Here is a 72,089-nt window from a genome sequence, read left to right as displayed (position 1 = left end):
CGTGGCTCCCGTGCCGCCATCTACCTCGTCCGCTGGGGGTTCCAGTGAGCCCAGCCAGCACCTCCTCGTCTCCGCTGGAGGGTCCGAGGGGCCCGTTCAGCCTCCTGTCTCCGCTGGAGGGTCCGAGGGGCCCGTTGCTCCACCAGCGTCATCAGCTTCAGCGTCGCCTGGTCCAGCTTCTGCTTTGGCTTCGTCAGCCTTGTCTGGTCCAGCCTCCTCCGAGCCTTCATCCACGTCTGGTCCTGCCTCGCCTGGTCCTGTGCCCACCGAGCCTTGGCCAGTATGCCTGACACTTAAGAACCGCCGCTGCCTTCCGTGCGGCCGGCCCCTGAACTGCTCCGTCGTCTCCTTTGCCGCCGCCGCCGCCGCTGCCTTCCGTGCGGCCGGCCCCCTGAACTGCTCCGTCGTCTCCTTCGCCGCCGCCGCTGCCTTCCGCGCGGCCGGCCCCCTGAACTGATCCGTCGTCTCCTTCGCCGCCGCCGCTGCCTTCCGCGCGGCCGGCCGCCTGAACTGCTCCGTCGTCTCCTTCGCCGTTGCTGTCCGCATAGTCGGCCCCCTGAACTGCCCTGTGTTTGGGCTGTTTTCTTGGGCTCCGGTGTTTGCTGTGCTCCGCTTTTGTTATATAAAGTAACACGGCTGCTATGAGGCCAGCTAGGATCCCTGTGGCCCTACAAATGATCCAGGACGGATGGGATGAAGAGCCCATTGGAGGCATTGACTCAGAATCTCACATCTAAGATATAGAGGACCCAGACTATTGCCCCCCCCCCCCCCCCCCCCCCAACCCGAACAAGGCCAGTCAGATACAGAGGAGTCCTCTGAAGAGGAAATAAATATTGAGTCTAACAGAATGAGCCCCTCTTACTGCTCTAGCCACAATATTCTGAATTAGTCGGCCAGGGCTTGCACCTGGGTTTAGTACTTTCTCCCCAGTAAATGCATGGAAGATGTTCATGTCTGATAATTTAATAGAAGAGGTGCTGTCATACACAAACATGGAGGCACGAAGAGTAGCCACAGACAGGGGAAAGAGTGGAAAAATGTAATCAAACATAAGCTCCTGGCCTTCATTTGATTGACCATTCTTGCAGGAAGTGAGAAGAACTGGGATGTACCAGTCGGTGTGTTTTTTGGGAGTTCTCTGCATAACCCATTGTACAAGGCCACTATGTCAATTCAAAGATTTAAAGATTTCGCCCCTTTCTTGCACTTTGAGGACAAGAGGACCAGAGCCTACCGACTGAAAACAAACCACATGGCAGCTTTCTGCTACATATGGGGCCTGTTCCTGGTCAACTGCAGGCAGAAATTCATCCACAGTGATTGTGTTACAGTGGATGAACAACTTGTGCCTTTCAGAGGGAAGACCCAGCTTCTGCAGTATAGGCCGAGCAAGCATACAAAAGTGATACAAAAACTGAAAATTAATGAAAAAATAAATAAAAATGCAAAGGGCCTCATGTCACAATCATGTTTTATGAGAAATACCTCAAATATGAAACTATTACAACTCTTTGTTTTAAAGATTTTGAAGAATAACAACAGAGTTTATAGCAAAATGCATTGTTTCTATTTGGGGTAATTTTGACCCCACTCGTGGAAGAGTGTAGGTATTGGTAGGTTGTGCATCCAAGGGTTAAATACTCTAGGAACAACAAGTAGGCCTGCAGTGTGAGAGCAAAGTTCTCTAATAGGGTGATATGGTACTATAACAGGGGTCCCCAACTCCTGGACTCCGGTCCAAATCCAGACCCCAAGAGGATTTTGTCCGGATCACAAAGCAGTTTCTCATTTACCGTGTAGTTGGATAGTTTCTTCCTGCCGGCTGCCGTGGCGGACTTTTGAACTGCCACGACACGCAGCTATGCAGGTTAGCATCATGCTGGTCCACTCTCCCAGCCAGCTGTTGGCGGTAATGCACCACCAACTGCCAATAAAACGACAAAGAAGAACAAGCTATGTGGGTATGTGAGTTGATAGGTTACTGTCTTGGGCGCTTGCGCTTGCTGAGTGGATGAGTAAAAGAAGATGGCTTTGTCAAAAATACTTATAAAGTTATAAAGAGTGGAAATCTGAAGAGCTGTTATGAAATCAAACATAAGAACTTCAACCAAAGCTGTGCGCCTGGGTCTGACGGTAGAACAAGAAGAATAAATGAGGTATGAGCGGCTACACGGCTGATAACAGTCTGTGACAGCACAACAGCATACGAGTGTTCACTGTGAGCACGGTGGATTTTAGGAGGACACAAAAAGACTTTCACTGACTGGAAAATGATAAAGAGTGAAAGGAAGCTGCAGCAGAAACACTTTTTAGTTTGGAAGAGAAACAATGTAACACTTTTAGATGGAAACAAAGTAAAGTGCAACAATTTACCTTCAATAAAAAATAAATTACATCCTTAATAAAACTATAAACATTTGAACCGTTTGATACTGAAACATAAAATGAAATAAACTCCATAAACAATCAAAATGAATTCAAACTGATCAGCAACATTAACTCAGGAGCACAATATATGAAACACTTTAACCTACAAAACAAAAACGAATCAAACAGTTTGTGCTGATTTCTTTCTTTGATCAAAATAACAAAGTCAGCATTAATGGCTCCGACGAGCACGTTTTGCAGTGCACAGCTTTTCAAAGCAGCTTTGAAGCAGGATCCTGCAGCTCTCAGCTCCTGCTCAGTGTTTAGCTGGGACCTGGACTTGGTCTGCAGCAGCAGCAGAGAAGCCTCACAAAGATGAGACTAAAGGAAGAAGAACGCCCAGAGCCTGCTGCCCTCAGAGTGGATACTGCTTCTCTACACTCAGCCAGAATCCACTCAGTGTCTGTGATGTGAACTGCAGTCTCAGTGTGGAGTCAGACGTCAATGAACTGGTTCTGCTCTGCAAAGCTGAAACCAGTTGGAGCTGGTCATGCTGGGAACTGTTTTCATGGAAGTCCTTTTAAAAGTATCCCATCAGTGATGAAATATGCTGCTTGATATATGGAGTCACTGAGGCGGCATCATCATCAGTAGTGTCAACAAATTCATGCAGGTTCTCCAATGAATCTGTGTCTCCTTCATCGAGTCTCCTGCCCCACACTGCAAGCTTTCCAGTGACAGAGCTGATCTTGTGACCTGAGGGAGGTTTTTATCTTTCCCTTGAAGCTGTAGATTTACTTCATTTCCAAATATGTCACTCAGGTAGGCCAGTTTTGCCAGGAAGGTCTCATCACTAACTCTGCGACTTCATACTTGTGCTCCTGCTCCAAAAACATCTGATCTGCTCTCTGAGCTCAAAAACTCAGGACAAGACTTTTCCTGGTGACAGCCACCTGGCTTCACTGTGAAACAGCACAGCTTGATGTTCGGCTCCATCTCCTCACAGACAGCAGAGACACTCTTGTTTTTACTGGTCTGGTCTTTATAAAACCGACTAAACCAATAATTTCAGTCATAACCTCACTGAATTCAGAGGAAAGCTGCTCTCAGTGTGAAACACTCCAGCAGAGGGCGCTGTTAAGTCCTTATTGTAACACAGTTACTGTGTGCAGTTAGACTTCATACATAATCTGCACTTATTTCCATCAGACATGCTGTCAGTAAATGATTGGTTTCTATTGATTCTACTTCCTGTTGACTCGTTTGATGACAGTGAAACAATCACAGCTGATTGTGTGATGATGTAAACTGTCACTGTTACATTCAGTGTGTGTGACATAATGTTAGTGCAGGCTGATAACAGCCTGGTTCTGTTAGAAACACATGAACGTGTCCATAGATCAGTGTGTGTTTAACATGAGAGCTTCAGCCCTGCTGATGTGTTAAATAAAGACATGCAGGAAAACTGATGAGACTCTGAAATAACTCTTTATATTTATAATGTAACTCTGCATCAAAAGAACAACAAAGGATCCCAGACAGGTTTCTGTGAACAAAGACCATTCTGATGTTTCTGTGTTTCTAACACTTTGACATTATTAGTAAACAGACTGCAGTGAGCAGCATTTATAAAGAGCTTCTATATAAAGATATGACAGCTGTTTGACAAGTTTATCACTCTGTGTTTGGACCTGATCAGTCCAGCTGTTTACTTGAAATATGTTCATTTTGGGGTGGGTACAGTTTCCTCTGCGGTGGGTAGGGTGGGCTGCCCCGGGTCCTGTGGGGCTTGGCAGTGCTACTGTAGGCCGCGGTCTGGATGGACCTGGGCTCCCTTGCCTTGGTGGGTACCAGAGGACGGGGGTGCCTACTGGGGTCAGCGGGGGAGCTGGCCCTAGGGAGGGGCATCCTCCCCTCCCTCCTTTTCCTCCCCATCCCCGGCTACCTCCCTCTTCCCGCTCCACCACACTCACCCATACAGGTAGGGCCTTGGGGTGCGGGTGTGTCACAGGAGTGCAGGTGAGACATCCCCCCCCCCCGTCCCCTTCTGGCCACCTGTGCCTCAATTTTATCTCACAACTTAGACATCCACATTACTTACACTCTCATAACACACACATATATATAGGGCCTTGAGGGTGGGCACGTTAACGGCGTCCAGTGGACGGTCTGTGTACTCAAACCTACCTCTGGCGCTGGTGCCCACCTCTCAATTTTAAATCCATGTAGACATTGAGGGTTCTCGGGAGGGGCCATGCTAACACCTGCTGCTCTCTGGCAGCAGCACCATTTTTTAGTTTTAAATGCACTTTAGAGCAACACGCAGCAACACTACACATGAGCGGGAGGAGGGAGGTATGGGGTCTTCACACACCCCCGTTCTCTGCTAGCCATCGGGGCGGGGGGGCTGGGAGGAGATGTTGGCTGTCCGATTGGCCTCCCTGCTGCTGCGGAGCCTGGGACGGTCTGCTTGCCTCCACCCCGGGGGGAAGGGTAACATCTCTTGGGTCTGGGTTCTGCTTCCCCCTCTGGGGGCGAGGGTACCTGGACCCGGGGTATAGAGTATGTTTGGGGAGTGTGATTGGGTGTACATGTCCATTTATGTCAGTCCTTACGTTGGGTGAGTGCTGAGTGTTTGTATATGTGTGCATGAGGGTGGGAACGCATGTTTGTGTCTGTGTGTGCCTGTTTGTCTGTGTCTATATGTCAGGTCGGGTCTTAGACTCCACCTCTCTGGGAACTCCCAGGCCCTCCAAGGCCTATCTCCCCTCACCACACTCCCTGCTGGTGACTGATGCCCTCAGGGGTCGGTGCATTGGTGGTTCTTGGTGTCCGGGGCTGGGCGCTCAGGTATGTACCGGCTCACTCCCGGTGGCTACCTGGCGGGGCCTGGCGCCTGTTGCTCGGTCAGGCCTCCTCCGGGGTGTGGGGGGCCCTCGGGCCTCTGGCCTCTGGGCCTGCGGCTCGGTTCACTCTGGCACAGCCGGCTGCCGGCGGAGCCGTTGGGCACGCTGGTGAAGCCCCCTCTAGCTTCTGCTCGGTGGCTACTGGGTGACGCCTCGTCTGGGGATCCTCAGCCCTTCCCATGAGGGTGGCACAGATGCCCCTCCGGTTGTCCTCCTTGGGCTCTCGCACTCTGGGGCCTGGATCTCCTCCATGCCTGTTTCATGCCCTGGGGGACGGGGCTATGGCTCGCTACATCCTCTTGCAGACCATTACATGTGGAAAACATTTGAATACAAGCACGCTGATCCACACAGGTGTGCACACGGGTGTTCACTGTTCGTAGACTTAAATTACACCTTTCTTGGCTGCTACTTCAAAGCACATTGTGCGCTGTCTGTCCTGCGTGCTGCACAACACATTATTTGACCACAAGTGTCTGTGAAGGTTCTCAGTCATCCAGGTCATCGTAGTCAAAGGAGCCTCTGTCAGCTAGAGCTGGGCGATAGAACGATAACGATATGTATCGCGATATAACTTTTACTCGATAGAGAAATTAAGCTATCGCGATAGACCTCGCCGCTCTTGTCCTCTTAAAAATAAAAATAAAAAAAAGGTCAGCCAATCCAAATTAAGTAGCGCAGAGCCGAACCAATCACAGCCGCAGCGTCACATCACGTGACTTGTTACGTACAGCACAAGTGCCAAGCCGCACGTGTGTTTGTTTGGGAAGCAGCCAGCGGGTAATGGAGGAAATGAGTGTGCCGACTAGAAAATTCAACCGAGCGTGACCGAAGAAAAACCAGATGATGGTTCGAATGCCGGAGAGATTGTCGAACGGAAGAGCCATAGAAGTTCCATAGTGTGAAGGTATTTCGGCTATTTCAAGTCTGACAAAAACAGAGTAGCGTGCACTGTAAATTGTGCCGAAAGCAAGTCTGGAAATACAATAAACTGGTGCATGCGTCACACTGTGCGCCACGTTATTGTTTCGGTGAAATGAATTTCTACAATACTGTTACTGTTAATTCTACTCTCTGCAGTGTTTAAATGCTTACATATACACACAGTTACTGTCCGTCCACACATACGACTCGGTTCTGCTTCTATGCCCCAGCTTTGTTTACTTTTTCCCACCGAGGCTTCTAGACTTCTGATTGGCCAACATTTCTGCACGGTTAGGAATCTAGCGCCACCTGCTGCTTTGGCATGTTCATAGCAGCGTTTTCTTTCATTTCTGCCTTTATGTGTGGACGGGATTATTTTTTAAAACGAAAACGGAAAATCTCCGTTTTCAAAAACACCCGTGTACGTGTGGACGTAGCCTCAGTCTCTGACTGGAAGCGCTAATTTGTCATTCGGCTTTTGTCAGACTAAAGTAACTGTTAAAACTGTTTGAAAAGCTAAGCTATACAACAAGGAGAGATTGAGAATTTCCTTTTAGTTCTCAGTTTATTTGATATTGACAAAAGTTAGTCATTTTTGTCTGTTCTTCTGTAAAACAAACTAAGATTTATTTTTAGAATTAATATTTTGTTTCTAAGTGGAATTGACAATTTAGTCTGTTTCGTTTGTTCTATTTTGAAACTTAAACGCTTTAGCGGCTGCCTTTTGTGTAGTTTGCAATATTTGGCTTTATTTATCTGAAAAAGTCTCATGTTCCTGAAGTACATCTACCCTGTTGAACTTATTATGGGAAATAAATATTTAAATAAAAACAAGCTGCTGATTATTTCACATTTTACTTGTGAGCAACGGCACATTTAAATCTTACAAATATAGTTATTTGGCTGATATCGTGATAGATATCGTTATCGCCTGAAATGAAAAAAACATGTCGTGATATGAAAAAAATCTCATATCGCCCAGCTCTACTGTCAGCAAAGAGGCACAGAAAAGAAGATCAGACACCAGCGAGGGAGGATAAGAAGGACAGACGCAACAACATTGTCATCCCCTATGTAGCCGGTGTATCAGAAAAACTCAGGAGAGTTTTCTCCAAGCATGACATCCCGGTGTATTTCAGACCCAGCAACACGCTCAGACAAAAACTGGTTCACCCGAAAGATAAAACGCCAAAACACAGACTTAACAACGTGGTGTTTGCTGTACAGTGCAGCGAGGAATGCCCAGACCTCTACATTGGAGAGACCAAACAGCCACTTCACAAGCGCATGGCACAACATAGAAGAGCCACCTCCACAGGACAAGACTCAGCAGTCCATCTGCATCTTAAGGACAAAGGACACTCCTTCGAGGATGCCAATGTTCACATTTTGGACAGAGAGGACAGATGGTTTGAAAGAGGAGTGAAAGAAGCATCTATGTCCACTGTGAGCGACCATCTTTGAACAGAGGCGGGGTTTACGACATCAACTCTCTGCCATCTATAATCCAGTTTTGAGATCCCTTCCCAGACGCCTTAACGCCCACTCACATCCTGGGCCATCTGATCTCAGGAATTCGCATGACAAGGTGGGGCCAGGTTTCACAATGAACTCACCCGAAACTCTGGCTGATTGGGACCCACACCCAGTTTCACACCTTGGCTCAGGCGATTAGAGGATCATCAGGGGGTCCTTTTGTCCCTCTGTGGGGGGTCACTCCCACTAGGTTTATATCTGGGACTCTCCACCATTTGACCTTAGAACTGAAGAAGCTTCTCGGATGAGAGGTGAAACGTCTTCAAGCAACTTAAAGAAGTCCAGACGCTTTTCTTTGCAAGCTCCTTTGACATTTGACCACAAGCAATCTTTTCTGGTTTGACGCCGTCTTTGTAGCCAGAAACCAGCTCTCTCCTCGGCTTCCTCCACTACACGCTTCCCCCACGCCAGTCTCCTCCGTCACTATAAAGGGGAGAGTCATGAGCTCCATCACCCTCACCTGTGCCGTCCAACGTCCCGCCACCAGCCTCCACTGCAGCAGGCCAGAGACCACAACCCTGCCACAATAAGTAAAAGTATATCCTTGCTGTACCCTTAATGCTAAATGTGCTAAATTAACCGCTGCCTTTGCCCCTTTGGGATTATTCTTATGTCACTGGGATGTTGACCTTTGACCTTCACATTAGAGAGATGGGCAGACATAATTAGTGTATGAATTTTAAAGTAACAGGTAATAAAGAGAGTGCAGCAAATGTAGTCAGGTTTATTACTCTGTATCACACATGAGTGCCCGAGGGAGGCGGGGCTGACTGGGGAGACACAGGAAACAGAGAGACAGGGCTGACTCGACATGAAACGATGAAACGTGGGACACGGGAACAGAAACTAAACACAGGCTGAAATGAACACTGAGGGAGGGAGAACTAAGATTACTGAGAGCCTGATAAATAAGAAGAACAAAAACCAAGAAAAACAAGAGTCAAAGAAAACCAAAAACACAAAGCATTGGGCCAGGACCCACTGCTGTGACATTTATATGTGATAAAAACATTAAAAACTGCTCAGATGTCGAAATCTTTCTACGTATACTTTAGGTTCAGCTCTCCAGCCTGGCATTTGGTTAAGCATGATTCAAACATTTGATTTTGTTTAACTGGTTTTAATTATAGTTACTTTTTGTGAACATTTGTTGCAGCATTTAAAAATACATCATTTATTTTCAAACTTTTATTTGATTTAGAGCATCATATTTGACCAACGTAAATGTTTTAATTTCATATAAAATAACTGAAACAGTGAACTAAATATCTGAAATCTTTCCTTCCTTAAAAGTTATAATCCTACTTAAGTTATAGTGCAAACGCTTAAGCAACAAATATACTTGATGCTAATTAATTAATATTTCCCTTTGATGTTGCAACTATGCGGTCACTTCTGTCTTTAAACAAAATAATATTTTCCAGTTACAGAAATCATAAAGTCCAAACTAAAGTGCTACTGTTGCTATATGCATTTTATATAAATCATGGATGATGGTCCTAACATGAAGGAAGAGAAAGTTACAGGTTGCATCCTTTGACTTTGTCTCCGTGCCTTTGGGCGATTTTCAGAAGGACAGATGTTTCTGTTCAATTCTTAAATCAATTTTTTCAAACACAAACACTATTTTAAAGCTTCTAGAGAGTAAAATATTAATGATAATTATAATAACAATAATAAAAACAAAAGCTCTCAGATCCATCAAACCAAGCAGCAGAAAGAACAATAACTGAAGAGAAAACTTTAACCTTGTAGACTTCATTATGTTCCAGCTGCTCTACAGACGCTGTGACCTCGAACTTAAGCAGGTCGTAACGTATGTGCAGCTCAATAACAGCTCAATACTCTCCGCAGGAGTAGTCCAGCAGTAGAAATCAGTCCAATAACAAGGTGTGTAACATCTAGCAGGGTGACAGAAAAACCCAGGGTAACTTCTAAGGACCTCAACGTCTCTCTCACATTGTGTTTTTTAAACATGCTTCCATTTGTCACTTCAGTCTTTACTCTGAAATACAGGAAGAGAAATCATGGCTGAAACAATTTCTCATGAAACCAGGGGTGTGGTCCAACAGTCAGTTTGGTGAGGAAGGTTCCTAACTGAGAGAAGTGACCCAGAAGTATCTGTGTAGCAGCCACAATGAATCCAGATCATGAGCTTTATTAACTGATCAAAGTCTCTTCTTTCATCTTCTGTATCATTCAGTTTGCATTGGTAATGCCCATTATTGTAATGCTTTTTTAAGACCAGCAAAACTTTATTTCACTTTGGGTTAGCTGGGATAAGTGATGGATGGAGGGAATTTTACTTCAGCCACAGAAATCCTAAACAGGAAGGAGGAGCAGAGTTACAGTGGATCACTATCCAGCAGGGAAACAAGGTTTATTTCAATTTCTTGGCCATGAGTGAGATTTACTGAGTGGGCAAATTAGGGAGACGACACCATCAGATCCCGAGCCCTCCATGTGTTAATCAAGAGACGGCTGCTGTGCTACATCCATAAATAATGAATAAATTAGGAGCTAAAGCTGAAAGGACAGTTTATTTGTACCATCTTCACGTGAACACATTCAAGAACATCACAGATGAAGAAACATTAAAAACTTCCACACTACATAAAGCAAGAAAAATAGTTTTTCTTTCAGGTGGTTTCAGAAAAACAGAAACATCAAACATCTCCAAGACTCTCTTTGAAAGAACTAAAAACCTTTGTTCTCATGGTCCAATCATGAGTGAACTCCCCGATGAAGCCTTGTGTGCTAAAACATGTCAGAGTTTTAAAGGTTAAACATGAGTTTCCAAAACGTTTTGCTGGAGAACAATGAACTATTTGACTGAGTTTCAATCATTTACAGACGAGCAAAACCAGGACAGAGAAAAAAGGACAAAACTGACTCAGTAAAACAACAGAAAAGAAGATCCCATGTAGATCTGTATTATGTAGAAGTTCAGCCCAGCAACCAGTTCAGTTCAACACAAGTTTAAATGATTCTATCTGAACTCTGTGGAGCCTGATCTCAAGCTTTTTGAGTCTGACACAGAAACCAGAGGATCTTTCTGTGTCTTCAGATTCACTGTGATCCAGTGATGGGAGTGATTTCAGCCCTGAGTGATCGCGCTGATGTTTGCACAGAGCAGACAATGAGGTGAATGTTTGGGCACATTGGTAACAGTGAAACAGTTTATTAGTAACGTGGGATCGTTTGTGTGCAGAGTATGAACTGAGATTCCTGAAGCTCTTGTCACACTGGTCACAGCTGTAGTTTCCTTCCATGTGTGTACGTTCATGAATGTTACAAGTACTTGAATGTGAGAAGCTTCTGTCACAGTGTCTGCACTTGTGTGGTTTCTCTCCTGTGTGGACTCGTTTGTGTGATTTAAGCTTCCATGCAGTGGTAAAGGATGACCCACACTGATCACAGAAGTGCTTTTTAACCCCACTGTGAATCAGTTCATGTTGTTTTAAATCACTTGATGTGGTGAAGCTTCTCCCACATTCTTTGCAGTATTTCAGTTTGTCTCCAGTGTGTCTACGTTGATGTGTTTTAAGGGCAGCTTGCCGACTGAAAGTTTTTCCACAGAGGTCACAATGAAAGTCTTTCCCACCACCACAGTGATGACAGGGTTGAGAACTGGATCCATCTGTGTCGCTCTGCTTCTAAACAAAGACACAAAGACAGTGTAAGTCAGTCCTTCAACATTTGTATCCTGAACGTCGCCTGAAATAAACAGCATCTCTGCAGACGTCCAACTACATTTGACTGTTTCAGTTAACACACTCAGTTTACTGGGCTGCAATAACTACAATACTACCACCATAATACTACAGTAATACTAAAATCATAACTGAAAGGAAAATCTGAATAATCACTCAGAGCTGCTTTACCATGCAGTAGAATTGCTAACATGCTAACACAGTTTAATGAGCAGAGTTGTTCCAAACAGTCAGGCTAAAATGACAAGATAACAATATAAATACATACCTCACAGTAGCTGCACTTGTAGAGTCTCTTTCTGGTGTGGATCTGAAGGTGTCGTCTCAGGTCATGTGGAGATTTAAAAGTCTTCTCACACAGGTCACATTGATAAGGTCTCTCCTCAGTGTGGGTAAACATGTGTTGTTGTAAGTGTGCGTCTCTTGTAAACTGTTTGCCACACTGTTCACAGCAGTACACATCATGTCTGGTGTGAATGCGTAGGTGTGCATTTCGGTTCCCTCTCTGGCTGAAAGTTTTTCCACAGATGTCACAGCTGTATGCCTTAATTCCAGAGTGGGTAACTAGATGCCTCTGTAAACTGCTACTTTGAGTAAAAGCTCTGCCACACTGATCACAGCTGTATGCTTTAACTCCACTGTGGATGAGCTGGTGTTGTTTTAGGTAACCCTTCAAGGAAAAAGACTTTCCACACAAGTCACAGCTGAACGGTCTCTCTCCAGTGTGGATGACCTGATGCTGTTTTAGTGAAGCCTTCAGAGTAAACTCCATCCCACACTCGTCACAGCTGTATGCCTTAATTCCAGAGTGGGTAACTAGATGACTCTGTAAGCTGCTACTTTGAGTAAAAGCTCTGCCACACAAGTCACAGCTGAACGGTCTCTCTCCAGTGTGGATGACCTGATGCTGTTTTAGTGAAGCCTTCAGAGTAAACTCCATCCCACACTCGTCACAGCTGTATGCCTTAATTCCAGAGTGGGTAACTAGATGACTCTGTAAGTGGCTACTTTGAGTAAAAGCTCTGCCACACTGATCACAGCTGTATGCCTTAATTCCAGAGTGGGTAACTAGATGTTTCTGTAAGTTGCTACTGTCAGTAAAAGCTCTGCCACACTGATCACAGCTGTACGCTTTAACTCCACTGTGGATGAGTTGGTGTTGTTTTAGGGAACCCTTGAAGGAAAAAGACTTTCCACACAAGTCACAGCTGAACGGTCTCTCTCCAGTGTGGATGACCTGATGCTGTTTTAGTTTAGCCCTCACAGTAAAACCCTTCCCACACAAGTGACAGCTGAACGGTCTCTCTCCAGTGTGGATGACCTGATGCTGTTTTAGTGAAGCCTTCAGAGTAAAACCCTTCCCACACTCGTCACAGGTGTGTTTTTTCTCTCCCTTTCTTCTGTGAGGTTTGTCGGCCTCCTGAGAGCGCTGACTTCTGGCTCCATGTTGGTCCTGCAGTGACAGAGATACAAACAGAGGCAGTGAGTGAAATGCAGTCGTGGAACAAACTCAACCTTCAAACTCCATTAACACTAGTTTTAAACCTGAAGGTGGAGCGTGGCACCAAACACCTTAAAGGTCTCTTATCCCCACCTGCTGGTAGTTCTAACACATTACATCCAACCTGCTGTTAAAGATAATTCATGACTGTTCAAACACTAAAATCATGCCCATCCCTCCTGATTGTACACACACACACACACACACACACACACACACACACACACACACACAATTTTATAATTTAGATTATTTTGTTGTTTCCTATTACATATTTCTATAATTTGTATAGATTTATACAGAATTATTCAGTGATAATAAATCCTATGTTTGTTTATTCTAAAGGAACCCCGTTAGCTTCCACAACAGATGTTGCTCGTCTTCCGTCAAATACTCACATAAAATATTACACAATAAAGTGGATTCAAGATATCCACATAATTTCACTCTTACATCCACAGTGAGGTTTCACAATTGTTCAAATATAAGCAATCAATAATAATAATAATAATAATATCAATAACATTGAGGCACATTACACAAATTTCAAAAACAAATCATGTCTTACAATATTTACAACAACTAAAAGCTCTGTAAATCGGCTTTTAAGTGTTCATTGAAGTTTTGAATAATTCTCTAATTTTTTAAGGCAACTTATTCCACTTAAAAGTTGCTCTAAATGTAACAGTTTTACAAAACGTTACTTTTAACTCGAGCATTTACTAAATTGCAGCTTGTTGAAAACTGTGTAATATGATGATGTATTTCATCTGGATACTGCAGCTGAGCAGAATAAATGTGGTGTGTTTAACAGAATTGCTTTCTTTAGAACTACAAGTAAGCCAGAGAATATTTTAGCCTGTACAGGAAGCCAAGAAAGGTTATTATGCATTTTATCAATATTAGTATAGTATGAACATCTTCACACTAATCTGGACGCCTTATTCTGGACTAACTGAAGTCTGTTAAGATCTGTCTTATTAGCTGCTGACCAACTGATTGAACAATACTCCAGATGAGACATTACTAGTGCATTAATGACATCTTTCATAACGAAGAAGTGATACACAAAGAGCATTTCATAGCCATAACTATGCCTTGTCGGCAGAGTTATGTGACATTAGTGATGTTTGTACTTTCAGCGTTAACTTGGTTTTAAAGCCTTTAAAATATACGCCGTTCAATAGTCGACCTTCATCTGACAGAGAATGTGATGATTTTGTGGATAATTAAAGTCAGTCATATATCCACAAACACAACAAGCTGAAAGTCAGTGATGCTGCTCGGTTTGCAGCCCTGAACATCACGGCACAAGCAGGATTCACTGCACTGTTAATGTTAGCTGTGTTATATTGCTGCCTCTGTTCGCTGGTGTCGAGCCAAATGCACTTTAACGTGTGTTTGAACGAGCTGAAGGTTCACTCGTTAAGCTGAAAGAAAGATGTTTTAATCACAGCAGTCACACATGTGTCCACTGTACCATCTGGAACTCTTCTTGTTTACACTCGTAATAACACAAACACTAAATCCTGCTTCTCTGGTGCTGTTGTGTAGCAGTGTGTACACCTGAGACTGTCACCTGTGTCTGTCCTGCACTCTCTCTCTGTTTCTTTCTCTCTGATTGTGGAATAAAAGTATGAACGTGTGTTTATAAGTTACACTTGTGTTTGAATCCTGCAGCTTATCACACATTTGATTTCCATGTGTGACGACTGCAAATGTCCAGAGTGAGGACAGACTGAGGGACCCACTGCTGCACATCATCTGTGAGGCTTTGCAGCCCTGATGATCCACCAGGACAAACTCAGCAGTGTGTGAGGAAGAGGAGGAGGAAGAGCCAGCAGCAGCTGACAGATGGAGAGAATAGACAGACTGTTCCCTGTTTGTGAAGGACTGCTAGGAAAGTTTAACATAACTGTCTGTGCTGAATCAGTCTTATTAGGTAATGTTCAAATAATGTGATCATCCCAGTGTTTTCAGTGTGGGAGAAAGTACTCAGGGCCTTCAAGTTACACACTATGAAAGGCAGCAACAAGTTTAATGTTCAGAAACCTAAAGTCTGTATCAGCAGCAGAATGGAGCTAAAAATAAATGTTGGTTTCAGTTCTATGAAGCTTTGAGTATTTTGGATCAGTAGCTGCTGTGTTTGTTGCATCATATTGCTGTAACTGTTTATATGCTTTATATATTCTGAGCTAAGTTGATCTATAGTGTTACATCATATTCTATAAGGATGTTATGTGTTTGTAGACTTTCTGCCCAGTTTGACCCATTTAGCAGAAGTCAGCCTGTTTAAGGCTCTGATATCTATTCTGTGTGACTTAAAGCAGTTATGACATGGTCTGATTTTCTCACCCAATAAAGGAATATTTCATATATCAGTCTACTCTTCATTCTATCAGACACAGTTATCACAGCTCCTGCATTTGCTTTTTACACATATATGTAAGCATTGAGCCACATTTAGTACCAACATGTTCTCCTTCATTTCTGTCAAACAAAGCTGTATGAAACGTTTCCAGCTGTTAGTATCATGGTTGCTAGGAAACCTGGGCAGCGCGACGGAGGCTAGACGTCCCATTTCACGAGCCTACGAGCCTCGCACTTCGGCCTTAGCGGTCTTTGAGTACGCGGCCCTTGAGGACTTTAAAGCTGCAGAACCTGAATCGGGATACAGCCATGATGATCTCCAGCCTCGTGCTCGCCAACATTCTCACCTGAGTTAAGAAGACGATCACTGAAATGGTCTCAGCAGGTCCTTTGATGACAGCAATGAAATGCAGTGGTAAGGCTTTTTGGGGATTAAGTTCGTTTTCATGGCAAAGAAGGACGATGCAGTTCATCTGATCACTCCTCATAACATTCTGGAGTGCAGGCAAAATGCTATTATAAAAACTTAAGCAGCAACTTCTCCAGGTTCCAATATTTATGCAATTCTCAAACCTTTTGGCCACGACTGTATAACCTCTTCTGAAGTTTAGTGGATATTATACATGGTTATGCTCAGGATGTGTCGGCCAGTTTCCACTGGAAACGCCTTTTGGTTAAACTGTCAGCGAGGAATTTGCATTTGCACTGTTACATTTTTATATAACTTTAATGCACATAAACAACAGCTGCTTGTTTCAGTGAAAATACATTGATGGCTTTTTAATAAAGTTGTGCAGCTGTAAAGTATTTTGTCTGGTGTCAATTCTATCGTCAGCTACATCGTTATGGCAAATGTTCAAATGTATATGGTGATAAATATCTTTGGTCATATGGTCCTGCTCTGTCTGTCACCTTCTGTGTTGAGCTCATTGTTTCCTCTGTAGTGGCTGAGCTGAGTCCAAGTAGCTGAAAATGTTCCTCTGCTGCTCCGTCAGACTCTCCTCCTCCTGCTGATCAGCTGGGACACAAAACAGATCTTTGTTAGGCTCCACACTGCACTGAAGAGTCAAAGTGTCTCATATGTTCATCTGACAAGTGAAAGAACACATTTTTGTTTCCCGAGGTGGGCAACTTGTTGGAAACAAACACAAAAGCTTTGAGCACTGATACCTGCCATTGCTGGCATTGAAAAATGCAACGCCAGCAATGTGGATTGTCAAGACTCAAACCAATCATCAAGCAAAGACAACAGGGATCATTTGTTTCTGTTTATTTAGCATTCACAGCATTTGTAGTTGCCTTCTGTGCAGGGGAAGTCCACGCACACTGTGTGGTACCGCCATCCGCAGAAGGTGCATTCAACCTCTGTAAGAGAAACGAGATTGTCTGAGACTGAAATGATATTCACTAAAGAAGTGGTGATTTGTAAAACTTCAAGTGTATGATAAGGTGAAAACAAATACACAACTGTATGTCATGTAGTTGAAGGTTTTTTTTCCTTTGGAAGACCGGAAAACACTGAAAGTTATAAATTAGTCCTTTATTTATCCAGGTAAAAAAAAATCTCATTGAGATTAAAAATCTCATTTCCAAGAGAGACCTGGCGTCATGGCAACACAAGTCACATACCACACAGGTATATAACATTTAAAACAAACACAATATCCCAACATGTGTAACAAATGTATTGTGCTTGAAACAAATTCAGAATAGGTGATAAAGCAGCTGCACATGTGTGTCACGAGTAAATCTGGCTGTATAACAAACAGAAACAAGTGATCCTGCTGTCTTTGCTCAATGGTTGGTTTGAGTCTTGACAATCCACATTGCTGCCATCTTTCAATATGTTTGAATGCACCAGTGTAAGTGCAGCCACTCAGACTCAATGTGTTCATAGAAACAGGTGCAGATGTGTCACGAGTTCATCCAGCAGTAGCTATGGCACTTGGCCACAGTGGACTGACCTGCATTCGAGACTGCTCCAGCTGCTCTGTGACAGTCAGTAGATCTGCTACAAATTAGAGATGGCACGATACCACTTTTTTATGTCCGATACCGATATCATAAATTTGGATATCTGCCGATACCGATATGAATCCGATATAGTGTTTTTTAATCAACAAAACTGTTTTTTAAAATATCTTGCTGCATTTTGCAAGTCTGCAAGTTCATACTCAAGTTTAAAACAACAACTACACTAAAGCTATTCTGTTATACCTGTATACAAAAAAAATATTTCATAGTTCAGCAATACTGATCAATCTAATAAACTTAAACCTACACCATCCTCCCTATTCTGGTATTTTAAAGAGTACTTAGCGTAAATATTAAGCAACCTAACTAATAGGGTTCCAACTCCAAGCAACAACAAAAATAAATAAATAAAAAATAGGGAACCACCCCTCACGCGCCTCACCTCATGATGCTTAATCGACGTAATCAACCTTAATTTGATGCAGTGTGGAAAAAAAATGCACAGAAATCAATTATTTTTCAAGAAATATTAAATAGATTCAACATCTTTCTTCAACAAAATTGCAGACTGCACAGATGGTACCTTCCCAAAGGAAAAAGTACTATAGCTTACTAGGGTATATATATTAGACTTAATAGTCACAGTAATTGACTTCTATTCATTTTACATCAAATTAAAACTTTGGGTGTCAGATAAGTATTTATTAAAAGCTCGACATTTTAAATGAGAATAAGAAAGAAAAGTCTGTCTTTGTGCCCCCTTTTCCCTGTTAATGCCCTATCGGCCCCCCTGGCTAAACTTTGCTAGATCCGTCCCTGCACAGTTACCAGCGTCAGCTACGTAGTAAAAGATCCTGGTGTAGCAAGTAATATTAAATAAATTGTAACAACAGCTTATCAAGCTTAAACGTGCTGCTGTTGTTCAGCCGCTGGTTTCCTCTTTCTGGTGCAAAGTGGGCCAAAAACAAACAAGAGAGACGGACTCGAGACAGAAAAGCCGATCAGCTGATCATTAAGCGAGAGGCAGTCGCTTGTTAAGCTTAACGTGGGAATGCTTTACAAACATTCAGAGATGGACTTACACACTTGCTTTACTTCTCTCGGGATAATGTGGGGATGAACAAAAAGTATTTGACCAGCATAATATAATCTGCAGTATGATCATTGCTTTAACAATGTAACAGATAGCTTTGAGATGGCCTTAAGATGTTTATGATGATGTTAACTTTGTATTTCAGGTGCAGTTATAACTATTTTATACATATTGCATATCTGTGCTTATTTGAGTTGATGTTCAGGTTCTTTAAAGGTCGTAAGCCTCACTGACGTGACTGTTCAGGTGATACATGCTGAGGGAAAACTAGAACATAGAAGGAATTGCAATACATGCTTACAAAACACTTATATCAGTTTATTTTATTATCTTTTATATGTTCATATTCTTGTATTAAGCTTTTAGTAGGGGTTCTTGATTAAAACATTTATTTAGTAGAAGACATACACATAGTCTCAGTGAGCCTCTGGTCTGGTAAAAGGTCAGAAGTGCGAGAGGTGACATCGAGGCTGAGTGAGGTCGTGACACACACACTTTAAATTAGATTTATTTAGAGGATGTTTGGCTGTAACTGCAAAATTGTCTTGGTAAAAGAGGAACCGTTTCTTGGTGTCTCGGCAAGAAAGAGGAATAGGATAAGAACTGAAAGGTACACAGGAAGTGCCAGCCATGAAAATAGACGATGATGTTCTGTGTAAAAGGTCATTGTGGTGTTGATTTGACGTATGTATAAAATGTATCTGTGACGCATGAAGGGGCGTCAGTAAACAAACCCTGATGTTATAAAATAATTGTTTGTGCCTTAGTAAGTCGAAGATCAATTGCTGTTTTCAGTGATCTTCCCACGTGTGAATTAAAATCTTCGTTTGACTTCACCCGGCCGGACCAGTGTGGTTATTTTTCGATCACCTCTTGTACCCTTCCTCAATTTTTGAATCTTAATATTTGGGGGCTTCGTCCGGTGGTTGAGTAAGGGAGAAAAGTGGAGGTGTGAGCGGTGGTCCGAGGTGGTCAGACGGGCAGACATGAATTCCAGTGGTTGAAGTGAGTGGGCATAAGCCGGCTTATCCAAAAGGTAAGGCACTACCTGTTGAATTATTTCCAAAGTGTGCCAAATTGGACATGATAAAATTTAAGTCCACTCACTGAAGTTACTGGTGGATGTCTGTTTTGATTTTGATGAAAATCTCATGAGTTGATGCAGTTAGAGTTCTGCTAAGAAGAAATGAAAGTAGTTAAGAGTCTGATAAGAAAAGTTTAAATACTGGGTTGAAGTCCCAAAGAAATTGAGTTAGAGTCTCAAGTAGTTTGGTAGGGAATTGGTTATTTTGTTGGTTAGAGTCCAAATTTGGTCATAAGAGTGGACCTGAGCGGTCAAATTGACCACTAGGTTGCACCTGCCTCAGTTATACACTTGTTTCGGGTGTTGATTGTTGTTTCAAAGTATTATAAATTATTCTAGAACGGCAGTTCGAGTCTGCTAGGAAGCGCAGAGCCCGGAGGTTACGCTCCCTCCTTGTCGTGGACGCGCGACATTGACCTCTCGGCGAAGAGGGATAGTTCAGTGTGGCTTAACTGTGGGGTACAGGGCATCCTGGAATTAAGCTAGGAGTTAGAGTCTCCTTACCGTTTGGAACGGTATCTGCGCTTTTTTGGGCAGCAAAGGTTGGACCTTGGGTGTTGGACACTTTTAAATTGAGTTAGGGATTTTAAGAGATGAGGCCAGAAACAGTTAAAGTCTTGATACTGGTTAATTGATCGCAAAAAACTCAGGGAGTTTATCGGTTAGACTGTTATGTTAAATTTGTCGAAATTCGATAGGTGTTAAAAGGTTTAAAATCTGTGCAGTTGTAAATATAAGACGTCTCTGTAATAAAAAAAAAAAAGATCTCTGTGGGTGGAGTCAGCAATGCACTGACTGCCTGCTGCTATTCTTAGATGAAGAGTGTGTGTGCATGCAAATGAGGCAGCTGATGCAGAGCGCATGAGAGGACTATGCTTTCGGTTTTGTGTGTCATTCAGCTCTATAACTATTGTTTGCAAATGTGGATAAATGTCTGCAATTAAAATGCTGGCTTAGTAAATAATAACATTGTAAATATATGAATGGTGACAGCGTTTCAAAATAGAATATAAGAATTGTTTGTGTTTAAAACCAACGTTTAGGTAAGAAGATTTAAGGTGGATTTGAAGGCATTAACAAAAATAAAAGGGTTACAGTCTGCAAGTGTTGTTAATTCATGAGCTGACTGGATGCAGAGTAAGTGGAGTGGTCATCCTGAGAATCTCCCCATGAGTTTTCGGTGTGCATAGAAATTGAGGAGGCTGAACTGGAAGCCTGCCTGGGTCGTTGTTTTTGTTTATTTGAGGGTCTGCTGGAAGTTTGTGAAAACGACCACCTTGATATGTGGGAGCCTTCTCGGGCAGCGATTTTTTTGTTAAACATGTGGCAGGCTGCGCAAAATGGAGAAAGCTTTGACATAATGACATAAAGGTGATTTCTTGGTTTTAGATTTATTAGTACGGGACAAGTTGAGGGACCCTTGAGGGTGTGTTGCTGTAAAGTATATAAGGGACGCGCAGCGCCGTTAATGGGTTTAAAATAAATGAAAAAACACTAATCCGAGGAACTATTGGAGAGGTAAGTATACGGAGGTGAGCGCGTTGCGCATAAGGGTTGCTGGTGTCATATATTAACACTTTGAGGGCGAATAATTTTGATTGAGTGTCAACGCTTGAGAACGCGAGGACAGCCTCTAAAGTGCTGGGTTAAACTTTGTGTGTCACCGAGCAGGGGAAGAGGAGCCAGTGGTTGCGAGAACAGCGAGACGAAGACTGAAACCGAAAGTTAAGCGTGTCTGGGTGACCTAGACCTAGAAAGTGGAGTCGACCAACGCCGTTGGAAGAGGTAAGTCTGTGTTTCAGAGAATGGCTGACAGCTCGGGTGCGACACCTAGTGGGAAAAGGGGATGCAAACCTCTGAAGGATCAGCTTGAACAGCTTAAGAAAGCTATTCGTTTGGCTTCCCCTGGAGTATTAAAATCAGCAGAGAAAGAGTGCCAAGCGATGGAGGTTGAGGTAAGCAAACTTATTACATCCCAACAGAAAGGGCTGGGTGATAAAATACCTCTGAGCTTGGTGTTAAAAACTGAAGGAGAAGTGTATGGACAAATGCATGAGGCCCTACGTGCGTCCATAGAGGCATTAACGGCATTGGAGGTTATAAAGCAGAGAGTAATGCAGGGAGGGCCAGAAGAGGAGAATGAAGACCGTGCGACGTCATCAGAAGAAGAAGACGATGAGGAGGACGAAGATGGAGGAGCTGAACCCCAACCAAGTACAAGCCTAATTTTGAGGAAAAGAAGTGTGAAGAGAGACCAAGCACAGAGACGGCCCATATTTAAGAGCTCAAAGAGTAGAAAAGTGAGTTTTGAACAAGGAGCTCCTGACCCTGGTTTAAGTCTGCCTCTAATAGCAGGTCCAAAGAACGAACCAGTTTATCGCGCCTATAAGGTGAGAGATTTGGAAGCATTGGTTAAACAACTTCCACCAATAACCAAGGGAGAACATTGGGAAGGAGAAGAATTAGCGCTGGGCGATTTTCGCGCTTTGGCCGGACGTTGTATGCTGGGTGGTGGGTTAGCAGATGTAGAGCAGATAGCTCAAACAACCAGATATGCAAATGACCTGCAATATCATGAGGTGCAGAATGACTTAGCAGATGCAGTCCGAGAGAAGTACCCAACTCCTAACTCTGGAGCCATTCCAAAAATTATTTGGGATCCCAAAAACACACCCAGAGAGTGTTTAGCTAAAGCAAAGGAACAATGGTTGTTAGGAACAGGAATACATCCGGGGAAGGAGGGTGAAAGTAGAGCGTGGTTTCGTTCGGCAGTGCTGGCAGGGCTGCCCAACCAGGTTGCAGTTGACTTGGAAAAGAACCCAGATTTTGCCGTTGCAGACTCGGTGCAGTGGGATAGACATGTGACCCACAGACTTCAGCAGGAACAGGATTTGGCAAACAAACAAAAGAAAGAGTTGGAGGAAGTCCAGGCGTGGCTGGTTAAGTTGCAGCTGGCAGAAGCAAAAAACAAAGCAGGAGACAGAAAGAAAGAGGATAAAGAGAGCGCAAGGAAAATAATGGTGGCAAGGCCTCAGCCCGATCCTGTGCCTGACTTGCCAGATCAGGATCCGGGTCTCTACCCTGATGACCGTTGGCCCGCCAATGCACCAAGGCAGCGTCAACCAGTAGGGAATTGGGGGACCGGTGGACCGCAGAGAGGGCGTGGTGGATCCGTGAGGGGAGGACAAAGGGCTCGGAATCCAGGGAATCCTAACAATGTGTCTTGGACTGCCTGTTACAGCTGTGGAGCAGAAGGACACTGGTCCCGAGAATGTCCTGAATCGCAGCGAAATTATCAGAGGCGAGGCTATCAATCCCAGGCACGAGGAGGCCCAAGACAAAGAGCTGCTTACAGGGGAGCACATCAAGCTCCAAACCCGAATGCAGCACCAGCCGCCCAGTACCCAGTAGCTGACTGGGGCTGGGAGAGGGAGCAATACTGACGGAGCCCGGAGAAACTGAACAGCGTGGGGGGCGGCAGAACCCATGCTGTCAATGACCGTGGAAGGCACTGAATTGCCCTTCCTGGTGGATACTGGAGCAACATACTCAACACTGAAAGACACACCAGACAGTGCGACACTCTCCTGTCACACAGTTAATGTGGTAGGCTTTTCCGGGATTCCAATGACACTGCCATTGACAGGTCCAGCATTGACACAGCTGGGAAAACAGACTTTGAAACACCAATATGTGGTGTCCTCACAGGTGCCTGCAAATCTCATGGGCAGGGACCTGCTTGTGAAACTGGGAGCCACAATCATGTGCTCACCAGATGGACTGATTGTTACTCTGCCTGGAGGAAAAGAATTCCCGTGCCTGGGATCACCTTCAAAGACTCAATATCTAGTCCAGAACTCTGAACAACCCACTGCCGAAATCTACTGGGGGAGGCTGGTGGAAGAAGGCATTCTGAGACATTATCAGCTGTGGAGACCCTGGATAATGAGCCTGGCCGTCTACTCCCCTCCGCGAGATCCTTTCCACGTTACACTCTTTTATGATAGGGAAGATAACGATATCTATCGGGAACAGTTCCAGTCTGATCTTGAGGGACAGACGTGGAATGTGCGAACACATAACATTTATGTTGGACCAGAAGGTGTGGCCGCGGCTGTGAAATTTACGGATGAACAACTGCCTTGGTACAATGTGGGAGAGGATTCAGCCCCTCACATTACATTGGCGGTCCACGAGGGTCATGGGCCAAGAGATCTGGGACCAATGGTCAAGCGGGTGCTGGACAATGCATGCTGGCAAAGCACCCAAATTCCAAATGTCTGGTATGCACCAAAATGTAAAATATATCGCATAACTTGTTTGTCCAACGATGCAGTGATCTTAGAACATAAAGAAATCTCCAGAATACATGGCAGGGAAAGAATGGATCATCCTGATGCAGTAGCTGAGCTCTCAAAATTGCCTGGTACTTTGTGGTCCGCAGGGCCCACAGATGTAGGTTTGGCTAACTGTTCGCCTGTCCTGTTCCAGCTGAAGTCTGACATAACAATTAACAGACCACAATATAAGCACAAAACTGAAGCAGAAGAAGGTATAGCTGAAACCATTGAAGGGCTGTGGAAAGCAGGAGTGCTTGAGCCCTCATGGTCATTTTGGAACACACCTATTTTGCCAGTGGAAAAACATGGGACAGGGAAGTACCGTATGGCACATGATTTGAGAGCAATAAATGCCATACTGAGGACTGACACTGTGCCTGTACCAAATCCCTACACAGCTCTGACCGAAATTACTGGGGACCAAAAGTGGTTCACATGTATTGACCTAGCGAATGCATTCTTTTGTCTCCCACTGCACGAGTCACTCAGAGACATTTTCTCTTTCACATACAGAGGCCGGAAATTTAGGTACACACGCCTACCACAAGGCTTTGCACTCTCACCAGCCCCGTCAGCAGCGGCCTGTACGGCAGCATCGCTCGTGGTGTTGAACAGATTGGCGGAGTGTGGCTTCAAAGTGAGCAAAGAAAAACTGCAGTTGGTCCGGCCAGAGGTAACATTCCTGGGCCGGGTGATCGCACACAGATCAGTGGGGTTAATGAACACACACAGGGACCAAATTCTGACACATCCAAAACCAAGAACTGTGAAGGAGTTGCTTTCCTTTCTTGGCTTGACAGGTTACAGCAGGCAGTTCATTCCGAACTAGGCGGGTAAAACTGCCCCTTTAAGGGACCTGATCAAGAAAGTTGGTGTCCGAAATCTGAAGGCTGAGTTGCCTTGGACGCCGGACACAGAGACAGCGTTCATTTCGCTAAAACAGGGTTTGTCAAGAGCCACAGATCTGGCCACACCTAACTATGATGAGGCATTTTATCTTGATGTTTCAGAAACAAAGGGAGTTGTGAATGGTGTGTTGTTTCAGAAAAAAGGGGGAGGTAGGGATGTACTTATGTATGTCAGCATAAGATTAAATTCAACAGAAGCAAGGCATCCCACATGCACACAACACGCAGCAGGAGTAGCAAAGATAATTCAGAAAACAGCACACATAGTGAGGGAACACCCACTGAAAGTGCTTACCACACACAGTGTAGTGGCCTATGTGAACTCACAGGTATTCACAATGACTCCACTGACGCAACAAAGGTTGAGCAAAATTTTAGAGGCGCCAAATTTGATATGCACACATGAAGGAATAAATATGGCAGACCTAATGGGGTCAGGAGAACCACATGACTGTATTAAGAAAGCCCAGGTTGAAGGAAAAATCAGGGAAGACCTAAAGGCAGAGCCCATACTTGGAGCTGAGGATTGGTTCACAGATGGATGCTGCCACAGAGATGAAGAAGGGAGAGCGGGCTATGCAGTAGTCTGTAGAGTAGGAACTGAGTTTCAGGTGAAAGAAGCAGGAAAAATTGAGGGACAACAGTCGGCCCAGAGAGCTGAAGTGATAGCCCTAACTCGAGCCCTGAGGTTGGCTAAAAACATGAGAGTGAACATCTACACTGACTCAGCATATGCGTTTGGAGCAGCTCATGTGGAACTGGCTCAGTGGAAGAGAGCCGGGTTCAGAACGGCCACTAATGCACCCATCTGTCACAAAAAGGAAATGGAGGAACTGGAAAAGGCCCTGGAGGACCCAGACGAGGTAAGTATTATGAAATGCAAAGGCCACTCACAAGCAGACAGTATGGTGGCAAGAGGAAATCAGAAAGCTGATGAAGCCGCAAAGGAAGCAGCGGGCTACAAAGGACAGAGACAACTGGTGCAGGTAACCCCAGAAGAGGAGGTTAGCACTAACAGCATGGAAGAAGTTAGACAGGCTCAGGAGGAGACATCCCCAGAGGAAAAGGGGGTGTGGGAAAACAAAGGAGCCTGGCAAGATGGCGGTTTGTGGAGGGGGCCAGATGGGCGTCCCGCGTTAACGGCCAAAATGGCGGAACAAAAGGTGAATGAGGCTCACGGGCTTGGTCACGTGGGAGTGAAACAGATGGAGAGAAATTTGTGCCGATGGTGGCATCCTGATTTGAGAAGGATGATACTGGAAAAGGCCAGAACGTGCCTAATTTGTGGGGCACACAACCCAAAGCCAGCAGTAAAACCTGAAGCTGGTAAGTTTCTCATGCCAGAAAGACCAGGAGAAGAGGTCGTGATTGATTATACCGACATGATTGATACAGGCCCAGGTGGGGTGAGGTATTTGTTGGTGTGTGTGGATGTTCTGACTGGATGGCCCGAAGCATGGGCGACCAAACGTGAAGACGCGAAAAGTGTGATTAAGTGCTTAATCAATCATTACATTCCAAGGCATGGGTTTCCCAAGAGAATTAGATCAGACAATGGTACTCACTTCAAGAATAAAGATTTGCAAGAGGTAGAGAGGATGTTGGGAGTGCAACATAAGTTCGGGACGGTCTATCATCCTCAATCTCAAGGAAAGGTAGAGAGGATGAACCTAAATTTGAAAAACAAGTTGGGTAAAATCTGTGCGCAGACAGGGCTAAATTGGGTCGCAGCCCTGCCCATTGCTTTGATGACCATAAGATGTTCTGTTAACCAATCCACAGGTTTCACCCCTTATGAGCTGCTGACTGGGAGACAGTTTCCAGCACCCTAGACAGTGGTCCCGGTGGAGCAGCCCAGGACAAGCAACAGGTCTCATGCAGAATGTTTTGATGAGTTGAAGGCTCTTGTGTCCAGCTTTACAAAACAGGTCACTTGTGAGAGATCCACGGGGAACGGAGAGGTCCCGGACGCAAAGGCAGTGTGGCTGAAGGTCATTAAGCGAAAGTGGAAGGAGCCCCGCTGGACTGGTCCGTATGAGGTGACCGCCCGGCTACAGCAGTCCAGCTGAAAGGGAAAGGCGACACCTGGTACCACTGGTCGCAGTGTGCACCCGCACACGAGAGCTTGGTGGAGGAAAATTCGTCTTCAAAGAACGCAGGTGTCAAGGAACAGAGGCAGAATAAACCTCTTCACCTGTGCAACGGGCCGACCAGTAGTCCACCTGGAAGGCCGAAGAAAGAAGAGCAGCCTAGGAGGAGATCGCCGCGCCTACAGAAAGGAGTGGTAACAAATTGAGAGTTTGAAAAGGGGTGGTTTAAATAAAAAGAGTAAAAAAAAGGGAAAGTGGAAGGGGCTTGCTCTGTCAATTATGTTGTCTCTATCTGTATTGGTGGGTATTTTGGTGACCTGTGGTTGTTGTCTCATTCCTTGTGCCCGAAGGTTGGTAGAGAAAGTGATTGTAAAGGCAGTGGACCCTGGGGCGGTGGCCCCTATGTCCATGATGCCGATGATGGATCTGGAGGTAGCCGAGTGGACTGAGGAGTGAACAACAACCTATGTATCGACCTCTGGTGTGCCAGAGGTCGAAAGGGGGATTGTGGGGATGAACAAAAAGTATTTGACCAGCATAATATAATCTGCAGTATGATCATTGCTTTAACAATGTAACAGATAGCTTTGAGATGGCCTTAAGATGTTTATGATGATGTTAACTTTGTATTTCAGATGCAGTTATAACTATTTTATACATATTGCATATCTGTGCTTATTTGAGTTGATGTTCAGGTTCTTTAAAGGTCGTAAGCCTCACTGACGTGACTGTTCAGGTGATACATGCTGAGGGAAAACTAGAACATAGAAGGAATTGCAATACATGCTTACAAAACACTTATATCAGTTTATTTTATTATCTTTTATATGTTCATATTCTTGTATTAAGCTTTTAGTAGGGGTTCTTGATTAAAACATTTATTTAGTAGAAGACATACACATAGTCTCAGTGAGCCTCTGGTCTGGTAAAAGGTCAGAAGTGCGAGAGGTGACATCGAGGCTGAGTGAGGTCGTGACACACACACTTTAAATTAGATTTATTTAGAGGATGTTTGGCTGTAACTGCAAAATTGTCTTGGTAAAAGAGGAACCGTTTCTTGGTGTCTCGGCAAGAAAGAGGAATAGGATAAGAACTGAAAGGTACACAGGAAGTGCCAGCCATGAAAATAGACGATGATGTTCTGTGTAAAAGGTCATTGTGGTGTTGATTTGACGTATGTATAAAATGTATCTGTGACGCATGAAGGGGCGTCAGTAAACAAACCCTGATGTTATAAAATAATTGTTTGTGCCTTAGTAAGTCGAAGATCAATTGCTGTTTTCAGTGATCTTCCCACGTGTGAATTAAAATCTTCGTTTGACTTCACCCGGCCGGACCAGTGTGGTTATTTTTCGATCACCTCTTGTACCCTTCCTCAATTTTTGAATCTTAATAATAACTTTGTCGGAGATGAAATGCTGGGTTGCTAGCGAAGCTCCACATGCTATCCAGACTACCGACAGGTCCCGCATGCCACAGCCGCTCTATCACGTGATGCATACTGCTCCGACGTGCTAACGTTCTGAGGCGAGTTACGGCGTGTTGCAAGTTTTGTGAGGTGCTTTCGTGATATTTAATGGATCGGATTACATTTTTTATTTTTCTCCGATATCCGATCCAGTAATTTAGGTCAGTATCGGACCGATACCGATACGTAATATTGGATCGGTCCATCTCTACTACAAATTGCAGATCATATGCAAGTTTTGAAATGACATTATAAATATTCCTAACTTAGCCACGGCAGCCATGTTGATGTATTACCTATATTGGTATCACTGTGGGGTTGTATACTGTTGATCTAAGGTGGAATTACCCTGTGGAAATAGGAATTTTCCATTTTAGAGCATTTTGAAATCACTGAAAGTTAGGTCAATTATGGACAATTTGAAAGGGCTTTTATTTTTGAAAGCAAAATCAGAATGACTTGATACTGATATGGTATCACTGTGGGGCTTTATACTGTTGATCTAAAGTGGAATTACCCTGTGGAAACAAGAATTTTTCATTTTAGAGCATTTTGAATCGTTAGAAGATTAAGTCAAATATCCGCAATTTCAAAGGGCCATTACTATGAAAAGCAAAATCAGAATGACTTGATATTGATATGGTATCACTGTGGGGCTGTATACTGTAAATATAGAGTGAAGCTATCCTGTGGAAACAGGAATTTTCCATTTTAGAGCATTTTGAAATCACTGAAAGTTAGGTCAATTATGGACAATTTAAAAAGGCTTTTATTTTGGAAGGCATAATCAGAATGACTTGATATTGATATGGTATCACTGCGGGTTTGTATACTGTTGATCTAAGGTGGAATTACCCTGTGGAAACAGAAATGTTCCATTTTAGAGCATTTTGAAATCACTGAAAGTTAGGTCAATTATGGACAATTTGAAAAGGCTTTTATTTTTTAAAGCAAAATCAGAATGACTTGATATTGATATGGTATCACTGTGGGGCTGTATACTGTTGATCTAAAGTGGAATTACCCTGTGGAAACAAGAATTTTTCATTTTAGAGCATTTTGAATCGTTAGGAGATTAAGTCAAATATCGGCAATTTCAAAGGGCCATTACTATGAAAAGCAAAATCAGAAAGAATTAATTTTGATATGGTATTACTGTGAAAAAGCCTGCGGTTGAAAAGTGTTGATACAAAGTTCAAATAGTATTTGGAAATACGACTTTTGCTTTTAAGAGCATTATGAATTCATTGAAAGAGTAGTTCAAAAATGAAGATTCACAGGGCTTTTACTTTGAAATCCAAAATAAGATGGCCTTGATAGTGACAGGGCACAATTAGGGTACAAGGCTGTGTCATATAGATGTAACATTAGAGTTTGTAAAAAAAAAAAAAAAAAGCCTAAATTATATGTTATTATGTTCTTAACATATCTGTTTATTCACTCGAAGTTGGCTTTTATTTTGAAATCCGGTTTCCACATCCATTCCCGTAATACTTTGAATACACAGGGAACGTAAAACAAACTGGAGGCTGGCTTGACATCAGTGAATGCCTCTGTTAGCTACACAGAGTTGCTCAGAGTGCTTGTGTTACACTAGCTAATCTACTCAGTCACTTTAACAGAACTATTAACATTCACATCTCACAGAACTGATTTGATTGGAGCATTACAACACGTTTGCACAGAGCATAGGAGCGCACTGACTCTGCTTCACGAGCGCTCCACCTAACGAGCGGGCTCGCGGTGCGGTCGCGCGGGACACTCCTCTGGTTTTCTCCCGTGTTTACATATAAATAACTTTGGCGGACCGCCTTAACTCTCCCATTCACATTAACGTGGGTAACCATGGTGACAATAAACAACATTTTCGGTGCGAGCACCGTGTACCGACCTGTAAAAGCAGGTGAAGAGCAGAGTAAGGAAGACACGATGCGTCTCTGCTTTCCTCCAGAACGTGTCTGAGGAAGCAGCGGAAGGTGGGCTCCACTTACTGCTCCCCGAAACCCCGGAGCAAGCACCAAAGTTCCGCCCTCACTGCTTTCTAACATAAAATGAATCCCTGTTACATGGATTTTCTATCCTCTTAAAGAAACTGAAAATAAATACATATAGCAATGAAAAATGTCCCGTTACATGAGTGTTTTACACAAAATAATATTCATGTGGTCATTCCCTCACAGGGGTGCCACAACTACACTGCTGTTTTGACAGAGACACAGTGTGTTTATCTAACTTGGCTGAAGCCAAAGTTCTCCAGACAAATTCAGTCTGTTTCTGCCAAGTGTGAACTCACTGGATGAGCGCCAGATACACAGAATCAAAAAGGGATAAATTACTTTTCTTATGTCATGTTCCCGTCACAAACTGGCTCAAGGAGAGGGGAAGCAGGAGTCCACAGATGAAATGTTCCTATAAATAAAGTGGAATTTATTCAAACTTTACCAAAACTTCAACACATCAAATACAAGCAGTTCAGCAGGGAGTGGATGTGTGTTGCATGTGCCAGGTGGATGCAGAGAGAGGCCAGGGCCACGTTCAAACCTGAACACGCTGCACAGTGTTTTGTTCCATTTGTTAGGGATGAATGAAATGCTTCCTTGAAAGGATGTGTGCAGTCACCAGTGGGCGTGGAAGCATGTGCGCCCTCATTTGGTGGGTGTGCAAGAAAAGTCATCCTGTCACACAGCAATGCCTACATAAATCACACCACTCTGCTTAAAATAATAATGTTTAGTGAAGCAGGTGAAGCAAAGGGCTGCTTTTAATAGGCTGGGAGACCCAGGTGTGCTGCTTTAGCTGCTGAGCCTCTTATGACAGAACAGCGGAGAGTGGTAAGAAGGGAGGAGGGGGTCTGGCTGTGTTTGTGAACGATAGATGGTGTAACTCTGGGCATTTCTCTATCAAAGAGACGCTATGCTGTAAGGACATTGAGCTGCTAGCGGTTAGCATGAGACCGTACTATCTACCACGAGAGTTTACACACGTGATTATGATAGCTGTGTATGTCCCGCCCTCTGCTAACGCTGCAGCAGCCTGTGAGGTCCTGCACACTGTAACCAGCAGACTCCAAACACAGCACCCTCAGGCCCTTTTCCTGATCTCTGGGGACTTTAAAGATGATGTAACCATTTAATTATGGTTACATAATGAATTATGTAATTAATTATGCAAAATGCAAAACGCTCAGCTGTGTCTCCAATCAAAGCTCTGTAACTTCAGAGGTGATGTTCATATGTTGACTAATGGTTTTCTTTCATTTTTGATGTACTGCAGAATATTTGTATAAAATCCAGGCCAGGAAAATCTCCTTCATGTGTTTCTGTGTTTTGTCTTCAGCTACGTTGACACAAAGGCCTCTGCTGTGACGCTCACACCTTTGATAAAGTCTGGAGAGTGTCAGCTTCCTGTTTATAGATACAAAAATATGTAATGTTGTGAACTCTGGCCGCAGCGGCGCAAGAAAAAGGAGAATTACGGGAAGCACTCACAACAGGTAAAATCCAAATAACAAAGTAAAGTAGGATAAAATAAAAAACAACAAAAGAACAACACAATATACTTCCCCGTACTGTTACTGCTAACCTCTGTTAACCTAGTAACTCTTACCTTCTAACTGACAGCTGGTCAATAAACGAGCTCCATAAACGCTCCATATTCACCTTTACATGGAATATAAAGGGAAAAGAAGAAACACAGTGCTGTGTCAGCGTTAGACATATAGATATATCCTTGCTTTTAATACATTTGAAGGTGGGTGGGAGAGGTGCTTCTCCGCGTAGTCTACGGTCTCTTTGGGATCGGTAAAGCTTTTCCTCACATCACCATGGGTCACTAACAGCTTTGCAGGGTATAGCAGTCTGTACCTGACGCCGGTCATCCCACGTAGTCTTCCTCTCATATTTGCAAATGCGGCTCTGCGTTTCCAACAGAGGAGGGAAATCTGGGAGGATGTTTATTTTAAAAACCCTTATACATCAGGTTCTTGTTCTCTGCAGCTTTCAGCAGAATTTCCTCACCAATGTGGTAGTAGTGCAATCTCAAGATGATGGGCCGAGGAAGATGACTTTGTTTGGGACGCTGGCGATTCGCTCTATGTGCTCGATCGATGAGTGGCTTCTCCTCGAGAGATAGCGCCTCCGCCAACAGGTGTGAACCAACTCAGTCATCTTGGGTCCCTCTGTACCTTCTGGTATTCCTGCAGTTCTTAAATTATTCCTCCTGGAGTGCCTCAAGAGCTCCACATCTCTCATCTAACTTCTTTACCTCCGCAGACAAACGCTCCACAGTGGCCTGGAGAGTGGCGATGGTGTCAGAGTGGTTCGAGGCACAGTCCTGCAGTTCAGTCAAAGTGTTATCATGCCTGGCCACGTCGCTTTTTATGTCCGAAATTGAGGGCTGGATGCTCTGGTTCAAGGATGATATCTCGCCTCCTATGGTGGTAGAAATCTCTAATATGCAAGTGTCCAGTGCTAGTTAGTTAGTTCTAGTTCTAGTGGTTAGTGGGGCTTTATTTGATGATTCTAGTGTGTGTTACATTGTTGTCATATTGTTGAGTCGCAGAGCTGTACAGTGTTACAGTTTCTGTAGAGTCTGGTATAAGGAACTCAGATCCCTCTGTGAATAATGTTCACTGAAACTGATCTGTAGTTAATGAACTAGTCAGGATTTACACTAGAGAATGTTTCTGCCATTACATGGCCTGTATTTGTAGAGCGCTTTACTCGTCCCTAAGGACCCCAAAGTGCTTTTTTGCCCAAGGACACAACGACCGAGACTGTCCAAGCCGGGGCTCGAACCGGCAACCTTCCGATTACAAGACGAGCTGCCAACTCTTGAGCCACGATCGGCCCACATATTGTTGTCTTTTGTTGCAGACACCAAGTGTTGAGATCCTGTCTCAACCTCCTACATTCTTCCAGCAGGTTACACATTATTTTTTGTATTTGGAATCAAATATATGTGTCAGTTGGGCCTAGTGCAGGGGTCAGCAACCTTTAACACCCAAAGAGCCTTTTGGACCCGGTTTCCACGCAAAGGGTCAGGGTTCGGGAAAACACTGGGAGCCGCAAATACTTTGTGACATCTAAAATGAAGACAACACTGTGTATATTGTTTTTACCTTTATGCTTTGTGTGAACAACTACAGTGTGTTGCTTATGAAATCCATGAAGTGCTACAGAGAAAATTACATTTGATTTATGTAATGAACACATTTTGAGCTCTTAAAGAAATATAACAAAGGAAAGCTGAACTACAATGATCCATGTAGCAAACACAAACTGTTATATCGCCTTTGGGCTTTTGGAGCCTTGACCTGACTTTTAAAAGTCAGGTCAAGGCTGTGGTGGGCGTGGTCTGCAGCGCCGCTGCAGGGGAGGCGGACGCACCTGAGCGGCACCCGCAATCACGCCTTAACGTCTGTGCTCTCTCTGCTGTTGTTGGTGTGTGTCGGGCTGTGAGCTGCAAAGCTACAGCCGGCTGTGTGCGCACAGCAACCGTGTGTGTAAAGTGGTCAATAAAGAGATGCTGAAAAGCGCGTTCATGCAAACATCGTCGGGTCTGCCGTGATATGTTTACAACGGGACTTCTGCTCCTGAACCTCTGCGCACAGCGTCTGCAGGTCGGGGCTGTACGAAGTCACTTTATCTCTACAGCCTTGAAAGCCCATTCACTCACACATTCACACAGTATGTGTGTGTCTGTGTTACACTGTGGACATCCCTTCTGTTGGAGCGCCATCTTGTGGCAGGTTTAAGAAATGTTCTTCTTGTAAATCCAAACTGATGCACCTCCATAGCAGACTGTGGAGGCTTTCAGTGACATGAAGACTTGATTTATACTGTCATATTCTTCTGTTACACAAAGCACAGCACGCTGAACATGGATGAACTGAAACTCCCAGCATCTGACTGAGGAAAAGCACAAATCATTCTCACACTGACTCCTGCTTGATTTTAGATTTGCTTTCAAATCCTCACACTTTCATATGAAGCACTAAATGGGCTCCAGACTGTTTATCTCAGCTTCCTGTCAAACACACTGCTGCTCACACCGAGGCTCAGTTTACTCCTCCAGCCTGGCTTAACCTGCTGTCTGTTAAAAACAGTCCCACACTCCTCTGTTTAATCCTTCTGATCAGACTCTTTGATTTTGTATTGTTTTTACCTGAAGTTGTGTTTTTGACATGGTTCTGTCTGTGAAATAAAGCTCACACACACACTGCTACAGTCCTTCATACACTTAGAAACGAAGCTGCTCCTTTCCTCAGTGCTGACACATAAAGAAGAGTTGGTTTTATATCCAACACGTCTCTGTTCCAGAAAACAGCTTCAGCAGCCTCTGAGTCTGAACTTGGAGTTGGTTATAAGCCACAGGCCTGTGTGCACAGCAATGAGGAAATATAATGCAGTAAGTGAAACATGGATGTGTGGAACAGATTATCCCAAAGGTTGATTCTGTTCATCTGGACGTTCTCAGTGAAACATTTGGTCTCTCGGTCAGGTGACTCCTTTAGTCTCAGCTGACTGCAGCTTTCCAAACCTTTGTCACTGGATCACTCACTTCATCTCCAACGTGTCCCTGACACAGACAGCTGGAGCCGTTACAGCAAAATCATTGATCATCGTTTTTAGAACATTAGCTGGTGTTGGTGGGCAGGCTAGCAGTGCTAATTGTTAGCACTAGTTCTGCTGCTCTCCCTTTGTCTCTGTTATTGTTGGTCTTTAGTGAACAATAGAAAGTGTCTTCATGAGACTGTTGCCTAATGTTCAAATGTAGATAACACCACCTGCACCAACCTGTTACACAGCACAACCCTCTGGTGTAGCTTTGGCTGGAGCACATATTGGCAGCTCCAGTGACATCACCACTCCATGGTGACATCATCTCTACAGACTGTGGCTGTTACATATCCTCACCTGGTAATAATAAGACTGTCCTCAGCTGCACACAGCTCCAAGATGAACAAACTGAAGTAAATACAAATTAGAGTTATGATAGATTGAAATCTTGTAATCAGAGCTAATTCTTAGTGAAACTCTCACAACATCATATCATGATCCTGGGTTAGTGTCTCGGTCTCAGATCACAACATCAGCACAGGCTTGGCTTGGGTGAGGTATTGAGTGGTTCTTGTCCATGACAGCTGCAGGTACAGTGCCATCAGCCATGCTGCACCACATGTCTGCCCAGGAACATTAGCGTGGCTGAGTCTCATGTAAACATTGTGCTAAAGTGGTGGGAAAGTGGCTGCAAGCTAGCTGCACTGTGTCCAATACTCTCAGTATGATATCCACAAACCTCTGAGTGTCACAGAGTGGGCCTGTGCTCAGCTCACTGTGCCCCATTCAATTCTACTTGCATAGTTTTACAAGTTAAATTAAAAGTTGCTCAATGATAAGTTATTGTAGTAACAACTAAGTCCATGGTTATTATTTGTTAATAGTAGCTTAAAGCTTTTGCACCAATCATGGAGCAGCAGGTTTAGAGCATGTGGATCTACAAAAGTAAGTCCCAGTAAGATGGGCTGAGCCTTACATACTAGAAGAAACATGTCATTCCCAGCAGATGAAGCGCCCTTTAAAGCAGGATCTCACTTTAAACCTAAAGAACTTGCTATGAGCATGCAGTGCATTCATGGTTATTATTCATACGATTGTGGGGAGCTAATAAAGTGCAACTATCACATTACATTTTATTATTAAATTGTTGTTAACAATCCCTTCACTTCTGCTTATCTAATTCATGGTTGCAGGATGGCTGACAGCTTCCATTAGGCAGGAGGTAATGTCCATTCTGGCCACAGTGCAACCCACAATGTGTAACTGACACTATTATATTGCATTATGTCACATTGTTACATCTTTTTAATAAATGATGACAGTCAGCTGAATTTGCTGCCCCCTTGGTGGAGGACATCAGGATCAGCAGCTGCTGCTCCATCACAAACACCACAGAAGAAGAACAACACTGGATCAGATTATCTGGACGTGTTTGACAGGGACAGTGTTCATGTTCATGGACATCAGGACAAAAACAGACGATGGAAACCTGCCAGATTTGAGCTAAACTGCTCGTTTCCATGTGTAGTCCCTGGGAGGTCACATGACCAACAAAGACACACAAGCTGTGTCCCAAAACGTCGGCTGCATCCTCCGGAGGCCGCATTTGAAGGCCGATGACGTCACAGCCAGGCGACGAAGGCTGTCCCGATTCCTCGACTCCTTCAAATGCGTCCTTCATTCCCCCGAGTTTGAAGGATGGGTCGGGTGTGTCCTTCGTGGCCCACCATATCCCAGAATTCATAGCGCGGCCCAGCCAAATTTCAGCTGCCAACAATGGCGGCCGCTACTAAGTTTTAAAATTTAACGAGGGAGTACTACTTACTTACAATGAATTCCTTACACTATATAATTTTCCCGTCAGTGTTGGGGAATTCTCAATGGTGCTTGGTGCCATACCCTCAGGGACTTTAATGTTATATAAAAACACTGACAGCTCAATATCTGCCTCAGTCACTCTCCCTGATCCAGCTGAGTCAGCAGTGGGAAAAATCTGCTTTTCACAGGAACTTGGTAACAGCAATAAGAGAATACGTAGTTTATTCCAAGAAGATATCATGTCTCTCCCATATATAGAATATCTTACTGGAACCGACATGTTCCAGATATCACCTGGAAGACAGTCTGGATGATCCCATAAATATCTAATTGTGAACAAGGTGAAGGAAATCTCATATAAAATTCTTCATAAATGTGACCCAGCCAGTCACTATATGGTAACATTTAAAAGAGACATAAATACTAATTGAACTTTCTGTGGGGATCATCCAGAAACTGTGGCACATCTCTTTTGGTTCCTCTACACAGAGATTCTGGAAGAATTTAGCAGTTTTGTTATTGTCCATATTTTAAGGGAGTTTTCTTTACGATGGAAAATGTTTTATTCTTTTTCTTTAAGGTCCCCAGGAAGAATGATAAATGTTTTTTATAAAATATTTGTTAATACTTTTAGCTATTTTATATCCATAAATGTAAGTTTATTAATAAAACACCATATTTCTGCCTTTTTATAAGGATATGAATTGTACATACAATCAATTTCAGACTCAACCAACAAAAAGCCTCTCAGAACAATATTTATATGTTGATTTTTTTCGCCTACTCGTATCATCATTTTTTACTCCTGGTTCTGTATGTTCATGTTCTGTTCTTTTGTAAACTTCATCTGTTTGTATGTTGTATACTCATTGTGTTTCAATAAAGTTCGATTTAAAAAAAGGTACGTTCTAAACGAAGCTTCAGACGTCACTGATCACGTGACTCTGGCCAAACGAATCAAGCCTCGACACGGTGCTTCTGAAGCAGCGCGTTGATCTTTCTGACACACGCACCGGAGCGTCAGCTTCAAGCGGACCATCACTACGTCTCACATCTAAAGGTGTCAAGGTAACTTTGAACTGAGTTCAGTCAATCTGGAGTTTTTCCAAGTTTTCTGTTGCTCTCTGTGAGAGAAGAGCGTTAAAGGCGGGGCTCTCCAGAGTCCAGCAAAACAGGAAACCACAGCTGGGTGTGTGTAAGTGTGCAAACCAATAGAATGCATCGTGGTGGGGGGGGCATCACGGGCAAGAAAAAAATAAAATAATCGGTCGTACCCATGCTTCCCCGACGTCATGCCAGCGCATATTGGGAAATTCGTAGGCACCGATCGGTTTTCTATCAGCCATTTGCTGGGAGTAAGGGCGCCCTCCGTTTGCGAGGTGCGCCTGCTGCTGGCGGCACAGGGAGGAGAGGGCGGGGCGGCGGGGAGTCTCTGGCTGGCTGGAGCGGCATCTAATAACCAACTCGCAAAACAAAATAAAAACAACAAACAGATATTATGATACAGACTTATAATCTGCACCCATGTTTTTTCTACATTCTATAAAGTGAGCGCGAGAGCCCTCGGTGCGCCTGCGCGCTGCTGAAGTCAAAGTAAACTTTATTGTCATCTCCGCTACAGACAGTCCAGCATATAGAGAGACGAGACGACGAGGCTGCAGTTACAGCGGTGCAAGTAAACAAACAATAAATATAAGAAGAGTAAGAAAATAAATCTACACTTTAGGACTCGGGGTAAAGGATCAATAACAATTTAAATTTATAATTTACAGTTTGATGATTTAAAGTCTCACACAACCCGTCAAAAGGGGCGGGGCCGGCTGCTTCCAAGTAGAGCACATTTCATTGATAATGATGTAAATCCAAGCCCATCATGGATTCACGATCTGAATCCTGGGTTGTGTGAAATCCCAGAAATCAACCTTAGACAAAGTGAATCTGTGAACTAAGGTGTAGGTCTGTTAGGCAGGGCCGTGCAGAGAGGTTTAAAGGGGCGGGTGCTCAAAGTTAAAAAGGGGCACATTGAACCAGGCTGAATAACAACAACACACATTCATCAAGAATCTAATATGGGCAACAAGGCAAAGCAAACGTAGCCGATGCTTTACCTGATGGGTACAATGTTGCTGTTGAGGGGTTGCTGTGGATAGTGCTGGAGGGCAGGGCTGTGTTGGTCTGAGACTGTAGACAGTAAAAAGTCCACAGGAGAGATGGTAGCTGATTAAACAAGTGTCATGAGATAATAACAAAATGCAAAGATTGGTGACAGCGCTTGGAACCATAAGGCAACAAAAAACTGTGAGAAATAATTTAGGCTCTGCCTGTGAATCACTCTTTGCTTCTCTTCTTCCTTCCATCCCATCATTTCATATATCACTCTGCACTTGCTGTCTATGTGAGAACAAGGCACAACTTGCTATTGCAATAAACTATAATCTAATTATCCACACCTAACAACTCTTGCACTTAATCTATAATAAAATGATGACAGAAAAATGTTATAGCACTGCCTTTAGTAGCCTCACACAGCTCCTGCTGTTTCCTCCTCATGTCCTTACCAGCCATGTCTGCACAATGTTATATCATGAGTAATATTTTTTTAAATCCATCTAAATAAAATACACACATGCACGCACACACAGTGACATGTTAGACCTTCTTCAGAATACTGTATATACTATGGGCATCCTTACATTATTATTTATTACTAGAGCTACAATAATAAAGCAAAGAGGAGGGGGAAGTAATAAATACGAAATAATGTATTTATGATGATTCCATTTGTTTCACTATCCACTCTGTGCAGGGCAAAGCTTATTACATGTTTAAACTGTAGAGATACAATCATTTTACTGCTGTAAAATCCAAATGTTGTCTTATTTAAAATATAAATCTAATATAATCTGCTTCTTAATGTATGTTCTTTAAAATACAGCGTGTGTTTTTAATATATTATAATTATAATAATGCATAATTATGTGGACATGCATATTAGATCGTTATTAGTGAAATATAATCCCTCCAGAAGGGCAGGAAAAGCCCGGAAACTTACTTTAAAACTAAATATGTTCCCTAAAACGGTGACAGAGCTACAGACCCATGACAGCCTTACACAGGTAGCCAGCAGCTGTGACCAGCACTACCTGTGCAGTTAATAAAAGGACAGGTAATGTTTGTCGCGCTGTTGCACACACAGCACGCTCATTTGTTTCAGTTCGTCAGTAGCAACAAGACAGCTTACCAACGTGTACGTAATAAGCTAATACTCCTGTGTGCTACACACTACAGTGTGCGCTGTACACCTACTTACTGGTTTTGTCGCATCAGTCTGTGTCTCTGAGTTAACTTGTGTTTCTCCTGCAGCTCCGGACCGCTAAAAATGCGCGTGCTCTTTGTGAGCTCGTTCCCGCCTCGTAACCAGCGCGTTCTGCCGTCAAGGGCGATCATTGGTTAAATGGGATCATGTGACTGATGCAAGCCAGATCCTTTTATTTAGCAAAACTGTGATTAATAGTTAAATATTATTGTTGAGGGGCACAGACAGGACTCCGCACACACACACACATAAAAAAATAAATAATAATAAAAAAAAAAAAAAAGTTGCCTCAACAAAAGGGCACCTTGGGCACCCATCAGGAAAGGGGCGGGTGCTCAAGCCCCTCTAGCCCCCCCCTCTGCACGTGCCTGCTGTTAGGTTAATTGTGCTGATCCTCGGGTTGGGGGATTTGTGTTTGTACTGGAGCGCAAAATTCAAACCAATGGAAGATGGACAACAAAAGTTCAAAGCCATCAGGTGCTCAGGTTAGAAAAAAGAGAAAAGATGCAGGTAAGCAGACGTGTGATTGGATAATGGCAGCTCATCCTGAACCAATCAGACTAAACTCCAAACAATACATTATGTTACAGATTTTAATATTAATTAGTCATTGTTACTTGTTGATTTGTCCTTTTCTCATTGTGTGACGAATTATGACGACTGTTTGGTAGCTGTTATTGTCTCTCTCTCTCTCTTCATGTGTGTTTCTCTGGTGAAACAATAGTTTTGTGTTAATGTTAGGGCTGCACGATTTTGCATAAAATGAGAATCACGATTTTTTTGGCTTAGAATTGAGATCATGATTCTCTCATAACAACAAATAAACATAAAAACAACAAATGTCTCACGTTTTGTTGTTGCAGCAAAATGTTGTCCTGCTTGAAATTCCGTCTCCACCGTTGCTCGACGCTGCGTGTACAGAGCAGGTAGTGCAACAATAGAAAAATAGTTGCGGGACGGCACTGTGTAGCATTTGTCTAGGGTGTTGATCGTTTTCCTAAATCCCTCGTTTTGCACAGTGTTGATGGAGCCATATCTTTGGTCAGGTGATAAGTGATAGCCTCCGTAATGTCTTTGTGCCTGCGGGAGTTCGACGTGTATAGGGAAGCGCTGTATAAGGTTCCCGTTATTGATGTTTGGGTGGTTGACCGGGACGGATTTTCTCCTGTCACTTTCTCGTCATCCCTGACGTGCTCTCCGTTGTTTTTTCCCTGCTAATTTTAGCATCACACGGCACAGCTTCTGTATCACGTGGTATAAGGCTCCGCCCTTGTCATTTGTTGAGCAGGAAGAGTGAGCGCTTGTTTTCATGCGGAGTACGTCCCGGATCAAAATGCGGTACATTTGATCCCTGTTGTCTTTGCTTGATGATTGGTTTGAGTCTTGACAATCCACATTGCTGGCGTTGCATCTTTCAATGGCAGCAATGGCAGGTATCAGTGCTCAAACCTTTTGTGTTTGTTTCCAACAAGTTGCCCACCTCGGGAAACAAAAATGTGTTCTTTTACTTGTCAGATGAACATATGAGACACTTTGACTCTTCAGTGCAGTGTGGAGCCTAACAAAGATCTGTTTTGTGTCCCAGCTGATCAGCAGGAGGAGGAGAGTCTGACGGAGCAGCAGAGGAACATTTTCAGCTACTTGGACTCAGCTCAGCCACTACAGAGGAAACAATGAGCTCAACACAGAAGGTGACAGACAGAGCAGGACCATATGACCAAAGATATTTATCACCATATACATTTGAACATTTGCCATAACGATGTAGCTGACGATAGAATTGACACCAGACAAAATACTTTACAGCTGCACAACTTTATTAAAAACCCATCAATGTATTTTCACTGAAACAAGCAGCTGTTGTTTATGTGCATTAAAGTTATATAAAAATGTAACAGTGCAAATGCAAATTCCTCGCTGACAGTTTAACCAAAAGGCGTTTCCAGTGGAAACTGGCCGACACATCCTGAGCATAACCATGTATAATATCCACTAAACTTCAGAAGAGGTTATACAGTCGTGGCCAAAAGGTTTGAGAATTGCATAAATATTGGAACCTGGAGAAGTTGCTGCTTAAGTTTTTATAATAGCATTTTGCCTGCACTCCAGAATGTTATGAGGAGTGATCAGATGAACTGCATCGTCCTTCTTTGCCATGAAAACGAACTTAATCCCCAAAAAGCCTTACCACTGCATTTCATTGCTGTCATCAAAGGACCTGCTGAGACCATTTCAGTGATCGTCTTCTTAACTCAGGTGAGAATGTTGGCGAGCACGAGGCTGGAGATCATCATGGCTGTATCCCGATTCAGGTTCTGCAGCTTTAAAGTCCTCAAGGGCCGCGTACTCAAAGACCGCTAAGGCCGAAGTGCGAGGCTCGTAGGCTCGTGAAATGGGACGTCTAGCCTCCGTCGCGCTGCCCAGGTTGCCTAGCAACCATGATACTAACAGCTGGAAACGTTTCATACAGCTTTGTTTGACAGAAATGAAGGAGAACATATTTAGTTCATTTGTTTCTACATGAGCTCTGTGTGATTTGATGAGTATCTGAGGCTGAGACCACAGGACTGTGAAACATGATTGTTGGGCTTCATTTCTGTGCTGAACAGTCGTTTAAGATTAGCTGTAAATAACAATTAGCTGATGTTGTTCATGAGACTAAAGTCATCTCACTGTGGTAATGTAAATATAATATGGCCAATATTATAGTTATCATATTAATCACTTCACTCACAGACAAGTATCTGTGACAGTGTGTATACAGATGTATCATATATAAGAGACAAATGTTGTTCATTTAATATGTTGGTACTAAATTTGGCTCAGTGCTTACATATATGTGTAAAAAGCAAATGTAGGAGCTGTGATAACTGTGTCTGATAGAATGAAGAGTAGACTGATATATGAAATATTCCTTTATTGAGTGAGAAAATCAGACCATGTCATAACTGCTGTAAGTCACACAGAATAGATATCAGAGCCTTAAACAGGCTGACTTCTGCTAAATGGGTCAAACTGGGCAGAAAGTCTACAAACACATAACATCCTTATAGAATATGATGTAACACTATAGATCAACTTAGCTCAGAATATATAAAGCATATAAACAGTTACAGCAATATGATGCAACAAACACAGCAGCTGCTGATCCAAAATACTCAAAGCTTCATAGAACTGAAACCAACATTTATTTTTAGCTCCATCCTGCTGCTGATACAGACTTTAGGTTTCTGAACATTAAACTTGTTGCTGCCTTTCATAGTGTGTAACTTGAAGGCCCTGAGTACTTTCTCCCACACTGAAAACACTGGGATGATCACATTATTTGAACATTACCTAATAAGACTGATTCAGCACAGACAGTTATGTTAAACTTTCCTAGCAGTCCTTCACAAACAGGGAACAGTCTGTCTATTCTCTCCATCTGTCAGCTGCTGCTGGCTCTTCCTCCTCCTCTTCCTCACACACTGCTGAGTTTGTCCTGGTGGATCATCAGGGGTGCAAAGCCTCACAGATGATGTGCAGCAGTGGCTCCCTCAGTCTGTCCTCACTCTGGACACTTGCAGTCGTCACACATGGAAATCAAATGTGTGATAAGCTGCAGGATTCAAACACAAGTGTAACTTATAAACACATGTTCATACTTTTATTCCACAATCAGAGAGAAAGAAACAGAGAGAGAGTGCAGGACAGACAGACAGGTGACAGTCTCAGGTGTACACACTGCTACACAACAGCAGCAGAGAAGCAGGATTTAGTGTTTGTGTTATTACGAGTGTAAACAAGAAGAGTTCCAGATGGTGCAGTGGACACATGTGTGACTGCTGTGATTAAAGCATCTTTCTTTCAGCTTAACGAGTGAACCGTCAGCTCGTTCAAACACACGTTAAAGTGCGTTTGGCTCGACACCACCGAACAGAGGCAGCAATATAACACAGCTAACATTAACAGTGCAGTGAATCCTGCTTGTGCCGTGATGTTCAGGACTGCAAACCGAGCAGCATCACTGACTTTCAGCTTGTTGTGTTTGTGGATATATGACTGACTTTAATTATCCACAAAATCATCACATTCTCTGTCAGATGAAGGTCGACTATTGAACGGCGTATATTTTAAAGGCTTTAAAACCAAGTTAACGCTGAAAGTACAAACATCACTAATGTCACATAACTCTGCCGACAAGGCATAGCTATGGCTATGAAATGCTCTTTGTGTATCACTTCTTCATTATGAAAGATGTCATTAATGCACTAGTAATGTCTCATCTGGAGTATTGTTCAATCATTTGGTCAGCAGTTAATAAGACAGATCTTAACAGACTTCAGTTAGTCCAGAATAAGGCGTCCAGATTAGTGTGAAGATGTTCATACTATACTAATATTGATCAAATGCATAATAACCTTTCTTGGCTTCCTGTACAGGCTAAAATATTCTATGGCTTACTTGTAGTTCTAAAGAAAGCAATTCTGTTAAACACACCACATTTATTCTGCTCAGCTGCAGTATCCAGATGAAATACATCATCATATTACACAGTTTTCAACAAGCTGCAATTTAGTAAATGCTCGAGTTAAAAGTAACGTTTTGTAAAACTGTTACATTTAGAGCAACTTTTAAGTGGAATAAGTTGCCTTAAAAAATTAGAGAATTATTCAAAACTTCAATGAACACTTAAAAGCCGATTTACAGAGCTTTTAGTTGTTGTAAATATTGTAAGACATGATTTGTTTTTGAAATTTGTGTAATGTGCCTCAATGTTATTGATATTATTATTATTATTGATTGCTTATATTTGAACAATTGTGAAACCTCACTGTGGATGTAAGAGTGAAATTATGTGGATATCTTGAATCCACTTTATTGTGTAATATTTTATGTGAGTATTTGACGGAAGACGAGCAACATCTGTTGTGGAAGCTAACGGGGTTCCTTTAGAATAAACAAACATAGGATTTATTATCACTGAATAATTCTGTATAAATCTATACAAATTATAGAAATATGTAATAGGAAACAACAAAATAATCTAAATTATAAAAGTGTGTGTGTGTGTGTGTGTGTGTGTGTGTGTGTGTGTGTGTGTGTGTGTGTGTACAATCAGGAGGGATGGGCATGATTTTAGTGTTTGAACAGTCATGAATTATCTTTAACAGCAGGTTGGATGTAATGTGTTAGAACTACCAGCAGGTGGGGATAAGAGACCTTTAAGGTGTTTGGTGCCACGCTCCACCTTCAGGTTTAAAACTAGTGTTAATGGAGTTTGAAGGTTGAGTTTGTTCCACGACTGCATTTCACTCACTGCCTCTGTTTGTATCTCTGTCACTGCAGGACCAACATGGAGCCAGAAGTCAGCGCTCTCAGGAGGCCGACAAACCTCACAGAAGAAAGGGAGAGAAAAAACACACCTGTGACGAGTGTGGGAAGGGTTTTACTGTGAGGGCTAAACTAAAACGGCATCAGGTCATCCACACTGGAGAGAGACCGTTCAGCTGTGACTTGTGTGGAAAGTCTTTTTCCTTGAAGGGTTACCTAAAAACACACCAACTCATCCACAGTGGAGTTAAAGCATACAGCTGTGATCAGTGTGGCAGAGCTTTTACTCACAGTAGCAACTTACAGAAGCATCTAGTTACCCACTCTGGAATTAAGGCATACAGCTGTGACGAGTGTGGGAAGGGTTTTACTGTGAGGGCTAAACTAAAACAGCATCAGGTCATCCACACTGGAGAGAGACCGTTCAGCTGTGACTTGTGTGGAAAGCCTTTTTCCAGGAAGGGTTACCTAAAAACACACCAACTCATCCACAGTGGAGTTAAAGCATACAGCTGTGATCAGTGTGGCAGAGCTTTTACTCAAAGTAGCAACTTACAGAGTCATCTAGTTACCCACTCTGAAATTAAGGCATACAGCTGTGACGAGTGTGGGATGGAGTTTACTGTGAGGGCTTCACTAAAACAGCATCAGGTCATCCACACTGGAGAGAGACCGTTCAGCTGTGACTTGTGTGGGAAGTCTTTTTCCTTGAAGGGTTCCCTAAAACAACACCAACTCATCCACAGTGGAGTTAAAGCGTACAGCTGTGATCAGTGTGGCAGAGCTTTTACTCACAGTAGCAACTTACAGAAGCATCTAGTTACCCACTCTGGAATTAAGGCATACAGCTGTGACGAGTGTGGGAAGGGTTTTACTGTGAGGGCTAAACTAAAACAGCATCAGGTCATCCACACTGGAGAGAGACCGTTCAGCTGTGACTTGTGTGGAAAGTCTTTTTCCTGGAAGCGTTCCCTAAAACAACACCAACTCATCCACAGTGGAGTTAAAGCGTACAGCTGTGATCAGTGTGGCAGAGCTTTTACTCGCAGTAGCCACTTACAGAGTCATCTAGTTACCCACTCTGGAATTAAGGCATACAGCTGTGACATCTGTGGAAAAACTTTCAGTCAGAGAGGGTACCGAAATAAACACCTACGCATTCACACCAGACATGATGTGTACTGCTGTGAACAGTGTGGCAAATACTTTACAACAGACGCACAGTTACAACAACACATGTTTACCCACACTGAGGAGAGACCTTATCAATGTGACCTGTGTGAGAAGACTTTTAAATCTCCACGTCACCTGAGACAACACCAACAGATCCACACCAGAAAGAGACTCTACAAGTGCAGCTACTGTGAGGTATGTATTTATATTGTTATCTTGTCATTTTAGCCTGACTGTTTGGAACAACTCTGCTCATTAAACTGTGTTAGCATGTTAGCAATTCTACTGCATGGAAAAGCAGCTCTGAGTGATTATTCAGATTTTCCTTTCAGTTATGATTTTAGTATTACTGTAGTATTATGGTGGTAGTATTGTAGTTATTGCAGCCCAGTAAACTGAGTGTGTTAACTGAAACAGTCAAATGTAGTTGGACGTCTGCAGAGATGCTCTTTATTTCAGGCGACGTTCAGGATACAAATGTTGAAGGACTGACTTACACTGTCTTTGTGTCTTTGTTTAGAAGCAGAGCGACACAGATGGATCCAGTTCTCAACCCTGTCATCACTGTGGTGGTGGGAAAGACTTTCATTGTGACCTCTGTGGAAAAACTTTCAGTCAGCAAAAGACCCTAAAAGTACATCAACGTAGACACACTGGAGACAAACTGAAATACTGCAAAGAATGTGGGAGAAGCTTCACCACACCAAGTGAGTTAAAACGACATGAACTGATTCACAGTGGGGTTAAAAAGCACCTCTGTGATCAGTGTGGGTCATCCTTCACCACTGCAGGTCAGCTTAAATCACACAAACGAGTCCACACAGGAGAGAAACCACACAAGTGCAGACACTGTGAGAGAAGCTTCTCACATTCAGGTAGTCGTAACATTCATGAACGTGGACACATGGAAGGAAACTACAGCTGTGACCAGTGTGACAAGAGCTTCAGGAATCTCAGTTCATACTCTGCACACAAACGATCCCACGTTACTAATAAACTGTTTCACTGTTACCAATGTGCCCAAACATTCACCTCATTGTCTGCTCTGTGCAAACATCAGCGCGATCACTCAGGGCTGAAATCACTCCCATCACTGGATCACAGTGAATCTGAAGACACAGAAAGATCCTCTGGTTTCTGTGTCAGACTCAAAAAGCTTGAGATCAGGCTCCACAGAGTTCAGATAGAATCATTTAAACTTGTGTTGAACTGAACTGGTTGCTGGGCTGAACTTCTACATAATACAGATCTACATGGGATCTTCTTTTCTGTTGTTTTACTGAGTCAGTTTTGTCCTTTTTTCTCTGTCCTGGTTTTGCTCGTCTGTAAATGATTGAAACTCAGTCAAATAGTTCATTGTTCTCCAGCAAAACGTTTTGGAAACTCATGTTTAACCTTTAAAACTCTGACATGTTTTAGCACACAAGGCTTCATCGGGGAGTTCACTCATGATTGGACCATGAGAACAAAGGTTTTTAGTTCTTTCAAAGAGAGTCTTGGAGATGTTTGATGTTTCTGTTTTTCTGAAACCACCTGAAAGAAAAACTATTTTTCTTGCTTTATGTAGTGTGGAAGTTTTTAATGTTTCTTCATCTGTGATGTTCTTGAATGTGTTCACGTGAAGATGGTACAAATAAACTGTCCTTTCAGCTTTAGCTCCTAATTTATTCATTATTTATGGATGTAGCACAGCAGCCGTCTCTTGATTAACACATGGAGGGCTCGGGATCTGATGGTGTCGTCTCCCTAATTTGCCCACTCAGTAAATCTCACTCATGGCCAAGAAATTGAAATAAACCTTGTTTCCCTGCTGGATAGTGATCCACTGTAACTCTGCTCCTCCTTCCTGTTTAGGATTTCTGTGGCTGAAGTAAAATTCCCTCCATCCATCACTTATCCCAGCTAACCCAAAGTGAAATAAAGTTTTGCTGGTCTTAAAAAAGCATTACAATAATGGGCATTACCAATGCAAACTGAATGATACAGAAGATGAAAGAAGAGACTTTGATCAGTTAATAAAGCTCATGATCTGGATTCATTGTGGCTGCTACACAGATACTTCTGGGTCACTTCTCTCAGTTAAGATAAGATAACCTTTATTAGTCCCACACGTGGGAAATTTGTTTTGTCACAGCAGGAAGTGGACAGTGCAAAAGTTATGAGGCAAAAATTAGAATACAATAAGAATAAATACAGTACACAACTGTACAGAATAGAATAAAATAAAATACTATATACAGTAGAATAAAATAAAATAAATATACAATAAGATAAAAATAGAATACAAATACAAATACTATATACAACTGAGTAAAAATACAACGATGACAGAAAGGATTATTGCACTTAGTACTATTGCATATGTATGGATGTGTGTGTTTGTTCAGTTAAAGTCTTTGTTGTGGAGTCTGACAGCAGTGGGGAGGAAAGACCTGCGAAATCTCTCCGTCCCACACCGTGGGTGCCGCAGTCTCCCACTGAAGGAGCTGCTCAGTGCTGTCACAGTCTGCTGCATGGGGTGGGAGACGTTGTCCATCAGGGATGACAGCTTAGCCGCCGTTCTCCTGTCACTCACCACCTCCACTGGGTCCAGAGGGCATCCTAGAACAGAGCTGGCCCTTCGGATCACCCTGTTCAGTCTCTTCCTGTCCCCAGCAGAGATGCTGCCGCCCCAGCAGACCACGCCATAAAAGATAGCAGAAGCCACCACAGAGTCATAGAAGGTCTTCAGGAGTGGGCCCTCCACTCCAAACGACCTGAGTCTCCGCAGCAGGTACAGCCTGCTCTGCCCTTTCCTGTAGAGGGCGTCTGAGTTATGAGTCCAGTCCAGTCTATTGTTCAGATGAACACCAAGGTACCTGTAGCTGTCCACAGCCTCAATGTCCATACCTTGGATGTTCAGTGGTTGCAGTGGAGAATGCTTGTGCCTGCGGAAGTCTACCACCAGTTCCTTGGTTTTACTGGCGTTGATCTGGAGGTAGTTCAGCTGGCACCAGTCCACAAAGTCTTGGGTCAGACCTCTGTACTCCTTGTCGTCCCCATCAGTGATGAGGCCGACTATTGCAGAGTCATCAGAGAACTTCTGCAGGAAGCACTGGGTGGAATTGTGGGAGAAGTCTGCAGTGTAGATGGTGAAGAGGAACGGAGCCAGAACCGTTCCCTGTGGGGCCCCCGTACTGCAGACGACCCTGTCCGACACACAGCCCTGAGTCCTCACATACTGTGGTCGGTCGGTGAGGTAGTCCAGGATCCAGGTAGTGAGGTGATGGTCCACTCCAGAGTTCTCCAGCTTGTCCTTTAGAACCGAGGGAAGAATAGTGTTGAAGGCACTGGAGAAATCAAAGAACATGATTCTCACAGTGCTTCCAGCGGTCTCCAGGTGAGCGAGGGAACGATGTAGTTAGGAACCTTCCTCACCAAACTGACTGTTGGACCACACCCCTGGTTTCATGAGAAATTGTTTCAGCCATGATTTCTCTTCCTGTATTTCAGAGTAAAGACTGAAGTGACAAATGGAAGCATGTTTAAAAACACAATGTGAGAGAGACGTTGAGGTCCTTAGAACCCTGGGTTTTTCTGTCACCCTGCTAGATGTTACACACCTTGTTATTGGACTGATTTCTACTGCTGGACTACTCCTGCGGAGAGTAACAATACTCTTACTAATTAGCTCCCTTTCACACCTTTGGGGATATTTATTTTTGTGTTTGCAGCGCTGTGAGCCAGAACAGCGAGAGAAAAATCTGCAACAGCGACGAGCCGAATGCTTACGTGAATCGCAGCAGCTGCACATGTGCTACGCTGAATTAGAGGATATCTTTGCTCTGGATTTCTATTTCTACTTTTTCATTTCTATATGATTCTTCTTGCATCTAAAGAAAGATGATTCAATTTGCTAAATGTTGATGGCTCTTCGTGCTCAGGTGTAAATGAGACGTAATATTTGCTCTTGGTTTGGTTCTCCTGTACAGAACCTTGCAGTACAACAGAAACCTAAAAACATTATTTGTAGTTGTTATTCTTAGTTGTTCTGCTGCCTAAATACCACAGGGTCTGATTATGAAGTTATTGAGCTGCACATACGTTACGACCTGCTTAAGTTCGAGGTCACAGCGTCTGTAGAGCAGCTGGAACATAATGAAGTCTACAAGGTTAAAGTTTTCTCTTCAGTTATTGTTCTTTCTGCTGCTTGGTTTGATGGATCTGAGAGCTTTTGTTTTTATTATTGTTATTATAATTATCATTAATATTTTACTCTCTAGAAGCTTTAAAATAGTGTTTGTGTTTGAAAAAATTGATTTAAGAATTGAACAGAAACATCTGTCCTTCTGAAAATCGCCCAAAGGCACGGAGACAAAGTCAAAGGATGCAACCTGTAACTTTCTCTTCCTTCATGTCAGGACCATCATCCATGATTTATATAAAATGCATATAGCAACAGTAGCACTTTAGTTTGGACTTTATGATTTCTGTAACTGGAAAATATTATTTTGTTTAAAGACAGAAGTGACCGCATAGTTGCAACATCAAAGGGAAATATTAATTAATTAGCATCAAGTATATTTGTTGCTTAAGCGTTTGCACTATAACTTAAGTAGGATTATAACTTTTAAGGAAGGAAAGATTTCAGATATTTAGTTCACTGTTTCAGTTATTTTATATGAAATTAAAACATTTACGTTGGTCAAACATGATGCTCTAAATCAAATAAAAGTTTGAAAATAAATGATGTATTTTTAAATGCTGCAACAAATGTTCACAAAAAGTAACTATAATTAAAACCAGTTAAACAAAATCAAATGTTTGAATCATGCTTAACCAAATGCCAGGCTGGAGAGCTGAACCTAAAGTATACGTAGAAAGATTTCAACATGTGAGCAGTTTTTAATGTTTTTATCACATATAAATGTCACAGCAGTGGGTCCTGGCCCAATGCTTTGTGTTTTTGGTTTTCTTTGACTCTTGTTTTTCTTGGTTTTTGTTCTTCTTATTTATCAGGCTCTCAGTAATCTTAGTTCTCCCTCCCTCAGTGTTCATTTCAGCCTGTGTTTAGTTTCTGTTCCCGTGTCCCACGTTTCATCGTTTCATGTCGAGTCAGCCCTGTCTCTCTGTTTCCTGTGTCTCCCCAGTCAGCCCCGCCTCCCTCGGGCACTCATGTGTGATACAGAGTAATAAACCTGACTACATTTGCTACACTCTCTTTATTACCTGTTACTTTAAAATTCATACACTAATTATGTCTGCCCATCTCTCTAATGTGAAGGTCAAAGGTCAACATCCCAGTGACATAAGAATAATCCCAAAGGGGCAAAGGCAGCGGTTAATTTAGCACATTTAGCATTAAGGGTACAGCAAGGATATACTTTTACTTATTGTGGCAGGGGTGTGGTCTCTGGCCTGCTGCAGTGGAGGCTGGTGGCGGGACGTTGGACGGCACAGGTGAGGGTGATGGCGCTCATGACTCTCCCCTTTATAGTGACGGAGGAGACTGGCGTGGGGGAAGCGTGTAGTGGAGGAAGCCGAGGAGAGAGCTGGTTTCTGGCTACAAAGACGGCGTCAAACCAGAAAAGATTGCTCGTGGTCAAATAATGTGTCAATCACCTGTGAATCAAACTGTGTGTGGCTCAGTTCATGTCACAGTGTTGTTTAGTATATCTTCACTTGTCTCACTCTCCTTCTGTTCTGTCCATCAGGACGATCCTCAGCGCTTACACAGATCCTCCATCGATGTTTTGGATCCAATCAGTGATCAGTTCTACGAGGAGGCCTGGATGTTCACCAGCGCTCGCTACACCTCCATCTACCAGAAGGTGAGTGTACTCCTTTGTACTCAGATTAACATTTTACTTCTTAAAATACATTTTCATATATGAGCTTTCTATTATTTCATGGGCCATTTAATCAATATTAAAATTACAAGCATATCAACAAAGGTGAAGCTGGTTTTTTCCACTTGCTGTCACACAGTCATGGAGGAATACAATAAATACATAATCAGTCATAGATCCTGAACAATGACATTAAAAGAAAGTCTGTGGCTCTAAAAACTAAACAGTATAAAGACATGCTCCAAGCTGCTGTTTCTCTCCTACTCCTCTAGGTTTTCCACTGTCGGCCATCCAGCGATGCTGGAGGGCTACCTGGCCAATGCTGGCCTACACAAAGAGGTCCCGGCTCGGAGGAGCTGAAGAAGATCCTTGCCTTCCTCGTCAGTTTCCTCTTCAGTTCCTATCCCAACAAAACCTTCTTGCACCTATTAGCTCCAAAGAGGCTATGGTGCCCGTGGAGGTCTGGACCTGAGGCCTGTGCTCATCACGTGGATAGAAAACACTCTGACACCATTCTGGAGGTCTGATGGGACTCTGACCAAAACACAGATGAAATAAAACTTGTGGCTGGAGCTTTTAAAATTTAATTTTAAACTTTTTCACCTCATAGATTAATGCTCATGATTGCATGTTAGCAAGACAGCATCTCCCCAAGGTGAAACTCTCAGGAGACATTTACTCTTAAACTGTAATCTGGTTGAGACTACTTGAGGAGATCTTAGTAGCGAGTATGTGGATTTAGTCTCTTCACCAACAGCAGACAGACCCATGCCAAGAAAGCAGACATGTTCTCAAAGAAAGCCGAGAGCAGAGATTGGAAAAAGCTAAAAAGCTGCAGCTTCAGACGACTATCTGCCTGTAAGGCTGAAAAAGTCCAGTTACGCTCTATTTTGGAAAAGCTCCCAGTTTTGGTAACCTGGACTTTTATTTCCCCTCTTCTGCTACAGATGTTGACTGTGACCTCAGAGGCCAACTGGACCACACAGCTGCAGCAGGAGTGAGGGAGAGGAGTCTTCATCCAGCTTCAAAGAAAACATCCAGGTAAAGTGACGTGGATCAGCGGATAAAGCCGTATCCACTTTCAAAGGAGATCCTCTGAGAGAGAGACTCTCTGAGCCGTTTTAGCCTCAAATTATAGGACTTTATAGTACAGCAACACTTTTAAAGGACAAAAATAAGATAAACTGTGACTGTAATACAAACAAAGTATTGCATGTGTTTTTAAAAGTGTTCCTCCGATGGGCAGGATATCACTATTAGACTGTCCCACCAGCCAACTTCAACAAGAGACCACAGCAGCATTCAGTGATCAGCACAGATGTTCCTCTAACACTCAGCATCTGATCCCTGTTGGTCTGTGTGCTTCTGCTTTTGCTCAGTTAGAAACCCTGCAGCAACCCGACCCAAAACTGTGTCTTCTTGTTGGCCTCAACGTTGAAGTGTCAAACGTCCAACATCTGGAAAGGAAACCACGCCAGTGTACTGTGATGTTTCACCAACATGTGGCAGACGCTGGTCCTGCCTTTCATGCTGACATCAGCAGAGAGCCCCGCCTACCTCAAAGCCTCCCCTGTCATGTATTGATCAGGATGATGATGAAGATGAGCGAGTGCAAATAAGACTGTAAAAGTCCACGAGCAGAATGTTTGGATGCTTTCTAATGATTCATGAATATCATGAGAGTGTTTGTGTGTTTTGTCTTTTCTTTGCTGACGTTTCTTACTAACAAAGACAATTTACGCTCTGTGTGTGTTTTCATCCTTACCAGCCGCACTCTAACTGCAATGAAGGAAACAAACTGTAGAAATGGTCGACTCAGTGACTTCATAAAATATTGAAGTGGTTCAGGTAGAGCCAGTTTTTAAATGACCATGAACACTGAGCGTATTGTATCTGTACAGCATGTTTTTCTATTAGACAGATTTGTAACAGAGGCCTTGCTCTCAGTAAGTTTGAAATCCTTTTCTGATTTCTTTTGTAATCTCTGATCTTTGTGTATCCTGCTCAGTTTGCATGCTGCCTGTAGGAGTTTCTGTCTTTGTATTTGAAGAGAATTCATTGAATATACTCAGCTGCTTCCCTTTGGTGCCTCACACATCACTGAAGTTTTTCAGTGTCCAGTTATTTGTTTTTAATAGCTGTTTGAATTCTCTGTATGTTTGACCCTGTAGACTGTTTAATGGACTGCTCGTCTTCCTGTTTGTAACCACTGCCTGTTTAGGACTAAAGATTTGGATTTTTGACTTTAACACAGCCTCTGCGTGTCGTCCCTTTGTGTCCTCGTCCTCTGTGAATGTGTCACAGATGTTTCCATGATAATAACACAGCTTTCCCACAGTGGCTTGCAGCAGCATTTATTCACAGCACATTTGAGAAAGGTTCAGATTAACTCGATGAGTTTATATTCAGAATGATTCTGACAGTGGGCCACTGTGAATTGTGATCTTTCATCAGGTCAATGTTTAAGTTCAGTATTTCAAAGCAGGAGCTATGAACAGTCATCATGTTGGCATTAGAATTATTATTATTAATCATTATTAATAATGTCGTTACTCATGTATAACTTTGATTAGTATACATGAATTTTATCAATAGTAAAAATAATGAATAATTCATGTATAACTTTTATTGTGTTTTGTATATTAATTATATTTAAATAGAGATGTTGACCCTGTCTCTACAGTAGCATCAGTGTAACATACATTATTGGTCCAAGCTGTCATAAATGGGGAGCCTGATCCTTTATTATGAAAACATGACGAGTATTTTTCTTGTCAGTTGGGAAGAAGTTGGTCTTTTTTTCCTTCTTTTTGCTCAGTTTGTCTTTTCTTTGATAATTGAAACTCTGATCAAACCTACTCATGTTCACAGCATGTAAAAGCAGCTGACAGTCCGTGGCATTGTTGTTTGTAGAGGTGCAGTGTAGTGGGAGCATAAATCAAAAGAAAACAGTAACATTTATGTAATAAAACATCTGAATGAAAATGAACAGGCCCTTTATGAACTTCAAAGGGATCTGAAAACAACACTTTTTAAAAGAGTATCTTGGGGTGCAGGTGGTCAAAATAGAAAACTGAGCTGAGACTTTAAGTTCAATCCATCCATTCGTTTTTACAGTTTGACTATGAAAAACAATTACAGTATAAGCTCTTTATAAATGCTGTTCACTGCAGTCTGTTTACTAATAATGTCAAAGTGTTAGAAACACAGAAACATCAGAATGGTCTTTGTTCACAGAAACCTGTCTGGGATCCTTTGTTGTTCTTTTGATGCAGAGTTACATTATAAATATAAAGAGTTATTTCAGAGTCTCATCAGTTTTCCTGCATGTCTTTATTTAACACATCAGCAGGGCTGAAGCTCTCATGTTAAACACACACTGATCTATGGACACGTTCATGTGTTTCTAACAGAACCAGGCTGTTATCAGCCTGCACTAACATTATGTCACACACACTGAATGTAACAGTGACAGTTTACATCATCACACAATCAGCTGTGATTGTTTCACTGTCATCAAACGAGTCAACAGGAAGTAGAATCAATAGAAACCAATCATTTACTGACAGCATGTCTGATGGAAATAAGTGCAGATTATGTATGAAGTCTAACTGCACACAGTAACTGTGTTACAATAAGGACTTAACAGCGCCCTCTGCTGGAGTGTTTCACACTGAGAGCAGCTTTCCTCTGAATTCAGTGAGGTTATGACTGAAATTATTGGTGTAGTCGGTTTTATAAAGACCAGACCAGTAAAAACAAGAGTGTCTCTGCTGTCTGTGAGGAGATGGAGCCGAACATCAAGCTGTGCTGTTTCACAGTGAAGCCAGGCGGCTGTCACCAGGAAAAGTCTTGTCCTGAGTTTTTGAGCTCAGAGAGCAGATCAGATGTTTTTGGAGCAGGAGCACAAGTATGAAGTCACAGAGTTAGTGATGAGAGCTTCCTGGCAAAACTGGCCTACCTGAGGGACATATTTGGAAATGAAGTAAATCTACAGCTTCAAGGGAAAGATAAAAACCTCCCTCAGGTCACAAGATCAGCTCTGTCACTGAAAGCTTGCAGTGTGGGGCAGGAGACTCGATGAAGGAGACACAGATTCATTGGAGAACCTGCATGAATTTGTTGACACTACTGACGATGATGCCGCCTCAGTGACTCCATATATCAAGCAGCATATTTCATCACTGATGGGATACTTTTAAAAGGACTTCCATGAAAACAGTTCCCAGCATGACCAGCTCCAACTGGTTTCAGCTTTGCAGAGCAGAACCAGTTCATTGACGTCTGACTCCACACTGAGACTGCAGTTCACATCACAGACACTGAGTGGAGTCTGGCTGAGTGTAGAGAAGCAGTATCCACTGAGGGCAGCAGGCTCTGGGCGTTCTTCTTCCTTTAGTCTCATCTTTGTGAGGCTTCTCTGCTGCTGCTGCAGACCAAGTCCAGGTCCCAGCTAAACACTGAGCAGGAGCTGAGAGCTGCAGGATCCTGCTTCAAAGCTGCTTTGAAAAGCTGTGCACTGCAAAACGTGCTCGTCGGAGCCATTAATGCTGACTTTGTTATTTTGATCAAAGAAAGAAATCAGCACAAACTGTTTGATTCGTTTTTGTTTTGTAGGTTAAAGTGTTTCATATATTGTGCTCCTGAGTTAATGTTGCTGATCAGTTTGAATTCATTTTGATTGTTTATGGAGTTTATTTCATTTTATGTTTCAGTATCAAACGGTTCAAATGTTTATAGGATGTAATTTATTTTTTATTGAAGGTAAATTGTTGCACTTTACTTTGTTTCCATCTAAAAGTGTTACATTGTTTCTCTTCCAAACTAAAAAGTGTTTCTGCTGCAGCTTCCTTTCACTCTTTATCATTTTCCAGTCAGTGAAAGTCTTTTTGTGTCCTCCTAAAGTCCACCGTGCTCACAGTGAACACTCGTATGCTGTTGTGCTGTCACAGACTGTTATCAGCCGTGTAGCCGCTCATACCTCATTTATTCTTCTTGTTCTACCGTCAGACCCAGGCGCACAGCTTTGGTTGAAGTTCTTATGTTTGATTTCATAACAGCTCTTCAGACTTCCACTCTTTATAACTTTATAAGTATTTTTGACAAAGCCATCTTCTTTTACTCATCCACTCAGCAAGCTCCCAACATAGTAACCTATCAACTCACATACCCACATAGCTTGTTCTTCTTTGTCGTTTTATTGGCAGTTGGTGGTGCATTACCGCCAACAGCTGGCTGGGAGAGTGGACCAGCATGATGCTAACCTGCATAGCTGCGTGTCGCGGCAGTTCAAAAGTCAGCCACGGCAGCCGGCAGGAAGAAACTATCCAACTACGCGGTAAATGAGAAACTGCTTTGTGATCCGGACAAAATCCTCTTGGGGTCTGGATTTGGACCGGAGTCCAGGAGTTGGGGACCCCTGTTATAGTACCATATCACCCTATTAGAGCACTTTGCTCTCACACTGCAGGCCTACTTGTTGTTCCTAGAGTATTTAACCCTTGGATGCACAACCTACCAATACCTACACTCTTCCACGAGTGGGGTCAAAAATGACCCCAAATAGAAACAATGCATTTTGCTATAAACTCTGTTGTTATTCTTCAAAATCTTTAAAACGAAGAGTTGTAATATTTTCATATTTGAGGTATTTCTCATAAAACATGATTGTGATATGAGGCCCTTTGCATTTTTATTTATTTTTTCATTAATTTTAAGTTTTTGTATCACTTTTGTATGCTTGCTCGGCATATACTGCAGAAGCTGGGTCTTCCCTCTGAAAGGCACAAGTTGTTCATCCACTGTAACACAATCACTGTGGATGAATTTCTGCCTGCAGTTGACCAGGAACAGGTCCCATATGTAGCAGAAAGCTGCCATGTGATTTGTTTTCAGTCGGTAGGCTTTGGTCCTCTTGTCCTCAAAGTGCAAGAAACGGCGAAATCTTTAAATCTTTGAATTGACATAGTGGCGTTGAACAATGGGTTATGCAGAGGACTCCCAAAAAACACACCGACTGGTACATCCCAGTTCTTCTCACTTCCTGCAAGAATGGTCAATCAAATGAAGGCCAGGAGCTTATGTTTGATTACATTTTTCCACTCTTTCCCCTGTCTGTGGCTTCTCTTTGTGCCTCCATGTTTGTGTATGACAGCACCTCTTCTATTAAATTATCAGACATGAACATCTTCCATGCATTTAGTGGGGAGAAAGTACTAAACCCAGGTGCAAGCCCTGGCCGACTAATTCAGAATATTGTGGCTAGAGCAGTAAGAGGGGCTTATTCTGTTAGACTAAATATTTATTTCCTCTTCAGAGGACTCCTCTGTATCTGACTGGCCTTGTTCAGTGGGGGGGCAATAGTCTGGGTCCTCTATATCTTAGATGTGAGATTCTGAGTCAATGCCTCCAATGGGCTCTTCATCCCATCCGTCCTGGATCATTTGTAGGGCCACAGGGATCCTAGCTGGCCTCATAGCAGCCGTGTTACTTTAGATAACAAAAGCGGAGCACAGCAAACACCGGAGCCCAAGAAAACAGCCCAAACACAGGGCAGTTCAGGGGGCCGACAATGCGGACGGCGGCGGCGAAAGGAGACGACGGAGCAGTTCAGGTGGCTGGCCGCGCGGAAGGCAGCGGCGGCGGCGGCGGAGGAGACGACAGAGCAGTTCAGGGGGCCGGCCGCGCAGAAGGCAGCGGCGGTTCTTAAGTGTCAGGCGTACTGGCCGAGGCTCGGTGGGCACAGGACCAGGCGAGGCAGGACCAGACAAGGCTGACGAAGCCGAAGCAGAAGCTGGACCAGGCGACGCTGAAGCTGATGACGCTGGAGCTGGACCAGGCGACGCTGAAGCTGATGACGCTGGTGGAGCAACGGGCCCCTCGGACCCTCCAGCGGAGACGAGGAGGTGCTGGCTGGGCTCACTGGAACCCAGGGGCGGAGCGTGGGGGTGGCTTACGGGGCTTAAGCCCGGGTTGTTTTGTCAGAAGCCCGGGGTATTTTGGAGTGTAATTTTTTCATAGTTAGATGCCTGGCTGACAACTGTATAAAACAAAAAGTACACACAATATTCGAAGCACATAGTGCACACTGTGGGAATTTACGACTGTGCGTGAATCCCCCCCTGATATTGGTATGATCCAAGCTCAGGCACTAAGCGACTGAGCGAGGGGGCGGGGCAGCTGCTGCCCGTGAGTGCGCTGTTGGAGAGACGGAGCCAGCCATACTAAGGAGAGCTTAAGTTTGACCAGGTACCAAAGCAAATCATTCGTACCGTACAAATAATGTAAATATGACGGTGCATCACGAAAGATTGATATGAAACTGATCACTTGACCAATATTACGTTACTTGCTCTTCAAGTGAATCAACAAATGGCAAAATGAAAAGCCGAACAAATGCTATTTTTTTTAGAGTCTTAGCTTACGTGTGTTTATTTCATATTTTCAGTTCTTACCCTCCCCGACTAAATCGGTTTCAGTTATGTACTGAAACATAAGAATGGACATTAGAGGGTTCTTTCAAAGAAAAAACTCAGGTAAATGTTATTTTATATATTATGCTTTGTATGTTGTTCAGTATATTTCTATGCAAAACAAGAGGGATTTCAGTACACAGCAGGATATTCACATTTGTAACCAGATATTTACATACACTTTAGGGAGAAAACATAAAACATTTTTACTGTACAACATCAATTTAGAGTAAATTTTTGTTTTAGATAAATATTGAAATATATTTTGAATTAGTTAAATTTCAGAATAAAGAGAGACAGAGCTATTTTTATCACTTTCATCAAATTTAGGAGTACATGTACACTAAATTTATTGTTAATTAATAAGAAAACTCCAGACGATTCCATTCTGAGCTGAAGAAGCTTGTGATAGGTTAGTAGAGTCCATGTGAGTAAATTGCTGGCACAGCTGTGGATGCATATAAGGCAAAACACAGAGCCTGTTTCTTTGACATGGGAAAATCAAGAGATATCAACCAAAACACCAGGAACAGAACTGTGGAGCTCCATAAGTGTGGCTCAAGTTTGAATACAATTTGGTGCCATTTGCAATTAAGAAATACAGACAGTTTCTCTCTTTACTCTTAAAGTTAACAAATATGTTTTTATATTTATCAATCTAAAAAAAATAAACATTTAGTCTGATTTGATGTTACAATTAAAAAAGTGTTTTTATCTGAAGAGTAAATATCTGGTTTCAACTGTATATTTGATGATTGTCAGCACAAAGAGGGAGAGAGAGGAGAACGAGGACAGAACAGATGAACAAGAGCAGGTGAGACACACATGTTAGTCAAATGGTTGTTTACCAAAAGTATCACCGTATCATAGGTCCTCATGTATCTCGTACCTAGTGTTTCTTTTTAGGTTTGTTATTTTTCAAATTCTGTATTTATTAAGTTCTGCAGGCTTGTTTGCACAACAAGGCTGAATAATTATATAAACTTTTCTCAATCTAAATAGTGTACTTTGGTAGAATTAAAAAAATAAGTGTAGTGCAGGTCTATGAAGATTTTTAGTGCTATCATCTAGTTCTGATTCTGGTTCTGTCTTGGTTAAGTCCTCAGTAGTCCTGATTTTGAACTGTTGTAGTCCTGTTTTTAATTCTGGATCAGTTCTGGGTCTGGTTGAATTGGGGTTTAGTCCTCGTGTCTTGATGCAGCCCTGACCTTGTTCTGCCTTGCTGCTTAATTAAAAAACTAGTTTAAGGTGTCCTGCACATGTGATATATATTTTTCCCTATATGAAGTCATTCTTTTTTGAACAGAGCCTATTAATCTTTCAGTCATTTCTACACCCCCCCCCCCAAAAAAAAAAAAAAAAAAAAAAATCCCACATGCATACTACTCTTTGGGCTAAGCCCCGGGTGTTTCAAATGTCTGGCTCCGCCTCTGCTGGAACCCCCAGCGGACGAGGTAGATGGCGGCGTGGGAGCCGCGGAGTGCTGGATGAGCTCATCCGAGCTTCCAGCAGGAGCTGATGTAGAGCCAGAGAGAATTGGGACCCCGGGCTCAAAGTTAAGCTGGCTAGAAAACTGCACTGCTACGGGGAACTGGGCCAAAGGTTCAGGTGCGAGCTGAGCTGCTGGACACACGGGGACCTGAGCTGCTAATGGTGGAGAAGTAAATGACCGCTCAGGGGACTGAACTGATGTCTGTAGTAACGGTGGTGGTGAGAGTGGAGTAGGTGGTGGAGTTAATGACTTCACAGGGGAATGAACTAGAGGTAGTGATGGTTGTGGTGCTGGTGGTTGAGTGGATGACTGTGCTAAGGGAGGCTGCACTGGGGACACTGGAGACTGCACTGGGGAAAGCTGAGCTGCAGGGGACTGAACTGGAGACTGCAGTGACGGTTGTGGTGGAGGTGTAACGGGTGGAGGAGCAGCTGAATTGGCTGCGGGTTGGATGGATAATGGCTCAGCTACAGAGTGTCTTAATGGCAGGGCTATAGGTTGAATGACTGACTGAGTAGCAGCCTGAATGGCTGAGTGTAGTGATGGTTGTGGCGGAAGAGAAACAGGTGGTAGTGTGGAAGATGGAGCTAAGGGTGACTGAGCGGCAGACCGAACTGATGACTGAAGCGATGGTAGAGGTGAAAATGGAGCTTGTGGTGGAGTTAATGGCTGTGCTAGCGGGGACACAGGAGACGCAGCTTGTAGCTGGGCAGCTAAGAGAGCTTCAGGAGGCTGGGCAGCTGATAAACTGTTCACATTACCATCCGTAGCACAAAACACAACCCCTGAACGAATAGTCCCACGGTTCGACACAGAAACAGAGTCCTTACTCACCACAGCCGGCGATGTACAAGTCCGAACGTCCGGCTGTGGGGTGGCGCGCTGGCGGCGTGATCGTCGTTTCTTCCTCGCAGACGGCTCCGAAGGGCCGGGCAAAACCACATCCGGCCGGTGTGGCTGACGTGGCTGCTCCAGGGTGGCTGTTGTCTGTTGCTGCTGGGCTCGCGCCGCCTCAAATTGGCCAATAAGTCCACACATCCTCTGACCTGGCGGAGATGGGAATTTCCTCCGAGGATTGCTTCGATAGCATTTATTCCCACAATCTTTGCCCGTGTATTTGAAGTGTGGGTTATCCACTCGACTAGGCGTTACACACGTATCAGATTGCTCTCCCCGGGTAAGTCTGCTGGGTCCATGTTGTGGTCACATCGTACTGTCATGAAACGCTGTGTGGCAGGCAGTGATTGGTAGTGATGTGTCCTGTGTGTCGAAGCTTCGAATCGTGCGTCGGGTAATCGCGGGGGCGTTTTTCTGAAGCGCGTATCGAGGCTTGCTTTGATTACGTAGGCAGTGACGTTCGAGGCCTCGCGGGCAGTCCGTACCACGTGACTGATTCAGGGACTGGTTCACCGGTTCGCGCCAGATTCGAAATAACATGGGCAGGAAAACAGCTGATTCCCCATCACACCGTGTTGTGGAATTGGATTACGTACGTGCTACATAGTTACTTGTGCATTTCTTCTTCGATGGAACCAGCAAGGAAGAGATGTTTTTTGTTTTTTTTTAATTTTGTCTCTCCTAATAAAGTATGCACACAGTAATAAATATCACAAATGATAAACACCAAAATATAAATAAACAACACTACACATCCTATAATCTGATTTCTGTCTTTTAGTTTATTAAAAAGTGAAGCACCAAACACTATTGTGTCATTATCCAGATGTACATAAGGTTTACACATCATTATAATCAAAGAGCCCGCTTCACTTGAATTGTCCACTTGATGGCGCAGTAGAGCAAATGAATCATCACAATGCTTCGAACCATGAGTCGACCAATTGGATGGAAAGCTTCAGTTCATCATGAGGCTTCATCTCACCATCACTAGTGATTGGACCCAAACGCAAACTCACGGGGACAGAACTTGAACTCAAAAGCACAGCTTTATTGCTGGAAAACAGAACACAAGCAATGCAAAACTAAACTGGGAAATGCTAATTATAACACATACCAGAAGACACGGGGAGAATCACACACAGCAAGAGGGACGACGCGACACTGACTCAGAGAAACACAGGGTTTAAATACACTGGGGAGTAACGAGGGGAATGAGACACAGAAGGAGGGCACAGCTGGGAGAAATCAGGACTGACGAGCAGTGTTGGGACTAACGCGTTATTAAGTAACGCGTTACAGTAACTACGTTATTATTGTGGTAACGAGCACGGTAACTAGTTATTATGCCAAAACCAGGAACGCGTTACTCGTTACTGGGATTTAGATAGGCTCGTTATTCGTTACTTCGTGTGGTGGCTATCGCAGAGCTTCCACAGATTCAATAACATTAGCAAGTGGGGGAGGCCAGCAGGTGGATGAGAGAAAGGGAGGCAAGAGGAGAGACCCGAAGCGGCCGCTGGTCCGAGAGTGTCAGGTGAACTGAACTGCAGGTAAGAAGTTATGACCTGCAGTCCATCTGGGTCAGATATGAACCAAGTTTAGTTGGAGTTTATTTTCGTTGTGCTGACTTTTTCGTACTGCGTGCTAGCTAGCATGACGGAGTTTCTATACAGCTGGGTGGTGCTATGTTACTGATGTTGAACTTTATTTTGTTCATAAGGTTAATTATTAGAGTTGCCAACCGTCCTGTAAAAAACGGAATCGTCTCGTATTCAGAGAAAATATTACGCGTTTCATATTGAGGTGAAAAGGAACAGTTTGTCCCGGACTTCAGCTACAATGAAAAAGACACAAAGCTGGAGTTACTGTGTGTTTGCTGCACAGCTGCCTCTTCTTCTCTCCTGTTTCTGCTTCAATCGTAAAACTGATCAGTGATCAGCTGATCGGCTTTTCTCTCTTGTTTATTTATCGCCCACTTTGCGCCAGAAAGAGGAAACCAGCGGATGTCGCGCTAAACAACAGCAGCACGTTTAAGCTTGATCAGCTGTTGTTAGAATTTATTTAATATTAATTTCTAGTATCAGCTGATGTTTGCTGGAGCCACAGCTGTAAATCTGCTGGTCATGATATCGGTTTGGTTATGTGGTGAGAGGGAAACATGAAGATGAAACCAGGAGATGTCCTTACTGAATCACCAGAGCTGTGATGGAGAAACAGGTTTACCTTTTAGGTGACATGAATGAGTTGAAGGGAAGTTATGAACTGTTTCTGAGAGACAAATAACACCAGGATCCTTTTCTAAGTAGCTGACAGCTGGTAACTGTGCAGGGGCGGGTCTAGCAAAGTTTTGCCAGGGGTCCATGTAGGGCATTAAAAGGGAAAGGGGGGCACAAGGAAATACTTTCTTATTCTCATTTAAAATGTCTCACTTTTAAAAAAATAATTATCTGAGTCTTACAACAAACAATTGATAGATTGATACATATATACCATCAGATCAGTGTACATCACTGTCACAACAGTGTTTATTTTCATTCAAAGGCTTTATGGTTTTTCCTATAATTGTGGGCCGGTCTCTAGTCAAAATGCCCGGGACGATTTTTTTGTCCCAGTCCAGCTCTGTATGCAGCTCATCTGCAGTCTGTTGTTACCTACATCTTCCTATTCAGAAGGCAGAATTTCCGAGTTCTGAGTACAATCGAAAGCACCACGACTGCAGTTTTTGTGTTGGATGTAAAAAGCGAGGATAGAATGGCTAGGATAGAATCAGGCGTGGGATTTCTCTCGTGGAAGTGTGCACATTATTTTTTCCTTTCTACAGGGAGTGCAGAATTATTAGGCAAATGAGTATTTTGTCCACATCATCCTCTTCATGCATGTTGTCTTACTCCAAGCTGTATAGGCTCGAAAGCCTACTACCAATTAAGCATATTAGGTGATGTGCATCTCTGTAATGAGAAGGGGTGTGGTCTAATGACATCAACACCCTATATCAGGTGTGCATAATTATTAGGCAACGTCCTTTCCTTTGGCAAAATGGGTCAAAAGAAGGACTTGACAGGCTCAGAAAAGTCAAAAATAGTGAGATATCTTGCAGAGGGATGCAGCAGTCTCAAAATTGCAAAGCTTCTGAAGCGTGATCATCGAACAATCAAGCGTTTCATTCAAAATAGTCAACAGGGTCGCAAGAAGCGTGCGGAAAAACCAAGGCGCAAAATAACTGCCCATGAACTGAGAAAAGTCAAGCGTGCAGCTGCCAAGATGCCACTTGCCACCAGTTTGGCCATATTTCAGAGCTGCAACATCACTGGAGTGCCCAAGAGCACAAGGTGTGCAATACTAAGAGACATGGCCAAAGTAAGAAAGGCTGAAAGACGACCACCACTGAACAAGACACACAAGCTGAAACGTCAAGACTGGGCCAAGAAATATCTCAAGACAGATTTTTCTAAGGTTTTATGGACTGATGAAATGAGAGTGAGTCTTGATGGGCCAGATGGATGGGCCCGTGGCTGGATTGGTAAAGGGCAGAGAGCTCCAGTCCGACTCAGACGCCAGCAAGGTGGAGGTGGAGTACTGGTTTGGGCTGGTATCATCAAAGATGAGCTTGTGGGGCCTTTTCGGGTTGAGGATGGAGTCAAGCTCAACTCCCAGTCCTACTGCCAGTTTCTGGAAGACACCTTCTTCAAGCAGTGGTACAGGAAGAAGTCTGCATCCTTCAAGAAAAACATGATTTTCATGCAGGACAATGCTCCATCACACGCGTCCAAGTACTCCACAGCGTGGCTGGCAAGAAAGGGTATAAAAGAAGAAAAACTAATGACATGGCCACCTTGTTCACCTGATCTGAACCCCATTGAGAACCTGTGGTCCATCATCAAATGTGAGATTTACAAGGAGGGAAAACAGTACACCTCTCTGAACAGTGTCTGGGTGGCTGTGGTTGCTGCTGCACGCAATGTTGATGGTGAACAGATCAAAACACTGACAGAATCCATGGATGGCAGGCTTTTGAGTGTCCTTGCAAAGAAAGGTGGCTATATTGGTCGCTGATTTGTTTTTGTTTTGTTTTTGAATGTCAGAAATGTATATTTGTGAATGTGGAGATGTTATATTGGTGTCACTGGTAAAAATAAATAATTGAAATAGGTATATATTTGATTTTTGTTAAGTTGCCTAATAATTCTGCACAGTAATAGTCACGTGCACACACAGATATCCCCCTAAAATAGCTAAAACTAAAAACAAACTAAAAACTACTTCCAAAAACATTCAGCTTTGATATTAATGAGTTTTTTGGGTTCATTGAGAACATGGTTGTTGTTCAATAATAAAATTATTCCTCAAAAATTGCCTAATAATTCTGCACTCCCTGTATTGGTAGGTGGCACAGTGCACTTGTGGCAAGTAAGCAAGCTAGAAGACTGGCACTCTTGCTGGGTATCCAGTTACGGAAGCAACACATTAACAAGAGAATTCTGAGTTAAACCAAAGTTACTTTCCCTAGTAACTAGTTACTCTGAAAGTAACGAGTAACTTGAAGTAACTGAGTTACTTTTGATAGAAGTAACTAGTAATGTAACTAAGTTACTAATTTAAAGTAACTTACCCAACACTGCTGACGAGACAAGCAAAGCAGGACACATTCACATAAGACACGGACCTTCAAAGTAAAACAGGAAGGATCACACAGAGACGCGAACTTGACACAGTGGAGACAGCAGCTAAGAAACACAGAGACATAAACCATAAGGCGGAGGACTCTAAGAACCGAGAGACACAGAGGGGAACTCAAACATGCAGACACAGACTTACACAGAACAGAGGGGACACAGAGCAACATGAAGGGCAAGGGATCGAAACTAGAAACCATAGAATAACTCACACAAGTACAAAAATACAAACATCACAAAGAACTAAAAACGCTGGGTCAGGAGACCCAGGACCGTGACAGGTGCTCCTCCACCGCAAAAGAAGCGTGTATTCTCTGAATTTCCGGGAATGCTCATATTTTGACAGCGAATGCACACCTGCGGACCACTTATGTGCAGCCCTGACTATAAATCATGTACGTTACTGTGCAAAAATTAATTCTTGATCCATCAGAAGAGTAAGAGGAACAGTCAGAGTTGCTAAGAATGAAAGTTTCATAGAAGATTCCATAGGAACTGCTTGGAGTCATTTTTAACCCCACTTGTGGAAGAGTGGGGTAGTGATACAAAAACTGCATTTTTTTAATTAATGAAAAAATAAATAAAAATGCAAATGGCCTCATGTTACAAACATATTTTATGAGGAATACCTGGAATATGAATATATTACAACTTTGCATTTTAAAGATTTTGGAGAAAAACAACCCCTGGGGTCATTTTTGACCCCACGTGTGCATCTAAGGGTTAAAGTAGAATGGGAGGCAGAGCCTTCAGTTTTCAGGCCCCTCTTCTGTGGAACCAGCTTCCAGTTTGGATTCAGGAGACAGACACTATCTCTACTTTCAAGATTAGGCTTCAAACTTTCCTTTTTGCTAAGGCATATAGTTAGGGCTGGACCAGGTGACCCTGGATCCTCCCTTAGTTACACTCAAAGAAATCTGTTGTTGTGGGCGTAGTTGTCTGCTGCTGAAAACTCCAGTGATTTTCCTGCAGTTTGACATCTAATGTGATCTTGTGAACTTCGTGAGTCCAGGTAACGAACCACTCTGACTAGATTGTATCCTGTCATCTCAACAAGAACAAGAATTAAGTGTCTGAATTTCATGCAGATGCTACATGATTTAATTATGTTCACCACAGAAACATGAAATTATTTCGTTCAAATCACAAGTTTGAATCTTGTACATGTAACAACCACCCAATAGGTGTAGGCTGCTGGGGGACTCCCATGATGCACTGGGTGTTTCTTCTTCACTCACTGTGTGTTAATACACCTCTACGTGTTTAATCATGAGTTATTATTCATATCTGGCTCTTCCACAGCACGTCTTTGATGTCTTCTTTCTCTCAGCCGAACTGGTCACATGGCTGCCCCTCCCTGAGCCTCGGCACATCCTGTGGCTGCAGAATCAGCAGCAGCTCTAATCAAACATGATCCTCAAGTGTCAGTGAGAATAAAAGAAAAGGAAGTCATTTGTCATGAGAAGTGGGGCTCAGGAGGTGGAGCAGGTCACCTGACAATAGTAAGGTCGGTGGTTTGATCCCTGCTGCTCCAGTCTGCATGCCAAAGCATCTTTACTGGTCGTGTTACTATGGTAACCCAGAGGAGTTTACTATGATAAGTATTAATTAATTCATTAAATGAGACAATCAGTCAAAAGTCAATCATTCATTTTTAATCAGCAGTGTTTTTGGAATCATCAGATAAATTTAAAACAAAACCAAAAACGCTGAACAAGTTTGTAAAGTTTTTTCTAAGCCAGTCGTCACAAACGTCTGTAAGTTTGAAGGTTTTCAGCTGACAGACGTTCAGGTAGTTTCATCGCTCTGGTTTGGAGGATTCAATGTTTATTAATCGTCCCTTCAGACGACCAAAGGCTGCCACGTGTACGGTAACAGCACAGACACGTGACAGACTAAACTTTCATGTGACAGCGTTTAATCTGTAAAAGGTGACATGTTCACATATTTTGGAGGCGTGTTGGTCACCAAACTGAACGTGTTCACTCACTGGAGTCTGTGTGGTTGTTGTTATTCACCGTCTTCTCTCTGACTGTGATGATGGTCCCATTTCCTTTAGACACAGTTAAAGATGGAATCTCCACAGTCACTTTACAGATGTATGTTCCTGAATCCTCTGATGTTTGAAATGTTCAAAGATGAGTCTTTGCCTCCTTTTTCAGACACTTGGAGCTTGATTTGCGTTGGTCTCTCTCTTAATTATTGTTTGATTTTTCAGCCAGGCCACTCTGAATCTTTCAAACGTTCTTGTCCAGCAGCAGGTGATGCTTACTGTCTCTCCCTCCATGACAGAAACATCTGGACTCTGGGTCACAACAAACATGCCCGATGAAACAGCTGCAAGAGACACAAAACTGTGGGTCAGTACAAGAGACGAGTCTCCAAAAGTTGGTTCTGTTCATCTGGACGCAGCGTTTTGTGGGAGAAACGTTTCGTCATCATCAGGTGACGTCTTCAGTCTCAGCTGACTGCAGGTTTCAATCTTATAAACAGGACATTTGCATAATGACTGAAACCAGCCCACTGGGGCTGAGGTCCGTTCCTTCATCTTAATCATGCAAATTCTCATGACCATTGATCAACAACCACTGATCCATGTCCATGAGTCCCATTCACAGAGAGTTGGGGAATGGCTGCAATCACAGCATGTAAGATGTGACAGATGTACCCTTAGGCCCCTCCTCCATTCAGAGATGGTCTTTCCCTTTTCACGTAAACGGCCTCCTTGACTCCGCCCTCAAACCAGCGTTCCTCCCTGTCCAGGATGTCACATCCTCATCATTGAAAGAGTGTCCACTGGCCTGTAGGTGTAAACAGACTGCAGAGTCCTGGCCTGACGAGGTGGCTCTTCTGTGTTGTGCCGTCCTCTCAGCCAGAGGTTGTTTGGTTTCCCCGATGTATAAATCCTGACAATCCTCCTGCACTTAACAGCGTACACTATGTTACTCTGTTTGTGTCGGGGGACCCGATCCTTGGGGTGGACCAGTTTTTGGTGCAGCGTGTTTAGGTGTTTAAAAGCCACAGAGACCCGGTGTTTAGAGAAAATGCGTCTCAACCAGGGGCGATTCTAGGATCAGAGCTTTGGGGTGCTGAGCACCCAGAGAGCTGCCCAGCCAGGCAAGATAAACTTTACTCGTCACGATGAGACGTCTTCCCTGTCTCTGTCAGTCCCTGCATCCCTACATGCCTCCAGCTGTCCCGAGTTCTCTCTGACTGTCTCCTTGGTGCATTTAAACCCCTGTTCCTTCCTGTCCTCGTCGTCTGTTGTCTTCGTCTCCGTTATCAGTCATCCTAATTTTACCCTCTCTGTGCAAGTCTGCAAATTTCTGTATTAAATCATAAGATTCTTAAATTCATCAAGTCTCAAAACATGACATCACTGTTTTGTACATTTTAACACAATTTAATAAACATGCTTCAGCCAGTACCTTTTGATTAGCCTTGTCTCGGTTTCTTGCTTTGTGGTAGATCTTTATTGTTTTCACTGAGATATTTGAATGCTAATCAATAAATCAATATTCAATTCTAAAAAAAAACTCTAATCAAACAGTTTTTGAAAAGTTTGTAACAAAACCATCAAATCTGATCAAGGTTATTTAAACGCTGCAAAAGAAGAATGGATTGGAATAAAAACATACATATCCTGACCTTAATTACTGGGGAGAATAATGAATGATGCTCATAGTGAGTAAAAAGTAAACTGAGTGATTTTTGGACAGACTTTTAAAGTGTTCGTATAATATAATACAGATACATAAACATACACTCCAAAAATAGAGTCCTTGAAATGTACAAATGTACAAAATATTAATTTAAACAATTATAAAAATGGAGGCAACTGTGCCTATGGTACAATGTATAAAAAGCTCTTCACTGCAGACACGACTAACATGGCTCTGCAGATTGTTTCTTTTATTTTAACCTCACCTCACCTCGAGGTTGGCAAATCTATCAGTGTTTGGTGATCAACTCTCTCAAGCAGTTTAACAGTTTCTAGATCTAGTTTTCTAGATTTTAAACAGGCTGTATACATTTCAATGGGAGCAACAGGACGGTCAAATGTCTCTGATTTTACTACAGAGCAGGACGGATTGTAGGGCAGCAAACATCGTCGGAAAACACGTTTAACCCAGCAGGTTACCTGGTGTAATGTTTTTCAGGTAAACAGATACATGGTCTGACTCCTACCAACTATATAAAGAGTAACTGAAGTTTAAATGCAGCTAACATGTCCTGTTTTAAGCCAGGCACTTCCACCTCCGCTCTGCTGCGTCTCAGCCACCATCTCTCTGGCACAAAGAGATGGTGGCTGAGATCCCCTTCCTGCAACCCTAAGTTGGACATGTGGTTATGAAACTAGATGGGCGGTAAAATAAGAACCATTATGGATGACTGTTGCCGCCTGTAAATCAAAGTCTGCCTGAGGTGGGATTTCAGAAGCAGAAACCATGAGGAGCACAGCACCACTCCCAGAAGGCTGAGATGTGAAGCCATGTGATGAGTGAAATGATGATGGAGGAGAACACAGATGAAGATCTGGAAGCTGCTGCCTCTTTATATAGTAGACACTGAAATCACCTTTTGCCTCCCTGCCAGCACGAAAACCCACACTAAAAACCCACTTACACAAACCCTCGGCTCTGGGATGGAATCAGAAACATGTCAGTTCTGCTAAACAAATGGACGGTTTTGCAACCACAAAGTTTAATCCTACAAGGGCAGAATTATGTTCACTCTGTGAGAGGTGAACCTCAGACAGTTAGCAAGAGAAACATTCAAAGAAACAACCTAAATAACACAAACTTAGCAGTTGGGATGCAGATCAGACGATATCAGCAACGTGATGATCAAATGTAGTTAAAAACACAAGAAAAACAGGCTTTTTGCTCCAAAAGGACAAACAAAGCAGGGCCAGATTAACCTGTCGGCACCTGCTGGCGTGCAGAGTAACATGTGACAGAAACACACACGACACACGTGGTCACCTCAACTTGTTTCACTGGAGTTTCTCTTTTAGAGCTTTAACCTCCTAAGACCTGAACTCTTTCATGCATTTTTAAAGTCTCTTTGCTATTTGGGCTGTTTGGGACCTGATTCATGTACAAACAAAGAATTACCAGAACTTTGTTTCTGAGAGAAATGAGATCCACATATGAGGATATTCGCTTTAAATGTCGACAGAACAGAGGCAGGATAATGACCTCGTAAGTGCAAATCAGGTCCTTGTGGAGCAAAACTTTGTATTTTGGTCTAAACATCCCAAAATG

General features: G+C 43.1%; 1 protein-coding gene and 1 long non-coding RNA gene across 6 annotated transcripts; one reads left to right on the top strand and one right to left on the bottom strand.

Moving 5' to 3' along the window:
- Positions 1–11,248: 11,248 nt before the first annotated feature.
- LOC143413592 (uncharacterized) lies at positions 11,249–12,924 on the bottom strand. The gene is made up of 2 exons (XR_013094199.1): positions 11,718–12,924; positions 11,249–11,392 (listed from the first exon to the last, which is right to left on the bottom strand). It is a non-coding gene; the product is annotated as an uncharacterized LOC143413592 (long non-coding RNA).
- A 28,381-nt stretch (positions 12,925–41,305) lies between these two features.
- Positions 41,306–54,539, top strand: LOC112433188 (phospholipase D1-like). 5 transcript variants are annotated; one of them, XM_024801465.2, is made up of 5 exons: positions 41,306–41,662; positions 52,151–52,267; positions 52,558–52,806; positions 53,233–53,326; positions 53,665–54,539. In XM_024801465.2, the coding sequence occupies exons 1-4, from the start codon at positions 41,645–41,647 to the stop codon at positions 53,284–53,286; spliced, it is 438 nt and encodes a 145-aa protein (XP_024657233.1). In that variant the 5' UTR covers positions 41,306–41,644; the 3' UTR covers positions 53,287–53,326; positions 53,665–54,539. The 5 variants fall into 5 exon arrangements, 3 of the variants coding, with proteins under 3 accessions (XP_024657233.1, XP_076745332.1, XP_076745329.1); XR_013100576.1 differs by lacking the exon at positions 41,306–41,662 and having other exon boundaries at positions 51,778–52,267; positions 52,558–53,143; XM_076889217.1 differs by lacking the exon at positions 41,306–41,662 and having other exon boundaries at positions 51,782–52,267; positions 53,669–54,539.
- The last annotated feature ends 17,550 nt before the right edge of the window (positions 54,540–72,089 follow it).

This window comes from Maylandia zebra, linkage group LG2 (assembly GCF_041146795.1).
Source record: "Maylandia zebra isolate NMK-2024a linkage group LG2, Mzebra_GT3a, whole genome shotgun sequence".
Classification (NCBI taxonomy): domain Eukaryota; kingdom Metazoa; phylum Chordata; class Actinopteri; order Cichliformes; family Cichlidae; genus Maylandia; species Maylandia zebra.
Note: the sequence above shows the minus strand (reverse complement) of the source record. Positions and strands in the feature narration are given on the sequence as shown.

Bases quoted from the DNA above. Each gene is read 5' to 3' on its own strand.
- LOC112433188 (XM_076889217.1), top strand. From the start codon at position 52,046: ATGTGTCAATCACCTGTGAATCAAACTGTGTGTGGCTCAGTTCATGTC. The intron at 52,268-52,557 runs GTGAGTGTACTC...CTACTCCTCTAG, and splicing joins ACACCTCCATCTACCAGAAG to GTTTTCCACTGTCGGCCATC. The intron at 52,807-53,232 runs GTCTGATGGGAC...CTTCTGCTACAG, and splicing joins ACTCTGACACCATTCTGGAG to ATGTTGACTGTGACCTCAGA.